This window comes from Gossypium raimondii, chromosome 11 (assembly GCF_025698545.1).
Source record: "Gossypium raimondii isolate GPD5lz chromosome 11, ASM2569854v1, whole genome shotgun sequence".
Lineage (NCBI taxonomy): Eukaryota > Viridiplantae > Streptophyta > Magnoliopsida > Malvales > Malvaceae > Gossypium > Gossypium raimondii.
This window is the reverse complement of record NC_068575.1, coordinates 16,564,093-16,636,181: the sequence shown is the minus strand read 5'-3', so window position 1 is coordinate 16,636,181 and position 72,089 is coordinate 16,564,093. Positions and strand designations below refer to the sequence as shown.

Genomic DNA, 72,089 nt, shown 5'->3' with positions numbered 1-72,089 from the left:
TTATTCAAAGGAAAGAAAAATAGTTCTAGAGGCATGAAAGAAATAAACTGCTTTGTATTTCTAGTGTATTCAAGTGTGTTTTTCAAAGGCCTATTTATATACATATCATATACTAAAATTAGCCTAACTCACCTAACAACCAAATACATGAAATCACATTCATATCAATTTTTTTTTTCTAAATATGGTTTTTACAAAGTAAAAAATCTGATTAGCCTTTAAATGTCTCCAAATTTCTGATTCAGATCCTCTTTTATTACTTGTGCTCCAATTTAGTCCTTTCTGCTTGTTTTTGAATTAAAGCATCCGAATTTCGTTCCTAACAGAATTTAAACATAAAATCACCAATTTAGCATGAATTAATTCAAGAGTTAATTAATTTGAACACGTAAAATATGCAAAATAAACATGTTATCACTTTCCTTTTCTTTTCTATTGAAAAAGAAAATGTGGATTCTTAGTTACAAAAGTCAAAATTCAAGATAAATAAATTGGAACTATTAACTATTGAATGCAAATTTATGGGTGATTCTTATTCACTTGTCTTTTCCTAATGGTATAAGAAAATAAAACTGGCATAGATCACCAAATCTCTATCTCTCTTGAGAAAATTGAGTCTTCCTCCCAACCTCAGTTACATTATTCTTCACTAAACCATCATCTTCTTCCCTTTATTCATCTCACTGGTTAACAATTGATGCAGTATGCATGGACAGAGCATGACACATCCAAGTACCAATGATCCTCCTAGTATTGAGTTTGACCCTACAAATGATCAAGTTAAAAACTGTAACACCCCAAACACGGCCAAGATGTTATGGCTGAATTCGAGAGTGTTACGAAGAAGGGTTTTGAAACTGACAATACTTCGATAAAACCATGTTTAGTTATTAGATAAAATGTCTAGGTATTATAAAACTTATTCATTTATGCATATACATTACTGAAACTGTTATAAGTTGTTCTTTAAAGTTAACCATTTATTTCGCAGCAGAAGTTTGGAAATCGTTTAAAATAAAACCAAGCTCGTGTTCTAAAAACCATTTGTTAAAACCATTTGTTTACGTAATGCTTTTGTCAACGTTGTGGAAAAGAAAACAAAACAAAATCCAAATCTAAAAGTTAAAACCATACAATCCAGAGAGTCCCAAAAATTACAAACTCTCAAGAAAACCAGATTTTAAAATTAACAATTATTACTAAATAAAAGCAAATCTCGGTCGAGTGGTCATTGCTGAGCCTTCGTCACATCGACCTGCCTAAGTTGGTGGATTACCTGAACAGAACAGACAAACATATGTGAGTTTTCGTAAATTCAATGTGTAACCCACCAAAAATAGTCATGCAACAAGCACAAAATCTCATATACAACCAGATATAGATTCGAACCTAAGTCCATGACAAATATGGATAGCAGAATCAAATAAGCAGAACAGATATACAAAATCCTACCCTCATCCTCTACGCACCATCTCCAACCATCCCATCACACCATGTGGGGTTAAAAACACCCACCCATCCCTACACACCATATAGTGTCGATGCGATACAAAACAGATAATATGCAGTTAAGTTGCCAGAATATAGGCGAATAGTCGTCATACAGATCACTTCTTCCACATATACAATTCTCACCCCAAACACATATACAAAATACAGATGCAGAAATATTAAAGTAAACATTTTTAACATGCTCGTATACAAATAGATACATACTTAAACAGTATAGTCAGACAAATATATAGTATCCTACTCAGATCAGTCTATTAGAATATCAAATCATATGAAATAGGGTTTCGTTAGCCCTTATCGACCCTACAATAGGCCCACAGTCGATTGGAACGACCCATGTGACCCTAGGAAAAATTTCAAAATTTTGGGCCCATATGCTCGTGTGGCCCACACGGCCTAGCCCAAAATCCATACGCCTGCATGGCCCACAGCCCAACCTGGCCTAGCTTGTGTGGCCCACACGGCCACACTCACACCGTCACATGGCCATGTCATGCGCACGACCACACCTTCGCCAGTCACACGAATGTGTTTCGCACATTACTAGCCACACGGCCGGGCACACGCCCATGTGGCGTCGACAGACCCTATTTTCGGCTTTTATCAAATCTCATTTTCTCGTATTAGGGGGTACACACCTGGTTCAATATTTACGCGAAAGCAACCACAAGACTCCCGATACCTAAATACGACGAATAAAAATTATTAATTGTAATGTTTGATGAACGAAAAAAATCAAGAATCGAATTCGTCCAATATACCAAAACACCTTCATACCCTTACCGTTAATCAAACCGTAACCACATGAATTCACGATATTGAAAGAACACCAAACGTGACACGATCCTCACCTAAGCACAATAAACTAAATAATTAATGAATGCAAGTAAACCACAACTCTTTGTAGCCTAAAACCTCAAATTAAATAATTGAAGCACTAACTCAAACATTACTTATGAATAGTGAAATTGACGCAACCAAAAGAAAGGATAAAATGAAGGTCCAATGAACAACAACCCAAAATTGAAAAAAAGTAAAGCCAAAGATCAAAATAATACCCAAAAGAAAAAGAAACAAAATCACTCAATTTCTATGTAGCAGTGATGCAAGAATGAGAGAAGAAAAAAAAAGATAGAACGTGAGATTTGAGGGGAATTTTTTTAACAGAAATAAAATTAAAATTTAAAGTTGAAACCAATTATAACTCCCTACTTGCCCAATAACATCCAACCACTCCCTCAACTTAAAAGTTTGCTTTTAAATCAAACTCTAAACCTGGAACAAAAACTAACAAAAACCACATTCACCAAGACTCGAACCAGCGACCCACACCATACACCCCAATGCCTTCATCCACTGAACGAAACACTCAATTATGCTTGAATTTAACGCCAGCAAACTTAAGATCGTTGGGGTGTTACAACTCTACCCCTTAAAAGAAATTTCGGCCTCAAAATTTACCTGATTCAAGTAGACTAGGATACTACTACTGCATCGAATCCTCAGGTTCCCACGTGGCTTCCTTAGTGCCATGATTCTACTACAGAACCTTAACCAACGGTATGGACTTCCTCCTTAGTACCTTAATATTTCGATCCAAAATCTGAACTCGCTCATTTCAAACATCAAGTCTAGTCTAACCTCGATCTCCTCGATAGAGACAACGTGAGATAGATCATACCAGTTCTGCCTCAACATCAAGACGTAAGACACATCATGGATACGGTCTAGCTTTAGAGGTAACTCTAACCGATAAGCCACCGGTCTCACACACTTCAGAATCTGATACGACCTAATGAACCTAGGGCTCAACTTGCCCTTATGATCGAACCGCAGAACCTTCTTCTATGGAGATACCTTAAGGAATACGAAGTCACCTATAGAGTACTCGATATCCCTCATTTTCAGATCCGTATAGGACTTCTGTCTATCAGAAACTACCTTCAGACGATCCCGAATCAGTGTAACATTATCTTCAGTCTTGGAAACCAACTCAGGACCCAAAATCTGTTGCTCACCCAACTCAGTCCAATATAGTGGAGTACGACACTTACGACTATACAAAGCCTCATAAGGTGTCATTTAGATGCTAGACTAGAAACTGTTGTTGTAGGCGAACTCAGCTAACAGCAGAAAATCCTCTCAACTACCTCGAAATTTAATTACACAGCTCCGAAGCATATCCTCCTGTATCTGAATTACCCTCTCAGATTGACCATCGGTCTAAGGATGGAATATAATACTGAAGTCTAATCTCGAACCCAAAGCTTCATGCAGTTTCTTTCAGAACCGAGAAGTGAGACGAGGATCCCTATCAGAAATTATCGAAATCGAAACCCCGTACAGTCTCACAATCTCAGAAATGTAGAGCTTCGCTAACTTATGCAGAGAGTAGTCCGTCCGAACCGGGATAAATGGGCGGACTTGGTTAATCGATCCACGATGACCCAAATAAAATCCTTCTTAATGGGTGTCAAAGGTAACCCACTAACGAATTTCATCATCACACGTTCTCATTTCCACAAAAGAATCTTAACGAGTTAGAGCAAACCCAAAAGCAACTAGTGCCCATCCTTAACTTACTGGCACATTAGACAATGAGTAACAAAATCCGTTACCTCTTGTTTTAAACCCAGTAACCAATATAGTTAACGAAGATCTCGATACATCTTATTACCACCGAGATGCATAGCATAGGGATTACTATGCGCTTTTCTCAGAATTGACTGTCTCAGATCAGAATCATTCGGTATATAAACCCGCCCTCGGAAACACAAAACTCCATCCTTATTCAGTCCAAAATCAGAAGTATTTCCATTCTCAACCTGACGAAACTGCAAACCCAGAGACTCATCCCCTAACTACTTTTCTCGAATCTGCCCAATCCAATTTTGCTTAACTTGCAACTCGACTAACAAACTCCCATTATCAAACAAACTGAGACGAACGAACAACTCCTTTAAATCAGTCATCGTTCTACGACTGAGAGCATCGGCCACCACATTGGCCTTACAGGGATGATACTCTATCGTGCAGTCACAATCTTTAAGCAACTAAATCCATCAACACTGCCTAAGATTCAAATCTTTCAAAGTAAGGAGGTACTTGAGGCTCTTGTGATCAGTGTAGTAATACACCTCTCACCATATAGAAAGTGCCTCCAGATCTGTAGTGCAAACACCACCGTAGCCAACTCGAGATCATGCGTCAGATAGTTCCCCTCGTGTGACGTAAGCTGACGGGGATACATAAGTCACAACCTTACCATCTTAAGCCAACTCGAGATCATGCGTCAGATAATTCCCTTTGTATGACTTAAGCTGATGGGATGCATAAGTCACAACCTTACCATCTTCTATCAGTACACACCCCAGACCGACATGCGACGTATCACTATAAACTACAAACTCCTTAGCAGATTCAAGTTGTATCAGAACAAGAGCTTGAGTCAAAACAGACTTAAGCTTCTCAAAGCTCGATTGTTACGTATTAGTCTAGACAAAAGAAACATTTTTGTGTAGAAGCTTAGTCAGAGGAGCAACAATCAGTGAAAACCTTTCAACAAACCTCTGATAAAATCCCGCAAGACCTAGAAAACTGTGGATCACAGAGATGTTCCTAGGCTGTTTCCAATCAAGCACAACCTCAATCTTTCTAGGATCAACTTAGATCCCCTCAGCAGAAACCACATGCCCAAGAAATGTTACCTCTCGCAACCAAAACTCACATTTACTCAATTTAGCGTAGAGTTATTTCTCTCGGAGTATCTGAAACAATACTTTAAGATGCTCATCATGCTCATCCATAGTCTTAGAGTACACCCGAATATCGTCAAGAACTAATCTAGATACAACTAAAAAATTCAGTTCATCAGATCCATGAATGTAGCTGGAGCATTCACCAAACCAAAGAACATGACTAAGAACTCATAGTGCCCATAACGAGTCCTAAATGTTGTCTTATGAACATCAACTTCCACAACTCTAAGCTAATGATACCCAGAACAGAGATCTATTTTTGAGAATACTAAAGCCCTTCGAAACTGATCAAATAGATCATCGATCCTCGAAAGTGGTAACTTATTCTTCACAGTCAGTTTATTCAACTGCCAGTAGCCGATGCACATCCTCATGGTATCATTCTTTTTCTTCACAAAAAGAACAGGTGCCCCCATAAAGACACATTAGGACGGATGAAATGACGATCCAAAAGCTCTTGAAGTTGAGTCTTAAGCTCTATAAACTCTTTTGGTGCCATACGGTACGGAACGATGGACACCAGAGCTGTACCCGGTAGAAGCTCTATGTCGAACTTAACTTTTTGATTCAGATGTAAACTTGGTAACTCTGAAGAAAAAACATCTAAAAATTCTCTCACTATTCTGATATCCCTGACATAAGAGTCCCTAGAAACCGAAACACTAACGTAAGTCAACTACGCCTCACACCATTTTCGAACCAATTTCTCAATCACTACAGCGAAAATTACATTAGACAAGTAATATCGACGCTCACCAATCAAAACTACCTCTTATCAATCTCGGTCCTCAGAACAACCCTCTTAGTCGCACAGTCCAAACTAACTTGGTGCTCAACTAACCAGTTCATACCCAGAATTAAGTCAAACTCCCCAAACGGTAATTCCATCAAATTTTCCGGAAACACAGCCCCATGAACTTCTAATGGGACATTCCTATAAAGTCTATTAACCCGAACAGATAGACCCAATGGACTTAGTATAGAAATCTCACCAGAAGCATTCTTAATAGTAATCCATAAGTTCTCAAAAACAGAACTAGCTACATAGGAATGTGTAGAACCTATGTCTATCAAAGCAGTATATAGAGCATCAAAATTAAAAACGTACATGTGATCATATCAAGGGCGTCTCTGTCCTCTTAGAGTCGAACAACATAAACCAATACAGGTTGTCTTACCTCATTCTAGTTAGCACCTTTGTCCGGTGCTATCTGTCCTCGGCCCATACTATTACCACTCATAGCTGGTCCACGGCCCCTAGGTGGCTACTGTACTGCCCTCTGAGACTGAACAAAACCCGATCTCGAATCTGGTGCTCTAATGACCCACACCGCAAACAAGCCCCTAATATCTTCCAACACTCTCCCATATGGTGCCTACCGCAATCACCACAGGAGCAACAAGAACTCCCACTCTAGTAGACCCATCAAGTCTGGCCCGTTTCTTAGGCCTCTGAACAGAACTAGAGGGTTCTGAATCCCTCTTATTCTTGCCTCTCTCTTGGTCTCTGTTCTGGCACTCCACGCGCTTAACCTCCTCGGTAATCTTTACCTTATCTACCAAAACAACAAACTCACACTCCCTTTACGAAGCAATCAGAACCTTCGGACTATCCCCCAAATCGTCCTCAAAATAGACACATTTGTCATACTCGAATGCCACCACACCTCAAACGTAGCGGCTCAATCTTAGAAACTCAGCCTCATACTCAGCCACGAACTTATCACCTTACGTAAAATTCACGAACTCATGCCTACGAGCATCAACATAGCTTGCTCCCATATATTTTCCCTAGAAGGCAGTCTTTAAGTAATCTCAGTTCAGATGATCCGGTTGAGTACCCTCTTTAACCGACAACCACCACTAATATGCCTCATCGCGAAGCAAAGAAACCGCACCCTTCAATTTCTACTCAAGAGTACAATCGATGTCATTCATAATCCTCTCGGTGGCCTCCAACCAATGCTTGACCACAATAGGGCGACTCCAGTGATGCCCCTAAACAACTTAACTCCGTTGGACCGAAATCATTCAGTTACCGACCTACAGCCCCCAGATCAAAAATGGGGTCCAGCAACCCTCTCTAAAACTCTCAACATGGCTTGGGACAGTATATCATCCCCAGTCGAGCGGCATTAAGACCCAGTCTCAGTAGTAGGTGAAATTGGTATCTCACTCGTGCCCAATTTTGGTATACTGCCTAGAGGGAAAGATTCAGCTCGAGCCCCCTACGGCGCCCGCCACGCCCACGAATACCACGACCGCGAGTTCCATGAGCGCTCATCGTATTTTCAGTTTTATCTACATTATAAAATTTTATGCATCAGTTCCAGTGTTTATTAGTAGATATTTTATGCTTAAGTTATCAGAATTTCAAAAGTATTTCAAAGATTTTAATCTCTAACTAATTCAATACAGTTTCAGAAAGTACTAGCTACAGTGTTTTCTAAATTTAGAGATACTTAAAGGATCAGCGTCAGAGACTCGGTGTACCACATACTTACTCAGAATGATCCAAATTATTTGAAAACTAGTCCATTTCAAAACATAATTTTGGAACCCAAAATTCACAGCTCGAGTTTTGTAACCTGACTCTAATACCACTAAATATAACACCCCAAATACGGCCTAGACGTTATGGCCGAATTCGGGAGTGTTACGAAGAAGGGTTTTGGAATTGACGATACTTCGAGAAAACTATACTTAGTTATTAGATAAAACATCCAGGTATTATAAAACTTATTCATTTATACATATACATTACTGAAACCGTTATAAGTTGTTCTTTAAAGTTAAGCATTTATTTAGCAGTGAAAGTTTGGAAATTGTTTAAAATAAAACCAAGCTCGTGTTTTCAAAAACCATTTGTTAAAACCATTTGTTTGCGTAATGTTTTTGTCAACGTTGTGAAAAAGAAAATAAAACAAAATCCAAATCTAAAAGTTAAAACCATACAGTCTACAGAGTCCCAAAAATTACAAACTCTTAAGAAAACTAGATTTTAAAATAAATCATTATTACAAAATAAAAGCAGACCTCGGTCGAGTGGTCATTGCTGAGCCTCCGTCGCATCGGCCCGCCTAAGTCGGTGGATTACTTAAACTAAACAGACAAACATATGTAAGTTAATTCTATGATAGATACAGATAGCAGGATCAAATAAGCAGAACAAATGTACAAAATCCTACCCTCATCTTCTACACACCATCTCCGACCATCCCATCACACCATCTCCGACCATCCCATCACACCATGTGGGGTTAAAAGCACTCACTCATCCCAACACATCATATAGTGTTGATGCGACATAAAACAGATAATATGCAGTCAAGCTACTAGAATATAGACGAAGAGTCGCCATACAGATCACTTCCTCCACATATACAATTCCCACCCCAAACACAGATACAGAATATAGATGCAGAAATATCAGATTAAACATGCTTAACATGCTCGTATACAGGTAGATACATACTTAAACAGTACAATCAGACATACATATAGTATCCTACTCAGATCAGTCTATCAGAATATCATATCACATGAAATAGGGTTTGGTTAGCACTTGCCGACCTTACAGTAAGCCCACAGTTGATCGGAACGACTCGTGCGACCCTAGGGAAAATTTTAGAATTTTGGGTTGTCATCTCATTTCGCATAAAAATGTTCAAGTGACGAACCGAAAACTTGCAAACACTTCGCTAATCGAGCTTTCTTGAGTAGGGATTCGTTTGGAGACGTGTCAAATTGAGTAACCGGGATAAGGTGCTTAGGTTGTCATCTCACTTTGCGTAAAAAGGTTTGACTATGTCCCAAATTTATTGTATAATTAATTGAGAATAAATACCTCGCAAATTTTGGTTCAATTTCAATTTAGTGAAATGATTGAATTTATATGTTTGAATTTTATGGACACTTATTGGTTAAACTAAGTATTTGAATACTTATTCATTCTCACTTACATTATTTGCATTGATCATGTTTGCGGAAGAGAGACTTGATTTTTGATAAATTATTGGATAGTTTCTAATGTAGGAACATACAATATGCTTGAAGACAAGCATAGGCTAAGTAGTGGGACTTGATAGCATGTTTATTTTGCATATTTTACAAGTTCAAATCAATTAATTCTTGCTAAATTGGTGGTTTTATGTTTAAATTTTGTTAGGAACGAAATTCGGATGTTTTAATTCAAAGACAAGAAAAAAAGGATTAAATTGGAGCATGAGCAATAAAAGAGGGGCCAAATCAGAAATTTGAAGACATTTAAGGGCCGATCAGATTTTTGACTTTGTAAAAGCCATATTTAGAAAAGAAAATATGATATTTTATTTCATGTAATTAGTGGGTAGGTAGGTTAGCCTAATTTTAGTATATGATTTGCGTTTAAATATGGTGTATAGTGGCCTTTGAAAAATACACCTTGAATACCTGGAAATTGAATAGAAAAAAAAATCAATTCATTTCTTTTCTTTCTTTTCTGGCGTGAAGTATAGGCATTTTGCCAACTTTTATTTTCATTTCAATATTTTGGCTTAATTGCTCCTCAAGTCCCTTTTTTTCCTCTCCATTTTCCACCATTTCCATTTAAACCATTTTCATACACCAACCAAGGATGATTAATTTAATGCTTCACTAAAATTTCTAACTTAGCTTTAGGCCGGTATTCTTTTCAGTCAAGAATCGTGAGAAATGAATCTGCACTAAAAATCTTTCATAACGATATTCACCATCTCTCTGAAATATGGGATAGTATAAATTTGTCCCTTAAAGTTAGTTCGATTTCAACATAAAGTGCACGTTGGGTTGGAGTCATTTTGGCGTACAGTTGGGAAGACGAGTCGGCCGTACTGTATTGAGATTCCCACAAACAAATTGGCATGTCCTGGCGAGGTCATACTAGTGGGGTTTTGTCAAAGGAGATAGTGATCGGAGTTAAACGTCCCATGCAGTTAAGGTCGTTAATCCAAGTTGGGTTCTTCAAAATGCAAGGCTGCTGGGGTCATGAATTACGAACGCGTGTATCGCGGTTAGACAATCGGTAATGGTTGATTTGCAGGTCGTATCAGAATCAACTACGAAAGGAATAATTGGCGGTTAGGACATTCTTGATCGCTATAACTAACTTATGGTTTGGAAGAGAAATTCTATTTTTGAGGATTCGGAAACCAGAATTCACCGAGTTTAAGGCTAAGGCTTTATATTTTTGTTTACATAATTCAAATCACTTCCTTATTTTATCTTATTTTCAATTAATATAATTGTTTATTTTTGCTATCTCACTTATTTAATTTCTAAATATTTTTAACTCTCTTAATTTATTTTGTTTGTTTATTTTTCAGCAAGTTCGTTTCGAGTCGTGGGCACAACTATTGCCACGACAAAATTTCTATTCACAAGAAAAAATGAAATTGGATAACAATAACTAATCCCTGTGAATTCGACCCTACTACTCTTTACTACTATCTAGAGTTAATTTATCGTAAGAATTTTTATTTGGTGGTTTTGATGCCCATCACCCCATGTTTAAATTTCCTAAAATATGAATCACATGAATATATTCAGGGTTTCGGATGAAGTTAAATGCGGGGCATTTTCAATGACACTCAAAATCCATCAATGGTATTTTCAATTACCACAACATTCCATTATGAGTTTCAAGCAATTGACAGGCCTATTTATGAGCAGGTCTTGGTGTGAAGCAATCTCCTACTTTCCTTACATCCCTCAAACAACGTGTTATCAAACTAATAAGAAAAACATAAGAAAAAAGTGAAAATGGAAAAAAGCTAAATTAATAATTAAAAATAAGAAAAATCGAAATAAAAACTATAGAAAAAATGAGAAACCATAAGTGAGATAATTGTGTTACCAACCTTTAATATTTATTAAAAATCACTTTAAAAACTGAGTTATAAACAAAAAATATATAAACCTTATAAAAATAAAAAATTTATAATTCAAAAAATTAAAATTATTTCAATTATAAAAGAAAAAATCCGTTTGTTTTTCTTTTAATTATATATAACATATTAAACATAGAATAATATATTAATATTTGATATAGCAATATTTTATTGGTGCCTAAAAATTAAGATTTTAGAATATTTTAACATAAAAGTTTCTATATTATAAAAATATTATTACAAATGCCCTAAAAAGGAAATTTAACCATTTTAGTATCCATATAAAACCCTAAGCTTACTCATATGATCATGTCTCTATAATCAATATTGACATGCGATTTCTTTTTATGGAAAGATATTTAGTAATAATAATGGATAACTTTTAAGTTGATAGTTAAGCATCATGCTTCAATATATTTAAATATTAAGTTGCATACTCGCCTGATGTACGGATTAGTTATATATTCTTTTTAACTTTTAAAAATTAATTATATAATAATACATATGTTTAATTTTAAAATCTTGATAATTGATATTAAATTGATAATTAAATCCGGATAAAAAAGACACAATTACGAGTTTTCTATCTATATCCTAAAACTTCATTGTTTTCTTTATGATATTTAATTATATGTTTTGGGGCCAAATTAATTTAATATTAAATCTTATTTACCTTAAACCACATATAAAGATATGAATATTTTCTTTAACATAATTTGGTGAGTAAAAACTTATTTATTAAAATAAATTCTTCAGAATAAGTCAAATTATTAATCTAATTACAAATATGTTTATTTCAAAAAAAAATACTTACTTTGTTGATATTTGTGTAAAAAGATAAATCAATTAAGAGCTTAAAAGGAAAAAATATTGTTTTATTTGAAATATTTTAGAATTTAAATGAAAAATATTAAAATAATTAAAAGCATATATTTTCTTAAGGTTGTACACGCATCAAAATGATAAACATTTATAATAAAATAATAATAATCCATTTGGATCGGATATGTATTTTCCCATAAAAAGTAACAATTTATGTATTTATATAAGATATAATATTTATTATATTATTTTAAATTTAGGCTTAAGGGTGTAAAAACCCTCAAACTTTTTTTAAGAAAAAACACAATTAAGTCCCCTTTTTTTTTTTGCACTTGAACTTTCAAATTGCATTAAAAAAGCTCTCAAACTTCTTCAAAAAAAAAAAGCAATTAAGCCCCTATTTTTTTCACTCAATTGGGCACTTGAACTTTCAAAATGCATCAAAAAGACCCTTAAAATTTTCAAAAATCAATTAAGCCCCTTTTCTTATTAAAGATTAGAAAAAAATTATAAATAATAATAAATAATAAATTTTAGAATAAAATTTAATAAAATTTAAAATTATTAAAATTATAATTTTTTATAAAATTGTAAAAAATTACAAAATTTTATAAAAATCATAAAAAATTTAATAACTCCTAATTTCTTTTTTCAATTAAACTCATCACATGTCGCAACATAGCTTGACATGTGGCGAAAAATGATAAAAATAAAAATCAATAAAAGTTATAAAAATTTATAAAATGCTTCTTTTGATAAGATAAGTTTTATAAATTTTTTACAAAATTTATATATCTTTATATTTTGTATAATTTTCTTACGACTTGATAAAATTTTATAATTTTTTATATTTCTATATATTTTATATATTTTTACGATTTTTATATTTTTCTAATTTTAATAAATTTTAATATTTGAATTTTTAAATAATATTTATAGCTTTTATTGATTTTAGTTTTTATATTTTTTCTAATTTTAATAAAAGTAGGGGCTTAATGGCTTTTTTTTTAAAAAGTTTGAGGGTCTTTTTGATGCATTTTGAAAGTTCAAGTACCCAATTAAGTGCAAAAAAAAGTAGGGGCTTAATTGTTTTTTAAGAAAAAAAGTTTGAGGGCTTTTTTTATACATTTTGAAAGTTCAAGTACCCAAACGAGTACAAAAAAAAAAGGCTTAATTGTTTTTTTTTAAAGAGTTTGAGGGCTTTTTGCACCATTAAATCTTAAATTTATTAATTTTAAATTTTGGTGTATATGTGAGATTTTTCGTTATTGCTTTAATTTCGTATATTTTCATTTATTTCCATATATTTGTTTTTCTAAATAAACTCTTTTCAATATGTGAAATTATTAGTAAGAAATTTAAATTATTAATAAACTCAATAACTTTAAAAATAGAATATAGACAAATGGGGATATGCTGGAAATTTGTATTTAATAGCATTTCAAAATAGAATGTGAATTATATTTTAATTAATTTTGTTAATTCATATCCAAATTAACTTGATTTTAGGTTTATGTAATTTTATTTATATATTATACACAAATAAAAAATCCTTAAAAATTACATTTATTTTAAATACTTTTATAAATTCATTTACATTATAAAATAAAAGAGATAGAGAGAATAAAGAACAAAGAAAATATGAAAGCAATAGAGAATGTACTTTATTAATCAAATGGATAATTTACAATACTTCATCAAAGTTTCTATTTATAGGCATAAGAAGTATAAAAGAAGTAGAGATCTAATTCTAATTAATAACTATTAGAATTTAAAGTACATCAAAACTTTATCTTGATCATGATCGAAATCCACTTAATAAGATATTCATAACACTCCCCCTTGGATGTTAATTGATAGATAATGTGCCTCGTTAAAACTTTATTAGGAAAAACCCTATGGGATAAAGAAACCTAATGAAGGAAAAAGAGTACACAAGCTGCCTCGTTAAAAACCTTTACCAGGAAAACCCAATGAGACAAAACATTAGTTAAAGGAAAAGAGTACAACTTGTTTTTAGACTCCCCCTAATGACAACATTTCATTGCATCTTTGAGTCGACGCATTTCAATCTTGTGTGGTAGTCTTTCAAATGTTGAAGTTGGCAATGCTTTAGTAAAAAAGATCTTCTAAGTTATCACTAGAACGAATTTATTGAGTATTTATATCACCTCTTTTCTCAAGATCATGGGTGAATAATAATTTTGCTGAAATATGTTTCGTTCTATCACCTTTGATGTAACCACCATTCAATTGAGCTATACATGTTGCATTATCTTCATATAAGATAGTTGACATCTTTTCTTGTAAAGACAAATTACATATCTTCTGGATATGTTGGGTCAATAACCTTAGCCAAACACATTTTTGACTTGTCTCATGCATTGCAATTATTTTTGCATGATTGAAGAAGCGATAAGTAATGTTTGCTTTGTTGAACGCCATGATATGGCAGTAACCCCACATGTAAATAAATATCCTGTTTGAGATTAACCTTTATGTGGATCTAATAAGTATCCAGCATCAACATAGCCAACTAATAGGGATTTTGAATCATTTGAATAAAATAACCCCATATCAATGGTCCCTCTAAAATATCTAAATACATGTTTAATTCCATTCCAATGTCTACATGTTGGAGAAGAACTAAAGCTGGCTAACAAGTTTATAGCGAAAGCTATATCAGGTCTTGTGTTGTTTGCAAGATACATCAATGCCCATATGGCACTTAGATATGGTACTTCAGGACCAAGAAACTATTCATCATTCTTGCAAGGACGAAATTGATCTTTTTTTCACATCTAACGATCGTACAACCATTGGAGTACTTAATGAGTGTGTTTTATCCATGTAAAAATTTTTAATTTCTTTTCCCTATAAGTTGATTAATGGACATGAATTTCATCTTTTAAATGCTCGATTTGTAATCCAAGATAAAACTTTATTTTTCCAAGATCTTTCATATCAAATTCTTACTTTAAACAATTTATTGTATTTTGAAGCTCTTCAGAGTTCCAATAATATTTAGATCATCAACATGAACAACAATTATCACAAAATCTGATCCAAACCTTTGTATAAAGATATATGGACAAATTAGATCGTTTTGAAACATTCTTTTAACAAGCATCCATTAAGATGATTGTACCACATACGTCTAGATTTTTTTATTCCATATAAAATTTTATTTAATCTGATTGAGCAATTTTCTCAAGAAACTCTATATCTTTTTGGGATTTTAAATCCTTCAGAGATTTTCATATAAATTTACTATCAAGTGTACCATATAAATAGGATGTAACAACATCCATTAGATGCATGTCAAGTTTTTCATGCACTATCAGATCAATAATATATCTAAACGTGATTGCATCCACCACAAGAGAATATGTCTCTTCATAATCAATGTTGGGCGTTTGCGAAAATCCTTATGCTATAAGGCAAGCTTTATATCTTACGACTTCATCAATTTCATTTCGTTTTCACACAAATACCTATTTATATCCTATCAGCTTTTACACCTTTAGGTGTTTGGACTACAGGTCCAAAAACCTTACGTTTAGAAAATGAATTCAATTATGCTTGAATTGCATCTTTCCATTTTAGCCAAACTTTTCTATTTTTACATTCCTTAGTAGATTTAGGCTCAAGATCCTCATTTTCTTTTATTATTTCAATAGCAATATTATAAGCAAAATTGTTGTCGACAACTACATTTTTTTTCGGTTCCATCTTTTTCTCCTATTGACACAACTTATCGAGATATTTTTATTTTCATCATATTCATTTTCACTTTTAGGTACCTGAATCTCTTCTTGAATTTTATAATTAGTTATGTAACGGGTCCCTTCAAGAACCCCCACCTCCACTATATGACCATCTTGAATGTTTGCTCCTTTACTTTTACGAGGATTTTTATCCTTGGAACCGATCGGTCTTCCACGCTTCAGGCACGGATTACTTTCTTTTGCACTAACAGTTTGTCCTATTAAGACATCATTCATATTGGAGCATTTTCAGTTGGTATGTGAGATTTAATGAATTTGCTAGTTGATTTGTAAAATGAATCATCTGTTGAACTTCTGGTTCACATTGCTTTGTACGACGATCTTAGACATTGATAATTCATTTCAAGTACTTTATTAATCTAGCTTTTTATTCTCTCCCCCTAATGTTGGGAAAACTAGCAACTCATGTCATAACTAAATATCGAATTAATAGCTTAAAAATATTATAAGGAGACTCATATAAATATAGATTCCCAATCTCTTATGATCGCCCATCTTTGTACATTGTGGTGGAGCAGTTGGAACATATACCGCACAATCTAAAAATTGTAAGATGGAAATATTTGGCTTTTGACCAAAAATCATTTGTAATGGGGAGTATTTATAATTTATTGGCTTGATGCATACAACATGTAAATCAATAGAATCTCATGCTGAAATAGAAAGTTTTGTTCTCATAAGTAATGATTTAGCTATTAGTTGTAGGCATTTGATAAACAATTCAACTAAATTGTTTTGTGTGTGAACATGAGCTACAGGATGTTCAACTTTCATCCCAATTGACATGCAATAATCATTGAGAGCTTGTGATGTAAACTCACCAACATTAGCAATATGAATTGTTTTAATTGCATAATCTGAAATTAATCATTTAAACAAGCAATATCGCAAACGATAGGTTGTGAGTTAATAACACATGTGATTATTTTGTAGATGCTTTTACCAAAATCATATAATAAAAAACCATCCACATGGTGAATGAATGAGCCCATATTCATTTTAGAAATGCAAGACATTAAATCTCCACTTTAGCTAGTGAGTTTCTAAGAACCAATTTTTTTTGACAACAAGCAGCAAATGAGAATTCTTTAAATTAAAAAATCTTCTGGTTCTTTAATGGATGTCCATATGAATTCTCAATTAATTTTCGCATCATATTCGATTCGGGATGGTCTAACTGGTCATGCCAAGTAGTAAATGCATTTGTATTAGTAAACTTCTGGTTTACTTTAACATGTGTTTCAATTGTACTAAATTGTAACAAATTGATAATTTTATTATAATTCCTTTTAATTTGTATCCACATATAAAAACTATTGTGACATTTACTACTGGAAATGTCTAAATCAATGTGAAGTCTATAATGCCATCAAGTTAATAAATATAATTTCCAAATAATTATATGCAGTATTTGCTTCAGGGAATATGCCAAAATCTTCAAATGCTCAAAAATCTATAAATAGCAAACTTTGAGAGTAGATCTTATTTTCCGGATGTACAACAGTACATAACCAATGACTTTTCATACATAAGTTTTTCTCTTGCAAATTCTCATCAATAATATTTTACCACGTAATTTTAATTGAAAACTTATTCGAATACTATAGAGTTATATTCACGCTTTTAAAAAACTTGCAACTTTAGGTGAATCCAACCATAATAAACTTTAGATAGAATTATCATATTCTATTGCTTATGAGTAGATCTTTCACAATCAAATATTTTGCTTTCAACCCTTTAATAGAGATGATGACAAAAGAATATCACAAATTAAAAGGAATTATAATAAAATTATCAATTTGTTACAATTTAGTACAATTGAAACACATGTTAAAGTAAATATGAGATCCATTACAAATAACTTTTAAAAGTAATGTATTAACCATCACAAATTTTGTGTTTTTAGATAGTGATATATTAGCTCTTCTAGAGCTTTCAACTAATTTTGTACAATCAAATATTGGAATAATATTTGTTTGTTTGACACCAAATAAGATAAATATTTTCTATCTGTAATGATAGAATTCATTACTACATTTTCATATCATTCCTCAAAGAATATTAACAAAAACAAAATATTTGGGCTGCGCCACATATGTGGCCAATAATCTTTCATATTACATTGATAACATAAATTATCTTTACCCTTTGAAAAGTTATCTTCAGAACTTTCATTGTTCTCTTATTTATTATTATGTTCCCACTTTTAGTGGTTCATGAGTATATCTTTTATTTCTTTTATGTTTACATTCACTTCGGGGAATGCATCAAATCTAGTAAGATGGACTTATAAACATCCCAATAGATTTTTTTATTCCATAATCACCATCGCAAACATGCGTGAGATTTCAAATCAAACTCTATCTATTCATGTTGTCATGCTTAGTCTCCAATTATAATAAACATGATATAATAAATAAAACATAGTAAAATATACCTGAAAATCTTTAACATCATCGTCATCACCTTTACTATTATCACAGTACTATTACAAGTAGTAAAACAACTTTGCTTTCGTAATAACATTTATAATCTAATTGTAAAAATCATTTAATAAAAATAAAAATTTTAGGTATACGATGCTTGAAAATTATCCAATACACATTGTACCAAATTTCAATGTCACATATATATTATAAAATCTTATGTTGCTCTAATAAGATATTTATAAATTCAATTTAAAAGATATCATACAATCATTCAATATTAGCAAGTTAATAAGACTAAATAGATCCTATCAAATTTCCTTTAATCAACAATGGTAGGTTAATAACACTTTCCACCATAATTAAAATTTCAAGAATATTTAATAACAAGAATTTAATAGTCAAAATATCTAAATATTATGCATAATATAAATTAATTAAAAAACTTCAAAAGAATGATTTACCAAAAAATAATAATAGAGGAAACATACCATATTAATAGCAAACATATCTAATTAATAATTATGTCTTTTACATAAAAAAAATTAACTTAGAAAGGCAAAAATCAAATACCATCAGAATGTGAAATTTATATTGTCGAAACCATTTTTATGAAAAATGAAAAAAAAAAGAGGAATTGACTTTGGAAATAAAAATGGGAGTCGCCACCGATCTTTTATTATGGTGTGATCGGATCACCCAGAAAATAATTTTAGGTCTGCGAGTTTTGAGAAAACAGGTTCGGGAGTCGGTTACGTACGAGGAAGGGTTAGCACCCTCATAACGCCCAAAATTGGTACCGAATTTATTGTTTATCGTCTTAATGCTGAAATTTTGAAAAGATTTTAAAATACGATCCATTTATCTTGAATAATGTTACTTTTATTAAAGATGCTTGGATAAATCGATGCATATTCCAAAGACCTCCTTATCCTAGAGTAATAAATGACACACCCAATACATTAGGGCACGGCATTTTAGTGCTCGAGAATAAGTTTGTCTTTTGATTTTCGAAACTTGTGTGGTGAAATTCAAAAAGGATATTCAATTGCTTTAAGTCCGATGAAAAATTGAAACCCAATACATTAGGGCACGATTTCTCAAAGCTCCGAGCATTGAATATTGAGCTTATTACTTTATAAATCCTCATTCCGAGAAAATGACGTATCACATCCAATACATTAAGACACGACTTATCGAATTCCCGAGAGTGGGTTTTACGTATTTTGGTTAAAGAAAACTTTTGATTATTTGGATTCAATGAGAAAAATTGGAACCCAATACATTAGGGCTCAATTTTCTCGAAGATCATAAATGCTAGGCCTTTTTTAATATAAAATAGTATAATGAAGGTGCAAGGTTTTAAAAACGTAATGTAAAACGATAAATGATCATTCAAACATAAACTAAGATGTAGCCAAATAAGCAATAAATAAATACAAATACAATAGCAACAATAATTTTACTCACATTATACAACATCTAAATATATAATTATGTCTAATCTACCACAATGTGTATTAATAAATGAAGAAATTTATAACAATATATCAAATTAAAAAGTATATAAAAATGAAATAATATTTAATGAATTTAAGATGTACTTAAATAATTTGAAGGAATTTAGGTATCACTTCTAAAAATATATTAAAAACAAATTTGAAAGTTGTATTAAGCGAAATGTTAAAATAATATTAGAAATAATGAATATAAAGTCGATTCATTTAAAAAACTTTTGAAATCAAAATTTATTATGTAAAGACCCTTTTTATAATTGAAAACCATAATTAATGGATTTTAAATTTAACTAAAAATTAGAATGATAAAAAAACAAAATAAAAGAAAACAATAAACCCCAAGATTAGTGCAAAACGAATTTAAAACATAAAATACAAGTTAAATAATGATTTGTTATATTTTAAACTATAATAAAATTAGATACTATTAAAATTAAAAACAGTTGTACCGAAATGAAATCGTTTTCAATCTTAAGGGACTCAATCAACAATTTCGCGCAAACAATAGTATAATAGCAATCAGGTGTAAAACGGTGTCACTTAACTTTGGATCAACATGCAAACAAAGTTAAATACGCAATATAAATTAAAAGAATTAAAGTAATCGAATTGAGATTAATCAAAACTAAGAGGGACTCGGTGAATAAATAAACCAAACAATCCATGGAGCACGGATCCTTCCCGGATCGGGTCACCGCTCGGATTGGGTCCTACGAAACAGTGCCGTTTCAGTGCCATTGTATTGGCTCTGAACGGCAACGTTTTAAAATCAGTACTTAAAACTAAAATAAGCCCTAAACCTATCATTTAAAACAAAACCTAAATTGAGGAAGGGTTCTGCGCCGCATCAGAAATCAACAACCCCCCATCCGTTTGCACCGTTCTACGTACCAAAGGCCTGTAGAGAGTCTCCGATTCTGACCTACTCTCCGATGACGACGGAGGAGGCCAAAATCCCCTGCCAGGTACGCTTTCCTATTCTCTTTATCACTCTCTCGCCCAAAAAAACTAATGATTGAACGCAGAAGAGAAAAAGAAAAAAAAACACTTAAATCCAAACAGGAGGAAAACTGGGAAAATCATTTTCTCTGATTTTTGTATTCATAATGAATATCAAAATGCCTCCCTCGTTTACAAATGTTTTTCGGTTCTTATACTCTTATTTTGAGCCAGAACCCGAAAGAAAGAAAGAAAAAAACATAAAAAAGAATCGAAAAAAAATCCATTGGCCTATTCTCTGCTGTATTTTGTTTGCGTTGGCAGGTACGGCGTACAGCGTCAAGGACGTGGCACATATGAGGGCCAGCTGGGGCGATGCACGCGCACGGAGGTGCAGCACGCGCGGAAGAGACCCTGGGTTCGACGGCGGCGTCACTGGTTGCTGAAAGCTAGGGTTTCGGGGAATGCTTTAGGCTAGGTTGGGCCAAGGTTGGCTAATTAGGTTTAGTGGGTTAGGTTCGTATTGGGCTTGGGTAGAAAATGATTCGGGTCTGGGTAACGGGTTTAAGTTACCATTGTAATTGAGTTAAAATGATTTTCTTTTAATTTGGATTTGTAAAGAAATTGGACATTTATTATGATTTATTTTTTATTTGGGTTTTAATTTTGGGCTTGGGCCGGGCAAAATTTGGGTGTTACATATATCAAATAAAAATTAATAATAGTCATACCTTAATTAAAAAAGAACATATGGTCGAAATATAAAAGTTTCATATCAAATCTATACTTTACCCATGCTTGTACAATAAATCAAAGATCGGAAATGAGAACCATAATTCTTTCTGAGATTGAATCTTTCAACATCCCAAAGATGAAGTTGTAAGGGTGAAAGTTTAAGGTGAAAAAGAATTTGATCTGTGGGACGACTTCGAAATATTTTGAAAAAAAAAATAGAGAATCATCGTGCTGATAACATGTTATAAAATAAAGAGAGATGGGAGAATAAAGAATAAAGAAAATGTGAAAGCAATAGAGAATGTATTTTATTAATCAAAGGGATGATTTACAATGCTTCATCAAAATCTATATTTATAGACATAAGAAGTATAAAAGAAGTAGAGATCTAATTCTAATAACTATTAGAATTTAAAGTACATCAAAACTTTATCTTGATCATGAAATATTCATAACAATTTACAAAATTTCTTTTCTAGTCCCTATAGATTTTTTTAAAAGATTCATTTAAATTCTTTTATGATAAAGAAATTAAATTATAAGTTATTAAAACATCTAATTTAAGTATATAGAGAAATTAAAGAGTATGTAAAAGTAAATAAATATAATTTATTATAATTTTTTATTTTTATTTTGTATTTTTTTCCTTAACAATTCACACGAAAATACATTAAAATGAATACAATGTTGAAATATATATATTAAAAATGCAAACCGAAAAATAACATAATATGAATTTATAAATAAACTCTAAAAAGTAACAAGTAACCTTTATTGAAACAATTAAATGTTTTACAATTTATAAAATACAAAAACAAAAATTATGAATTGTAATCTACACTCGTAACAGAAAGTAAATTAAAAAAAAAAAGAGTAGTTATCCATCCATATAACCTCTAGAATTTTTTAATTAATAGTAAATATCTGTTTTCAATAAATAAAATGGCAGGATATTCAAAAATCTCATACCATTTTTTCAATTATGTTTATAATTAACTCGATTGGCATGGACATTGTTGACAATGTAGAAGGGCGTGGATTCGAGTGCGATGAAATGCATTATCCTCCTATTTATGGGTTGGGGAGGGGCTATGAATAGTTTTAGGCATTGTGTCAAAAAGAACAGATATAATCAAACATATAATGAGATTGTTCCAAAAATAATGGGGTTGTTTTTTCCTTTTTAATTTCAATTTAGTATTTTTTATAAAAGAAAACAATTAGGTGAAGATTTTAAAAAAAAATAAATTATTTAATTTATGATCCATTGTATTATTTGAAACAAAAAGTGGCATGTGACATCTTCTAATTGGGTCACATGTTTTGGTGTGTCAAAAATTAACATCATTAATCAAAGGTACCACATCGGTAAACAACACAAGAGTACAACTACCTAAATAGGCTTTTTTTCAAAATAGATATGCCACATTAGAAAATTTGATAAAGTTTATATACTAAATATGACATTATACCATTAGTAATGAAATAAATTACTTAAAATCATTCAAGTTGTTGGTAAATACTTTAAATGCATGATTCTTTAACAAATATATATGATTTTTATGTTGATTTTAGATTATTTGATAAGTGTTAATAAAATATATGTATTTACCATGAAAATGTTAGATAAAGTATATTCCATTAACAGTATAATATTTATGTAAAATTATAAAATAAATAAAAATAATTACCATGTCATATAATATCAAATATTTCTGTACAAATTCTATCTACTTAAAAAGTTATAACATTAATAAAAAATTTATAATATTTTTAAAATATTTTTAAACATTTAGTTTTAAAATTCGATGCAATATATTAAAAACTTCAAAATTGTAATTTAATAAAATAATTTTTAAAATTAAAATTAAATTTTTATTGATTTGTTTTAAAAGGTTTTGTCTATGAAAGTTATTTAATTTTTTATAATTTTAAAAATTTTGTATTAAATTTGATATATTTTATAAATTATACATATAACATGTATAATCTTAAATGGTTTTACTTATTTTTATTTAAACACTATTTTAGTAAATAATTATCTCAAACATGATATAAAAATTGGATACATTTTTAAAGAGTCTAAATGGTATTTAAAATTTTTAGTTATAAACATAATTGAAAAAAATTTAATTTTTTTTTGTCATAACTAAGGTGTCCACTCCAATAGCAGTGATTAATTCTTTCAGCGTGAGTTCTCTCCAAAAAAATAACCGGCTGGCCATGGAATAATTTTAATTTTAGAAACACTATTTTTAAGAGAAAACATCAATATTTATATTTTTTTCTAAAATAATGTTTAAAATATATTTAATCAGGTAATAATATAATATTTTAAAATGTTTTAAATTTTTTGGTAATTAAACACTGTTTAAAAACAATATTTATAACCTACCAAAATAATTTGATAAAAATCTAAATATATTTTGTAAGAATTTTTCAAAGATGATATCTATAAAAAAATTAAATTTTACTTTTCTTAAATGATTTTTAACATTATTTTAAAGTTGGATATAGTTGATTTAAAATACTTATGATATAACTATTATTTCAAAAATTATTTTTAATTTTTGTAACTATTATATTTTTTATTCAATTACTTTAATAATTTTTATTTTAAAATTAAATGGTATTTGAATTCAATAATTTTTAAACAATAAAATTTGCAATAGCACTTAAAAACCGTTTTAAAATTAATTATGATTGCAAACCTAGTGCAAATTAAGTTTTTTTAATTTCAAAATAAAATGAAAAGAATGTGATCTGAGTTATTATTAGGTACACATGTAGTGTTTCTTTATTCCACAAGAAGCTTTAAAATTGACGTGTGTCTATTTTTTAAAAATATTTATTTTTAATATTAGATTATATTCTCATAGGACACTTTGTCAATCCGAACCCTCCTTATAAAGTTTAAAAATTCAATTGACAATACTATCAAATATTTTTCCTTGTGAGTTTTCTCATCTATTTATTTTAACAATATATAAAATAGCCAATTGAATCTTAACTTGATTAGCATGGGCATTGTTGCCAGTGCAAAAGGACGTGCACTGAAACACATTTTCTTTCTATTTAGGGGTTGGAGAGAGGCTATAGGTAGTTTTAAGTATTGTGTCATAAAAAGCAAATATAATCAGAACGTATAAGTATTGTTAAAAAAAACCTATATATAAAATAAAAAAATTTACTATTGCTATATATATTGTAATAATAATTTAAATTCAAATAAATGGTCTTTCTCTAATGAAAAAATCACATCAATGAGCATTCAAAACATCAATATTTAATTAATTGTTTTCTATTATGAATTTAAATTGTGATTTAAAACAGCACTTAGAGAAAACAAAAAAGAAAAGGAGGTGGTTACATCAAACACTTTCTAAGCCTTTCAGTCACGTGTTTGGCAATTAAATAAAAGGGTAATGTTGGCATGGATGCTGACAACGCATCAGAAGATCTGGCGTGTTCAAACCTCATTGGGTTAATCTGTTGTCAAATTTTAAGCTTATTTCTTTTTTCCGTAGAATTTTAAGTAGTTCTGATTACGCCACCCTTTTTCTTTATTTAAAACAAAATAATCCTTTCTAATTTAATCCAATAAGTATTAAAACATTGTGAATGTTTTGATTTAGATGATGAGAATTTTGAAATGTTTCTCATTTTGACTATTATTATTCTAATTTAAATCATATTATATAGTCCTTGAATAGAATTATTCTAAGTTATATTTTTCTGCTTTGTTATGTTGATTTTGGTAGAAATTATTTAAATATATTTATTGTAATTTCGGATTATGTTGAAACAAGTATATTGGATATTTGTTGAATATGTATGTAAGCTTCCCTATATTGAAAGATTTATCGTGTGGAGCAACAAATTTTTAAAGATTGAATTAACTTAAATTAAGTAAATCGGGTTTGTAATACTCAATTTTAGCCCAGGCTCACATATGGAAACATAATCTTCAAGGATATGTAATCTTAGATATGATATGTAATCTTAGATATGATATGCAATCTTAGAAGATATGATTTTGTAATCTTAGAGATTTAATTTGTAGATACCTTTTAATCTTAGCCGTTCATGTAATTAATCTGTACCGTTGGATTTGGAGAGGCTCAACTATAAATAGATGCCTCTCCCTTCATTGTAAAGGACGGAAGTTGGGAGTAATAATAATTCTTAAGAGTATTCCCTCAAATTTCTCTTTCTCTTACGTTTTTATTTTCTTTGGCGTGTTCAATAGGGTCCTTTCGACTTCATTTATTTGCGGATTTAGGCCCAAAATTTACGTCAAAGCTTGATTTGGTCTTTTTTTATTTATTATTTATTATTTATTTTTATTAAATTTGATTTTCTTGTTATTAAGTTATTATTATTATTATTACTATATATATACATACGCATATTGTTTTACAATAATATATATACATACATTTGTTTAAAAAAAAAACTTTCATAAACACATGCACATATATATATATATATATATATATATATATATAATTCAATTTGCATAACTTTTATATACATATATATATTTACATTTTATATACATATACATTTTTATTTCCTAACTTTTATATGCATATATATACACTTTTATATTTTTTTACTTTGATAAATATGTATATACGTATTTTTCTTATATTATTCTTCATAATTTATATATATATATATTTCTAAATTAATTAATTTCAATATATGTAATTATTATTATTTGTTTTATATATATGTAATTATCTTTTTATAATCTATATATATGTAGATAATTTTTTTATATATGTACATGTATATATTTATATATATTTTCTAATGAATATTTTTATATTTATATATATATACATATATATCTATTTTTATTTTTGAAAATGCTTAAATACATACTTATATTTTTAATGCTTATTTTATAATTTATATGTATATATTTATATATTTTTCTTTATTGTATTATGTATTTTGTTTGTATAAATTTATAATCCAAAATTTTATATGTAAATCATATGTATGTCTTTTATTCTTCATAATTTAAATGTATATATTTTGTATTTTTTATTTTTATTTCCTTCATTTGTTTATTGATTTATGTTTTCATTTATATTTTGTTCATTTATTTGATACTTTGCATGTCATGGTTTATTGTTTTTTGTATATTAATTTCGTTTATTTATTTGTTTATATTATTTCTATGCCATTGTTGTATTTGTTATCATGACATTTATACATACTTTCAATATAACATTACGTCATCTTTTTACTCGGATTTAAAAATGGAAAATTTTCAAAATAGAGATAATACTCGTATTTAGGATTTTCAAGAAAATTGAGCCCTAACGTATTGGGTTCCAATTTTCTTCGTTAAATCTAATAATCGAGAATTGCTCTTTAATCAAACAAAATAAAACTTGTCATCGAGAATTTAATATGTTGTGTCCTAACGTATTGGATGTGACACGTTGATTTCTCGAGATAAAGATTTTTTTTAAAAAAATAAAGGAAATATTGAATGTTTGGTATTTTAAGAAATTGTGCCCTAACGTATTGGGCTACGATTTCTTCATAAATTTTGAACAATTAAATATTTTCTTAAATTTTATTACACGAGTTTTTTGGACTAACTAATCTTGAAGAGAATAAAATGTTGTGCCCTAACGCATTGGGTGTGATATTTTTTTTTCAAAATGAGAAAGTCTTAATAAATAATTTAATTTAACTAAGGATAGTATTTATTAACTCTCGACATTAAGACACGAATTAATCAACTTGGTACCAAATTTTGGGCGTTACGAGGGTGCTAATCCTTCCTCGTACGTAACTGACTCCCGAACCTGTTCTTCTAAAAATCGTAGACCAAAGTTATTTTAGGTGATCCAATCACACCTCAATAAAATATTGGCGGCGACTCTCGTTTTCATCGACAACTAATTTTTTGTTTTTTTTCCAAAAATAAAAATGGTTTCGACAGCCTGGCGGCTCCACTGGGGACTGTTTTTTAGAAGAGAGTCGAGCCACAAAGTTGATTAATTCTTGTCTTATCGTCGAGAAAATTTTATTTTTAAAAAAATTCATGGTATCCTGTTGCATTCATTATCTTCTTGCTTAATTGATCTTTGCATTATACATTACATGAGTTGAATAATTTTACCCCTCTAAGTGGGAGTGAGAAACTAGTCCTTCGTGAGGTTTTCACTTTCGTATAGGATAGTGGATCGCTTTCGGGATACATCCGTACCTATGTCTTCGTGAGATTTTCATCTCCGTGTAGCCATAGGGAAATGTATCCCCTGAATCGAACTTCGATGCAGTATGAGCCTATAATGGGTGAGGATCGAGGAATCTGCTGGTTCAGGTACCCTTACTTCAGAACCAAACCACATATAGAAGACCTTAGGAGCTCACCCTAGGTAGAGCCATTTCAAACCCCTAGTGGTCACCCGAATAGACGTTCTATTTATTCTTGCTTGCTTTTGCTTTGTACTAACCTGTTTCTTTTTTTTTTTTTGTTATGATTGCATTACATTTTCATCATAAAAAAAGAGGTGTCGATTCACGTTCAGTTGCGAAATAGAGAGCTTGTCATAAGAAAATGAGTTTCTTGATAAAATGGAAGACAACATGGTTGTCCGAATATGGTCCAAGAAAACGTGATAAGAGAAGGATGATAGTTTAATGGAGGACAACACGACTATGGATTCAAGATGACAAAGATTATTCGAGAGCCGCTGAACTTTCTTAAAGGGAAGCCAACGAGCATCACGAGGATGAGTGAGCAACGAGTTGTGGCCCGGATCGAGCAAAAAGAAGATAGAAGAGACGTCTTTTTGAAGAGTTCGTGAGATTTATCTTAATGCTCGAATGAAGAAGAGAATCGAATGTCTCCGCCTATGAGGGCAAGGTCGTATAAATATCCATTTTATGTAAAGAGATTTGTTTTCTAGTAAAGTTTTCTAAATGGAATTGAATTAGAATCAACGTCTCTTTATGCATTCATTACATGCATTCGCATTACATGACATTATACGTATTAAAGTCCACTAAAAGAGCCTAATCGATTAAAATTATTCCTCAGTTAACCGGGAAACCAACCAATCAACTAAACACCGTTACGGTACTCGGGCGAAATCAAGAAGTATGGACCAAATATTAGAAAAGCTCGAACAATTCCAAAAAGAAATGTAGGATCAGCTTCAGCAGCAAATGAATGAGCAGCTCGAGAAGATTCAGCAGGATTTGATGGACAAAATGATGGAATCTCAGGGGAATATGATGGCTAAGTTGACTCAGTTGCTGACTGGAGGAATTGATAAAGGAAAAAGCTCTGTGCTTAATGTTGAAGAAGGAGACAATGAAGGACCTGTCTATCCTTCAGGCTTTACCCCTCAGCAAGTTTAGGAATGTCTGCGCAAATCCTCTGTCACCATTAGGCCTCAGCAGTTTCAGGCTAGTGCTTCAATGCCAATGAATTTTCAAGTTGGATCAGGCTCTAACCCCGGAGGCAACCTTGTCAATATGGCTATTCCTAACTTCGATGAAACAGTAGGAAAAGAAAAAGTGAAGGATGAGTTGCCAAAACAGCTAGAGGAAAAGTACAAATGGCTGGAAGAGAAATTTAAAGCGATGGAATGTGCTGAGAGCTACTATGGGATTGATGCTAAAGAATTAAGCTTGGTTCCGGATTTAGTACTCTCTTACAAGTTCAAAGTGCCAGAGCTTGAGAAGTATAATGGAACTAGTAGTCCCGAATCCCATATTACTATGTTTTGTAGGCGGATGACTGGGTATGTTAGTAATGACCAGTTGCTGATACATTGTTTCCAGGATAGCCTCACAGGGGTAGCATTCAAGTGGTACAATCAATTAAGTCGTGCCAAGATTAATTCACGGAAAGATTTAGCACAGGCATTCATAAAGCAGTACAATCATGTAACTGGCATGGTACCTGATAGAATCACTTTACAAAACATGGAAAAGAAGCCCGGTGAAAGTTTTAGGCAATACACACAGAGGTGGAGGGAGGTCGCCATCCAAGTTCAGTCACCGCTCCTAGAAAGGGAAATGACAATGCTATTCATAAATACATTGAAAGCTCCGTTCATCACACATATGTTAGGGAGTGCCACAAAAAGATTTTCTAACATAATCATGAATGATGAAATGATTGAAAGCACCATAAGGAGCAGAAAGATTGATGCTAGAGGAAATAATAAAAGGCAAGCCTCAAAAGAAAAAGAAAAATGAGGTGAACAGCGTGAATATGTACATCAAATCGATTGCTAATCAGCAGGATTCATCAAGATAAGAATCATATGTGAAGCAAGGTACTGAAAAACTCCAGTTCACTCCAATTCCAATGTCGTACAAGGAGCTGTATCAAAGCTTATTCGATGCGCATGTTGTTTCTCCTTTACATGTGAAGCCTCCACAGCCTCCATATCCCAAATGGTACGACGCAAGTGCACAATGCGATTATCATGCGGGAATTACGGGACACTCAATAGATAATTGCATTACCTTCAAAAAGCTAGTTGAAAAAATCATCAACATGGGTATTGTCAAGTTGGATGGCTCATTTAATGCAGAAAATTCGCTACCTAATCATGATTGACAATGGGGTGAATGCAATATATGAGGAGATGTTGGGAAGTGTTCACATCAATGACATATAGGGAGACACAAATGAAAGGAGGACCTTGTTAGATATCCGCCCTTATAAACCTGAGAGTATTCTAAGTAATTGAACTACGAAAGAAATCCCTGTAATTTTTAGAGCTTATTTAGAGTAATGTTCAGAACATTTTTGTTGTTTTTAGCCTAAAAATGATAGAAATTCTTTTGTGAAATAGGCTCATGTCTGAACGTCATTATTCTAATAAAATACATCTTTGCATTCATTTTTGAGCCAATATTTTTTCATTCTTTTTGAAATAATTATTCTTTCATTCTTTTGGATTTTCTTCCACATCATTCTTTCATTCATAATTATGTTGTACAAATAGTTATTCATGAATACATTCTTTTGTATATTCTTTTATATTGGGTCTCCAGGTATCAATAACATGAGTGCCGCTGCTACAGGCTCAGAATTTCCTTTTGAGCGAGGCATATGTTTAGAGGGATTTCATGACTTTGAAGATGACATAGATTGTAGCCTATTTTCAGACTTGTTAAGGATGGTAGAACAAGTCGAGAAACGGATATTACCCTACAACGAATCATTGGGATACATGACTTCTCCTTATATGGGACATGAAAGTCATTTGGTCGATCTCGCCAAAAGAGTTTGACGGTCATTGATTCATCTTTGTGATCGTCAGTTACTTTACTAAATGAATGGAAGCTGCTTCATATTCTAATTTCACAAAGTCGATAGTTAACAAATTCGTGAAAAATAATATGTTAGTATGGAACGCCAAAAGGATCACATCTGACAATGTACTAAATTTGAACAATGGCACAATATCAAAAGTTTCCAGTCTGTTCACGATTAATGTCATATCGCCCCCAAAAAAAAGGATGGCACGGAAAAAACTTTACCGGGGCAATGCCTTTCTCTTGGGCCCATCGCGGTTTTGCCTATTGAAGATAAAATTCTTTCTCTCTAAGTTTTTGAATCCAATTTCGATTGAAGAGGAATGTTCAAAGTTGTCCATCATGGTCAAATGCGCCAAAAGAAAATGATGCAAGTTCACAAAAAAGGTCTGTCCTAGAGAATTCCTTGAGAGGGACCTGGTATTGAAGAAGATCCTTCCCATATAAAAAGAACTTCATCCCAAGCTGGAAAGGACCTTATGTGGAAGGCCTTATTTGGAAAAGCGTCGATTTTGATCAAAAAGGATAACAAGGGCATGCCTAATCCTATGAGTTCAGATTCAATCAAAAATATTTCAAAATATAAAAAAATAGCAAAAAAAAAAATAGTGAGGCCAAGGTGAAAACCCGCAAAGGGCGCATTGAAACCAAAGAGGATTTGAGTTGAAAACCCGAAAAGGGCGGCTCAAATATTGATCATAATGGGGCATGAGGTGATCAGAGCAGTTCAAATTTTGATTAGATTTGGGCATATGATAATCTTGAATCAATAGAAAAAGGTAGACAACATCTTGGGACATCGACAGAGTACTGTAGATCTCCTAAACACATGTCAAACTCAGAAAGTTTGTATAGAGAAGTTCAAGCTGCGATATCTAGGGCATCCAATTTTTATATTGAATTTGTTATTCTTGGAATACTTCATTCTTTTCCAAGATACACATTCCCAATCAATTTCTTTGTTATCCTTATTTACTATTTTTTGATAATCTATTCCTTTCAAGTTATGCTCAGAACCAATTGTATTCTCATCCATTGTTATACCCTTTTTGCAAGCATGTTGCATTGGAATAATGATTAATGGACTAATAAAACTTTCATAAGGGAAGTTTGGCATATTACTCTAGAAGTTTTTAAATAATACAGAACACGAAACAAGACTATTGTTTAGAACGCACCATGTTTAAAGGTTGGAAATCGAAAGGAAGAGTCTAAATTAGGACTTTCTCTTTGGATTTTGTTGTTAAAACATTGATTGAACAAAATGACAAAGCTTAAATAAACAAGTAAGCAATGATCACCGAGAAGAGGAAGAGGTTTCCTGAAAAGAAAGCATTCATTTATGCATGAGCCTTTGATACGATACCACAGGAGCGGTGTAAGGGACGAGAGATTTAGATCCTGTATCCTTGAATTGTGATAGGAGAGGATCGAGAAAAAGCCATATATTCCTACCTTTGGGTTACAGTGGGAGAATGATGGTACAAATTTTGCGCCCTAATGGATTGAACTTTGAGGTTTACAGTAGGGGCAACCTGACTAAATGTTTCTTCAGAAAAGCCATCCAAGCAAGAAGACATTGTAGCACATCAGTGTTAAAGCATTAATAAACTTCGAGTAATGATAACCTAAATGGGATCATTCTCAGAAAAAATATTAAAAAATTATGCATTCGTGCAAACACCATTCACACATGTCTAGTTAGGAGCATTTGATTCATTTTATGCCATCCTAATCATTAGGCATAATTAGGTTCATTATACAGGTCATGTTCCCCAGAGAGCAGATCAGTGAAGATAACATATCTTGCCTTCTTACACAGACAGCGAAGCAGATCGAAGACACCAACCTTTGCCTCCCTGGGTTATAGCGGAGTAGGTTAAAAATAGCAGATCTTGCCTTCCTGCACCGACAGCGAAGCAGATCGAAGACACTAGCCTTGCCTCCCTGGGTTGCACCGGAGCAGGTTAAAAATAGCAGATCTTGCCTTCCTATACCGACAGTGAAGCAGATCGAAGACACCAACCTTGCCTCCCTGGGTTGCAGCGGAGCAGGTTAAAAATAGCAGATTTTGCCTTCCTGCACCGATAGCGAAGCAGATCGAAGACACCAGCCTTGCCTCCCCAGGTTGTAGTGGAGTAGGTTAAAAATTACAGATCTTGCCTTCCTACACCGACAGCGAAGCAGATCGAAGACACCAGCCTTCCCTCCCTGGGTTGTAGCGGAGCAGGTTAAAAATAGCATATCTTGCCTTCCTGCACCGACAGCGAAGCAAATCGAAGACACCAACCTTGCCTCCCTGGGTTGTAGCGGAGCAGGTTAAAAATAACAGATCTTGCCTTCCTGTACCAACAGCGAAGCAAATCGAAGACACCAGCCTTGCCTCCCTGGGTTGTAGCGGAGCAGGTTAAAAATACCAGATCTTGCCTTCCTGCACCGACAGTGAAGTAGATTGAAGACACCAGCCTTGCCTCTCTGGGTTGCAGCGGAGCAGGTTAAAAATAGCAGATCTTGCCTTCCTACACCGACAGCGAAGTAGATCGATGACCCCAGCCCTATCTCCCTGGACAACAGTGGAATAGGTTGAAGATTGTAAGTCCTATCTCCTTGGTCAGCAGTGGAATAGGTTGAAGATTGTGAATCCTATCTCCCTGAGCAACAGTGGAGTAGGTTGAAAATAGCAGATCTTGCCTTCCTGTACTGGCAGTGAAACAGATCGAAGACATCAGTCTTATCGCCTTGACGTTGCAATGGAAAAGGTTGAAGCTACAACGGCGACTCTTATTTCCCTGGAGTTGTAGCGGAGCAGATTGAAGCCACTACGGCAAATCTTATCTCCCTAGCGTTAAGGCTTGGATTAGCTGAAGTGGAGCGAATTGAAGCTGTGGGCAGTGAATCCTATCTCTTTGGCACTACAGTGGAGCGGATTGAAACCACGACGGTGAATCTTACTTCTCTGGCGGTGTAATGGAACAGATTGAAGCTACGATGACGAATCTTGTTCCTCCAACATTGTAATTAAAAAAATTGAAGCCGCAACGGTAAATCTTACTTCCCTGGCGGTGTAGTGGAACAGATTGAAGCTACGACGGCGAATCTTGTTTCCCCAACATTGCAATTTAAAAGACTGAAAATGGCGAATCTTATCTCCCTGAAGTTGCAGTGGAGCAGATTAAAGCCAATAATCCTATCTCCCTGAAGTTGCAGTGGAGCGGATTAAAATCATAGATCTTATCTCTCTGAAGTTGCAGAAAGCATATTGCATCTAGTTTTATCTCCCTGAAGTTCTAGTGGAGCAAACTAAGTAATCAAGTTTTATCCTCCTGAAGTTGCAGTGAGGCAGACTGAAGATGGCGAATCTTATCTCCCTGAAGTTGCAGTGGAGTAGATTAAAGCCAATAATCCTATCTCCCTGAAGTTGCAGTGGAGCAGATTAAAACCAAATATCTTATCTCTCTGAAGTTGCAGTAGAGTAGATCACATCGGGTCTTATCTCCCTGAAGTTGCAGTGGAGTAGACTCAAGAAAGAAAGTCTTATCCCCCTGAAATTGCAGTGGGGCAGACTAAATAAACAAATCCTATCTCCCTAAGTTGTAGTGGAGTAGATTAGAGTGATGGATTTTATCTCTCTGAAATTACAGTTAAGCAGATTAAAAGTTACGAGTCACCAATCCTATCTCTCCGATGTTGCGGTGGAGTGGATTGAGACACCAATTCTTATACCTCTGAAGATGCAGTAGGATGGATGTGGCTACTTGAAGAAGAAGAGCACCAAGATCCAGTGTGACCGGGCAAAAATTGGCAATTTCTAAAGTCTTTACTCCGTTCCTGTTACACGACAATGAGCAAAGAGGGGCAGCTGTAATACCCAATTTTAGCCCGGGCTCACATATGGAAACATAATCTTCAAGGATATGTAATCTTAGATATGATATGTAATCTTAGAAGATATGATTTTGTAATCTTAGAGATTTAATTTGTAGATACCTTTTAATCTTAGCCGTTGATGTAATTAATCTGTACCGTTGGATTTGGGGAGGCTCAACTATAAATAGATGCCTCTCCCTTCATTGTAAAGGACGGAAGTTGGGAGTAATAATAATTCTTAAGAGTATTCCCTCAAATTTCTCTTTCTCTTGCGTTTTTATTTTCTTTGGCGTGTTCAATAGGGTCCTTTCGACTTCATTTATTTGCGGATTTAGGCCCAGAATTTACGTCAAAGCTCGATTTGGTCTTTTTTTATTTATTATTTATTTTTATTAAATTTGATTTTCTTGTTATTAAGTTATTATTATTATTACTATATATATACATACGCATATTGTTTTACAATAATATATATACATACATTTGTTTAAAAAAAAATTTCATAAGCACATGCACATATTATATATATATATTTATTATTATTATTATTATTCAATTTGCATAACTTTTATATACATATATATATATATTTACATTTTATATACATATACATTTTTATTTCCTAACTTTTATATGCATATATATACACTTTTATATTTTTTACTTTGATAAATATGTATATACGTATGTTTTCTTATATTATTCTTCATAATTTTTATATATATATTTTCTAAATTAATTAATTTCAATATATGTAATTATTATTATTTGTTTTATATATATGTAATTATCTTTTTATAATCTATATATATGTAGATACTTTTTTATATATATGTACATGTATATATTTATATATTTTTCTAATGAATATTTTTATATTTATATATATATACATATATATCTATGTTTTTTTTGAAAATGCTTAAATACATACTTATATTTTTAGTGCATATTTTATAATTTATATGTATATATTTATATATTTTTCTTTATTGTATTATGTATTTTGTTTGTATAAATTTATAATCCAAAATTTTATATGTAAATCATATGTATGTCTTTTATTCTTCATAATTTCAATGTATATATTTTGTATTTTTTATTTTTTATTTCCTTCATTTGTTTATTGATTTATGTTTTCATTTATATTTTGTTCATTTATTTGATACTTTGCATGTCATGGATTATTGTTTTTTGTATATTAATTTCGTTTATTTATTTGTTTATATTATTTCTATGCCATTGTTGTATTTTTTATCGTGACATTTATACATACTTTCAATATAACATTACGTCATCTTTTTACTCGAATTTAAAAATGGAAAATTTTCAAAATAGAGATAATACTCGTATTTAGGATTTTCAAGAAAATTGAGCCCTAACGTATTGGGTTCCAATTTTCTTCGTTAAATCTAATAATCAAGAATTGCTCTTTAATCAAACAAAATAAAACTTGTCATCGAGAATTTAATATGTTGTGTCCTAACGTATTGGATGTGACACGTTGATTTCTCGAGATAAAGATTTTTTTTTAAAAAAATAAAGGAAATATTGAATGTTTGGCATTCTAAGAAATCGTGTCCTAACGTATTGGGCTACGATTTCTTCATAAATTTTGAACAATTGAATATTTTCTTAAATTTTATTACACGAGTTTTTTTGGATTAACTCATCTTGAAGAGAATAAAATGTTGTGCCCTAACGCATTGGGTGTGATATTTTTTTTTCAAAATGAGAAAGTCTTAATAAATAATTTAATTTAACTAAGGATAGTATTTATTAACTCTCGACATTAAGACACGAATTAATCAACTTGGTACCAAATTTTGGGCGTTATGAGGGTGCTAATCCTTCCTCGTACGTAACTGACTCCCGAAGCTGTTCTTCTAAAACTCGTAGACCAAAGTTATTTTAGGTGATCCAACCACACCTCAATAAAAGATTGGTGGCGACTCCCGTTTTCATCGACAACTAATTTTTTTTGTTTTTTTTCCAAAAATAAAAATGGTTTCGATAGGGTTTATTGTTTTGTGGAAATTAGCTTGACTGATTTGAAGACTTATCTTGAAGATATTTGTTTTATTCTAAACTTTATGAGGATATTTGTAAAACTTTTTTATGAGGCTTTTTAGTAAGATTTTTATTGGAATTGATATTTATCTTAGCAAGCATTAAAGTTTCATATATTATAGGCTTGTGTAAGTTAGAAGTGTAGAGAATCGAGAATTTAATTTGTTCATTTGGAATTCATTATTGTGAGTGTATTTTGTAAGAAAACAAGTGAGTTGCTTGATTTACTAACTAAGTTTTCTACCCTTGAAAACTTTGCCTTGAAAACTTAGTGGAGAGAGATCTAGATCTGAAGTGCAAAGGTGCGAGATTGCTATACTGGTGTGCAATAGGACTTTAATCACTATTTGTACTATGTTTAAGATAGTGGAGTATTTCTTTGGGCAAGACTCCACAAACGTAACAAAACCAAATTGTGTAAACAACTTGTTTGTGTTCTTTTTTGTTCCCTAATGGGCTTGTAGTATTGCTCCCTTGTTTTTGCAAGTCTTGACTAAGTTTTTTTAAATTAAAATATTAAAATATTAAAATAATTTTTAATAATTTTATTTTTAAAAATAAATTTATGTATGCCAATGAGCTTTTATTTTAAATTGACAGAAATTTTTTAACTGAAATTAAAGTATAAGAATATATTTAAATATGATAAAAATATAAATGCTTGCTTTAAAGGAATAAAATAAGAAATGGTGTTTTCATATTTTTAAAATTAATATAAATATATAAAATAAAAAGAAGTTAAATCGCTAACATAAAAAATAATTTAAGTAATTTTTTCTTGAAACAATTTAACAATTATTGAAAAATGAAATGTAAATAATTATTAATAAAAATTAAATGAGAAAAATTACTGAACATTTAGTTTGTTTATAATTATTATATTACTCATATAATCTTAGTAATTATCTTTTATAATTGTTTTTCATTTTCTTAATGATTAATTTATCACACCAATTCATTCATGAATTTTGATAATAGAATATAATATTTATGTTTTGTAATTTTTATTTTATCATTTTCTTAATTAAATTAGTATTAAATTATCTTATAACATTAACTCAATAAAAAAGTAATAATATATATAATCGTTTTTTAAACATTATTTTCAGCTTATAAAAAAATCCAAATTTATTATTTTAAAATCTATGTGCTAACAAAGATAAATATGAAAGGAAAAGTAATTATAACTTACATTTTTTCTTCACGTAATAATAGATATAACATTCTTTAAAGAAATCATAAGTTAAAAGAGTTTTAATTTTTAAATAGAATTAAAATATGTTATTATTATTATTATTATTATTCTTAAACTTCACTGATGACATCATTTAAGTATGACTCTTATTTCAGTTAAATTTGAGAAATAATCTTCTAGTTAAACTCTATTTATTTGTTTCAATCAAACTCTAATTAGTCTAGATTATTTTATTATTATTTGACCTATGAATTTAGCCTATAAATAGGCTCTTTTACAACATTAGAAAATACACCCATTAGAGATTAGAACTCATAACATATTTAGAGAATTTTGCGTTTACATTTTGAGGGTTCTCTGTTTTTGGGTTTTTCGAGGTTTAGTTTTATCTCCATCTTTTGTACTATTCGTTCTTTTGCTATTATAGTAAAATTATATTTGCCCGTGGTTTTTTTATCCTCTTTGAAGGGGTTTTTCCACGTTAAATTTGTGTGTACAATTTCTCAATTTCTTCCGCTATTTTTACTTGTTCGTTCTTTAATTGGGTCGATCCCCAACAACATCTTCTATTGCTCGTAAAAGTTGATGTTTTATAATCTTGAATGTCCAGGTTTGAGGCCATCAAAAATTTTCTTGTAGTTACAACTTATTTGGATATCAAATTGTGTCAAAGACTGTAAAGAATGCGTTTTTAATTAGGTTCATTAATGTGGAAGTTTATGTTGAATAGCCTAAAGGATTTGAAGATCCCAATTATCTAGACTATGTGTTCAAACTTACTAAAGACACATGGTTTAAAGTAGGTTTCAAGGTGTGGTATGAGAGACTTTTAAAGCTTCTGCTAGAACAAGGTTATCAAAAAGGTAATGTAGACAAAATCCTATTTATTAAAAAGGAGAAAGGTATCGTTATTGTTGGTCAGATCTATGTAGATGATATCATTTTTTTGCTCTTCTCAAAAGGCTTGGGTGATTGTTGGTGTCAATTGCAACTGCCAAATGCAACTCTTGTAGTAACTTAAAGAACATTTGGCATACTATTGTAACTTACTTTATTTGTTGGCATGTTTTGACCAATATTGTTTGGGCCTTTAATTAGTGATGTATGAGGATTTTTAACATCCCATTATTGAAGATTGTTCATTCTAAAATCAAGCCAAGCAAAGATGAATTCAAGACTTTAAATGTGATCGAAGTTCCCATAAATAAGAGATTTGATCTTCAAGGTGTTTTATGATGAGATCTTTGATGTTATACTCTTTATTGAAGATGTAACGGCCCATTTTCTAGTGGTGTCTAAAATGATGGTTTTGGAACCCATTTTTGACGAGTGAGTCCGTTAATATTAAATAGTATGAGGTTTAATTAAATTTTGGTTCTTTAATTTTGTCAGTTGGATAGTTAATTGAGGTACAAGGATTAAATTGTAAAAGTAGTAAAAGTAGTAAAAGTTAATCACTATGAAAATTTTAATTAATTAAAGGACCAATTGAGCAATTGAGCCATTAGAAAATGAATATACAGTAGTGGGAATGAGTTGTAAACCATCAAAATGTTAATTAAGCTTAAGTTTAGTTAATAGGTTAATTAAGTTAATTATAATTAATTAATAAACTAATTAAAATATATAAACCAAATTAAAAGAAAAACAAAAGAACATCCTTGTCATCTTCTTCTTCAACTGAAAACAAAAAGAAAGAAAAGGTTTTGAACTTTCAAGAATTTCGGCTAAAGATTGGCAAGTGTAACTACGTCTTTTTCTTGTTTTTTTTTCATGTTTATAAGGTTTTGGGAGCTTGATTTAGCTAATCCGGGTATCAATTTATAAGATTGTTAAAGTTTTTCAAAAAAAATTTCATTGTTGTTTTCTTGAATATTTTGGTACTAAATTGATAGATTTTGAGCTTAGAAATGAAAAAATGACTAGTTTGTAAAGTTTAATTGCTAGTTTTTGAACATAAGGGCTAAAGTGCATAAATTTTGAAATTGGTGTCATATTTATGTACTTTTTTATAATAGAAGTCTGTAGAAGGATAAATTTGAGATCAGTTTCAGAACCGAAGCTCAAATTTGAAAGTTATAACAATTTTGGTTTTAGGGACTAAATTGAATAAAATGTAAAACTTTAGGCAACATTCAAAATGAAATTGAAATGTCATATTCATAAAATAAAATGTTATAAAGTATTTGAAATTGAAAATTTGAAATGAATTATCATATAAATCGAGAATTGAACCAATTAGAAGATAATCGAGGAAAAGGGAAAATTGTAGATTTGTCTCCGACATCTTGTTATTGCAGTTTTTGCCAAGTAAGTTCATATGGTGTAGTTATATGTAATAGTAATTTATATATGTTTGAATTATGAATTTTTGTGTGTGCAAATATACTTTTAAATTGGTTACGATTTGGTACAAACAGGTAAGACATGGATTAAATTGTAAAGAAATGGTAATATGTGCTATATGTGCTCGAGTGGATATGAAATGTTTTATGATGGGATGATTTGTACATGATGACTCTACAGTGGTTTAAATGTTACAAATATAGTATTAATTCCCGTGTGAACCTAGTAAACAATTAGGATATATTATTGGCATGTCAATAGGGTTATTTACGCGCTTGTACGGGTTTAGCACTTCGGTGCTCTCTGGTGTCGTATAGTTACTCATGTATCTGAGTTTATTTACTAGAGTTCATCAGTCAAAATGATTATTGTAAACTAAAATGTTACAAGTATAATGTCCAAAATAGAAACTTGATATTTTGATATCGCAAATGGAATTAAATTGTGAATTGTACTAAGTTGAATAGCGTAATAAATGTTGAAGTGTATATGACTCGGTTATGTGACAACTCACCTTATCGTTGTGAAATGCTATGTCAGGAAAATTGTATCAAGTTAATTAAATTATTATGTTTGATTATAAATCAAGGTAAGTTATTTGTTTTAATACCTATGAACTTACTAAGCATTCAAAATGTTTACCTAGTTGTTTTTCCATTTTCTGTAAATTGTCAGTTTGCAGAATTCGTCGATCGGATCACCTTGAAGCTCACATTATCCAACTATCGACTCAGTAGACTTTTTCACATTTTAAGCCCAGTTATGTGGCATGTACATAGGTGCTGTATTTTATATGAGTTTACTTTGGATGGCTAGTTTGTTTTGAACTTGGTTAATGTTTGAATCATGGATTGTTAATGATCAAATGTTCAAATGTATGTTTGGTAACTTGTTGATATTTTGGGTGGCAATTTGGTAGCATAAATAAACATTGATATGACATGTTTGTAAGTGAGATTGAATGGTTTGAATACATGATTAAATAAGTTGAATTTGAATACGATGGTCAAGTATATTTAGTGCCAAAATATGGTATATTGGTTTGAATGATGTGCATTTGATTAAAATGAAATGTTTAGAGATGGTTTGTATTGGTTTTGTGTAGGTTTAAAGGTGTACGATTGCACCAAAAGTATATATGGTTGAATTGGCTTGATACAATTACCAAAAGGCCTATTTTGTGCAAAAAATAGAGTCCACGTCACGACGACACGACGTCAACCAATGGTTATCGCAACAAGACCTGGGTTGTTGCCCACGGTGTGATGAGGAACCTCATCGTCACAATGAGGCAAAATAGACAATCACGTCACAACGAGGAACTCCTCATGTCACGATGTCATTTTGAAATTTTAAAAATGTTGCTATTTGGTCCTTATGCAATTCCAGGTTAATTCTAGAGCATACGTAGGCTCGTATAAAACCCGAGAAAGATTGAATGATGAATTTATGATCTATAATGATGGTATTTGCATTATTTATGTTTACATTGCATGTTATTTAGCTGTAGTTGTTCTGACAACGACTGTTGCTTTTCGTAGCTCAAACGACGATCGGGTCGGGTGAGAGGTTTTACAAAAGACTTATTTGGAAGCTATTTTTATGGAATTAGATACTCACATTTATTGTATTTTAACAAGCCACTTTATACTTATGTATAGATGGATTGTTTAAGTTATTATATACGAGAGAGAGAGAGAGAGAGAGAGAGAGAGAGAGAACACTTTATTTGTTCATCTAAGAACAATTCTTCTAGTGCATATTTTTAAGTAAACTGAATTATTAATCAGTTTGCAACTAATCTTTCAGGAGCTAAGACTTAGTGAGAGAGAGATCTAGATTGAAGTATAAGAGTAAGGTTACAACTAGGTGAGTGGGTTAAACTTAAATTATAGTTTGTACTCATTGATTTTAAAGTGATTTACTCTCTAAGAAAGCCTAATAGACGTAGAAAGATTTCAACTAGCATGAACAAACATTGGTGTCCATATTTGTTTTTATAACTAGTAATAACTTCGTCCAATTGTAATAGAATGAATATTTAAAAGATAAAATCAACAAATTCACAGGTCCTATTTGGATATATTTCAATTTCCAATAAATCGTACTTTATTGAGTTGATTACCCCATATTATTCAAGGTTTAAGTCTTACCATGCATGGTACCTATTCGAATATATTCGATATTCAATCATTATGCTTTGTATTGAGTTGATTTTTGTTTTAATTAATCGAATATGTATTATTTATCTGATTTGTATTATAAATGTTGAAATGAACATTTGATAATTACTTAAGAAAAAAAGCGTCTATAAGTGATGGTTGTAATGGTCACTTCAGATGACACCATGATAAAATAGAGAAAATAGAATAAAAAAGGACTATTTAAGTAGTTCAATTTTTCTATGTTTGTGATGCCTACCTTAGTGAGAAAATCCATTATCTTTAATCCCAATACAAAAAGTGATTTAAATCCTATCGCGCCCCGATATAGCAACCTCAGTTTTGTACCTAAAGACCTAGATCACTCATATCTAAGTTCTACCCTTGAGAACTTATGTTGTAAAATCAAGAACACACTTCTTTTACACTCTCAATGCACTCTCAAATACAAGTTCCTTAATGAACAGATAAGTGATAAAAAACTACTACTTTCTAACTTACACAAGCCTCTAATATATAAGAGTTTGCGGCTTGCTAAGATAAAGATCGATTACAATCAATATCCTATTAAAATAGTCTTATAAAAAGGCTTTACAAATAGCTTCATAAATTTCAAAATAAGTCTTCAAATTAATCAAACCAAATTCCATAAAGCAAGGGATCTGATTTGCTTGATTCAGATTGGTTCAATCTTCAAAGATTTGTTGTTGCACAAGATGGGTATTCAAATATGAGCCAATATATGTCCACAAAATCATCAAAGTCATTGCCCAAATGATTCTGTTTAAAAGATTGCCAACTCAAAAAATACAAGTTATGTTGCCTGTCACAGTGCTAGTGGTAGTGGCCACTATTGTTAGTACTTCAACTGCCACTTAAAAAAAAAACTTGCCTCAATAATAAAACATTTGTCAAGGATGAATAAGCCTTCTATATTTATAGCACAAATCCATCTTCATAAAGTAACCTTTAATTCATCTTGATCTATTCAAATATCATCAAATCAATTATCCTTAATATAAGGATACAAAATGTCATAAAGTTAGTATTCTTGGATTGCATATCTCAGTATATAAGGAAAGTAAACCATGTAAGAATCCTTGAAAAATAAACTTACTTGATTTTACCTCTTCTCCAATAATAAACATGAGATTGTCTGTACAAGATCCTTAAAAAGATGCAAGCAAATAATCAAAACATTTTGGTCAAACATGTAAAGCCTAAAATCGACCCGATTCTCCGGGTTTGGATCTTGGACATTTTTACACAATTCACATAACAGGATTACTAAAATATCTTCTTATACTTTTGACTTAAGACATTTTCCTTAACGTTTACCATAATTCATTAATAAAGAAACAAGGAAATATATTTAAACATCATACATCATATCTATAAAAAATTATTACAATACATAAATTTAATAAAACAGACTCATATGGCGTAATCTTACAATACGCCACTTGTCTAAACAAATTCACTGTATGCATAATTTTCCCTGTTCGCCGCTTCTCTGAAATACATCTGGCTTGTCCCTCTTGGTGAACATACTTAAACAGCAACGCCTGAAATATAAACATAATATTTCGCAAGTTCAGAGGAACTTAGTGAGATTGGACACAACATACTTTTTTAACTTATCATGTTGAATTCCTCATTTTGAATATTTGGATTTCTTCATATCTATTTTTGGCGGATACCTTCCCATTGTCAGTTTAATGATCACATACTTATACACTACTCACAATTCTTAACGTATTATCATTCATCTAACTGCTTGGCTATCTTTAGATATTAACATACGGTACTACTTTTTTATTTTCTCTCCAAACAATTTTAAACAGTTATTCTAGTATAGCTAATCGCAAACATCATTCTTAATGGATACCACTTATTGATCTTGCTACATTGAACATTAAATTGAACTATATTTTGTCTCAACCCAATACATACTCATATTGATGAGAAACACTTCAGATCATTTAGAAGAATTCCACATGTCTTTGTTACAGGGAACAAGACCTCCAATTTAGCGAATAACTTAAATTCTCTCAAGTCTTAGAATAAGACATGATACTATTTACATATAATAAATGCTAGATAGCTTAGATTTCCTCCATAATAACACAGATAGCTCAAATTGATGAACCCTTACCTAATATGCTCGTATAATAAACTTGACAGATAACCATGGCAGATACCCTCATTGAACATACTAATTTATACTTTTTTTCAGGAAACTTCCTGTAAAGCTTATTCAATTTCATCTCAGAACTTTTTAGATAGATCATATCCTTATCATAGATTCATCAGAATATGCCACAAGGGCCAAACAGAGATACGCCACAAAGAAAACATAAGGAATAATATGGAATACACCACAAAGGCTAATAGAATGCCACGAAGGTCAAACCAGAATACTCCATAAAGGCTAAACAGAATACCACCCAGGAACCTCATGAGTTTTCGTGTTTGCGATATGGATTTGGCTAAACTCACATCAAATGAGGTTTGCCCATAATTGCTCTGGGACACGTAGAGAACCCTAGTCGATAATTGCGGCTCATCCACCCATTTTTTAGAAATATGTCATGGCCATGGACCTTCTTCAAAATTTACAAAACATAATTCGTGTTTACTGTTTCGACAGAATTCATTGATTACCACTGTGGTGTCAAAACTCACATCAAATGACCTTTCAACACTCAACTACACTTTATTTTCCCTAACCTTATTATTCACACCTCAAATCCAACATAAGTACCCATTCAGATATGCTAAACTCATTTTCTTAACAAAATCGTACTCAGTATACATTTTACACTTATCAACACGAGCGCATATCACAGTATACATCTCAAGCACGCAAAGTATACATACATAGTTGATTCACAGAATCATGTACACCTATACATACTATTCATTACCTATTAGACTCACTTGAACGCTAAACTAATATTTCATAATTATTTTCAACAATCATTCAAGTATTCATGCGCTATTTTCAGGAACATCAATTACAAATAATTTGTCTAAATGGACTTGTATAAGTTGATATTAAAGACTCACATAGTTGAAGGTCAAAATCCTCAATTAAGAACACCTTTCACAAACTCGCAGCATCAACTGCTTAAAAGAATATGAATTCACCATTAAAACCCATTTACAGACATATTGCTAACTTCTCATCTATAGATAAACCCCAAGCAAGACCTCTTAATCATAATTTGCTGCATAAATATATCATAGTACCCTTACTCTTAACATGCAAAGTTGTCAGACTTACTAGGAGATTGAACATCCTCTGATTATTCCCAAAAAACTTAGCTTCCAGTTTAATGAGGAAAGATGGCATTTAAAAGAAAGAAAAAGAATCAGAGAGCAATATTGAAGGAAGAAGGAGGAAGAGAACTTCCTCACGAACCCTTCTACATACACACACACATATATAACCAGCTTCCCTTTTAGAGGAAATTAACAAGTGTCACTTGAGTTCATAATTTATCCTTTTTAGTGGCCTATAGATTTTGAGAAAAACATAAATGAGGATCTTGAATGAATATTACTTGATCGACCAGTCCAATTTGACTTCCAACCAGATCACTGTACAAACTTAACAAGAATAATACTCAGACAAACTAGGCGTATTGTAAATATTTGGTGGTAACTCATGTAATAATTACCTTTTTGCTTAACTGAATCTTATCTTTAAATAGAAAAATAATCTAAAATAAAATCTTCACTTACTCACACGATGATTACTATACGCCCACACCTATGTGCTAAAAGAAACATATGGGCACATTACACTTTGCGAAACAGACTATTTTACTGCTACACGTCTTAACCTCAAATCCGCCAGACTTGGGGTGTATCAAGTGCAATGGTCACTTCTTGAGTCATTGCTCCCAAAACATGCCTAAAAAATCTCCTCCTTTGGGATTTTTAACCAACAATCCTTCAACCAATGTTTTCAAGCAAGGAATGCAATACTAGCATCAACAACATCAAGTTTCAACTCCCCCTCAAACTTAGCTTATTCTTCCATTTTTTTGGACAAAAATTCAAAGAAATTTTAAGTAATGGCAACTGAAGGAACATCTCTATAAGATGAAGTTTTATCAACATAAAGTAATAACATGTAGGCAACATCATGAATAAACAAAACAAATAATAACAACAAGAATGGAAATGAAAGACTCTCCCTTAGTAATACCATCAACACACGCCCCTTTAATTGTAGTATCAACACACTCCCCTCAATAAGATATTTCAGCAGGGGGTGCAATGAATTCTAACTCATCAACAATTCTATATGTTGGAGATGTAATTCGTAGAACAATAAGGATTTTTACCATAATACCTTTAGGAAGTAGAAATATTTTCATGTTGATTTTCAAAATTTGTTGCATTAATTGCCCTTTTTTATGCATCAATCAACCATTGATCTTTTCTCACCCAGATCTGTTTTGGGTTGTATCTGTTGGGATTTATTTCCCTAAGTGTAGCTTATTCGTCATTTTGTATTTGTAATTTTTTGAATAGATTGGTTTAAATAAAATTCCATTACTCATTAATATCATTTGTATTTGTCCTTAACAGTTTTTGCACATAAAGAAAAATGTAAGCAAATATTTGCTCATTGATTATCTAATGTTTAACTAATATTAAGTCATGTTATGTGGTTAAATCATAATGCGATAAGACAACTTATAGTAGTAGATAATCTAAAAAAATCTGTAGTTTAATCGAAGTTGAACAAATCGATTGAAAGACTATTGTGTCATTTATCAATTCCAATTGGGGAGATACCTTATCTTGGGTATCAAAGTGGCAGAAATGTGATTGTCTGGATTGACAATACATCTAATAGGATTCAAGTTGAATTTATCCTAGATCCATTTATAGATTCATTCACTTGTGACGTTCATAATGTGACATACCTTAATCTTGATTGGATGATGAACTATGTTCGCGCGACTCATATACTATAATGTATTAAAAGCCTAAGTTCAAATAGTTAAGGGGCTGAAAGTTGGTACGTTTAGTACACGGCTTTTGCATGATGTAGCGTCATTCCATAGTAGTGGAATCATAGCCCTATAAGGTTAAATGATATCGTTTCATTAGCATTACATAGTTGTTGAAAAAATAACATGACCACAGATCATTTTTGTAAGACAAATAATTTAATTACTGTGTTCGCAAATGACTCTTTCATGAAGGAAGATGTAATAGTTACCATGAGATAAAATATGATCATATTGAGTGAATGGATTTAACCCGAAGGATATCCTATAAGGGTAACACACTTATGATAAGGTCATTGGATAAACATTTATTTATTTTTTGGTGAAATGAAAAACATCAATTACATAAAACAACCATTCGTTTTATCTACTTGTAGTAAATCTAAAAGATCCTTAAGAGCCTCATCAATAACTTGTAAGCTTGATTTCCAAATCAAACTGAGTTTAGCAAGACAATCTGCTACCAAATTTTGATTTCTTGGTATATGATTTATCCTCCATTCCCCTTCTGAATGCAAGATACAAAGAGTTCTTCGGAGCACAGTGATCCCTGAATCTTCCAAATCCATATCAGTCAAGATCTGGGCAACTTCAAGATTATCTGTCATAATAATGATTCGTTTATAGCCCTTATTAAATAAAATGACTCCATGATTAATAAGGAAGAGTTCAATCATGGTACTTTAACGGAATGAATCCATGATTAATAATGTTGTAATTAATAAGGGAAGATACAAACCTTAATTACAAATTATTTGAGTCCTAATTACATATATCCAATCAATCCTTTTGCTAGTTCGAGATAACCATAAATAAATTTCATGTAGAACTAAATGAATAGAAATGAATGAAAACGATGAAGTAAGAGAAATATATCGTATGTATCACTATATATAGTAAATGCGTTATATCGCACGTATCACTATATGTAGTAAATGTGTTTTCTTGCTAAGTACAAAAGATGACTTAGAAAATAAATTAATTTCTCTAAATTATTGTTTAATTTATTATAATTAAATAATTGAAGTTTGAAGTGAGAATTAAATTAATTATTTATCATAGTTTTATTGAATGAGCAATTAAATACGTTTCCTCGTAGATTTTAATATGGTAAAGTTACCATGATTTAACGAAATTAGTATTGGATTGAGAAAATTATTTAATTGGATAAATTAATTTAATTAACTAAAACAATGATATTTTGGGAAATAGAAAATAGTAATTGAGTTGGATAAATTATAAGTGTTAGATAAAAAGTTTAGATAACACATAATTGTACCCAATACACTGGATGGGCCTGAAAGCCCATCCCATATGAGAGTGGCGACAAACCCTAATCCTAGTAAGGGTATGCTATCGTTGCCCCTTTTATTCCAATTACAATGGGATATTGTATTTTCTATTAAAATATTATTATTTAATTATCTTTGTTCAAGTAAAGCTCTTGTATTATTTTCCTATAAATAGGACCTATGGGATGACTTAATTACATCGAATATAAAACGTCGTTACTTTGTCAGAAAATAGTGGCAATTTATTTACTAGAATAAATTATATTTTTTGAAAAGCTTAAAGTTCATGGTTCTCAAAATGAGAAATTAACTTTCCTACTGAAAGTTAATAAAAGTTTTCATTCTATGTTTTCGATTCATTTTGTTTCAATCCACACTCAAAACAATTAGGGGATTGAGGATAGCGGAGAAGATCACTTAGTAGAAATCTAGGAAACGACTTAAACCGCATCGCACAAAACATATGTAATAATTTGGTTTAGGGTTTATTACCATAAATACCACACAACTCAATTTTAAGAAAAAATTTAAATTTCTGTTGTGCCTAAAAGCATTATTTTCTAAACTAATTTCCTAACAGTATCTTGGCTGAGTTGCAACTTGTCTTCTATCATTTCCCCATATCATATCTTTCAACATCTTATAACAATATGGTTTGATATGACCAACCATACTACAATAATGGTAGATAATCCTTCTCTTTTTATGTTGCTCCATTCCATGAGATGGTCTCTCATTTTTCCTCCATATAGATTCTTACCTTTGACCTTGACTGGTGCCAGGTGTAGTGGGCATTGACTTTGTCATTGCTTGCTTCCACCTTTGCTCTCTCAACATTTTGAATCATTTAACTCTCATATGAATAAAAAATCCATAATATTGACAAATAACTTAATGATTAGAGATTATCTTCTTTTCATCATGAATCAGAACATGATTCTTTAAAGATTCACCTTAATCAACACTATTTGTGGTTTTGACAAAAAAACTATTAAATTTTTCATCATAGTTTTTCCTTTCTTCTCGACATATCCAATGCAATATATTCCTAGATTTATTTTTCCAGTAGCAAGGATTTCTTCAAGTTTACCACTATTAGAATTGAACTTTTCTAGCATGGACTGTGTAATTGTAAGATCCTTCTCAGTACTCTCTAAACTAGCAACCTTTTCTACAATCACAATACCCTTCAACCTCATCTGTTTGTTCCAACTTCTAATTCTTCATTGAGTTTGGAGTTCTCATCTACCAAATTTGCATTCATGTCACATACTTTCTTCCATTTTTTAGCACAATATTCTAGGTTTGCAAAAACTCAACACTAGACTCTCTTTTTAAATCATCACTTGTGCTAGAGTTAGTTGAAATAGGGGTATTGACTTTTGTAGTGAATGCCATATAATTTCTCAAGTGTGTCTCATCTGAATCTCAGTTGCTTGAGACATTCTCATCACTCCAAGTTACATTGAGAGACTTCTTTTTCAAGTTTGCACACATGGCTTGTACATAACCATACCCTTTATACTTGTAACGTTGAATGCCTTTCTTCCTTACTCTAGGGTTTTAATCAATAGCCACACCTTTCCCTTTTTCCTTATTGAATCTTTGAACTCTTTCAAATCATTTGCTCTGTTTGGATAGCTTCTTGAATGCATTGTTGAAGTTTTGAGTAAGAAACTTTGTTTTGTTCCTAAAGATTTTCAATCGCAGTAGAGTCTGCAGTTTGCACTACATTATTCACTTGCAGAGCAATGCTCTTATCACCTTTCACTTTACTTTTCTTTGACCCATCAAGGATCATTTCAAAGTTTTGAAGCAAATCTATGAGTTCATCAATCTGCAATCGGGCAATGTCTTTAGCCTCCTTGATAGTCGACATCTTGATTGTAAATATCTCATATAAAGATTGAAGGACTTTTCTTACCAACTTCGAGTTTGAATATTCATTACCAAGAGAAAAAGCTTGATTTGACAAATCACATAGCTTGGAATAAAATTCACCAATTGTCTCATTCTCTTTCATTATAATAATCTCAAATTTGGTGGTAAGCGTTTACAATTTCGATTTCTTCATCGTGTTGGTCCCTTCATAGGCTATCTTAAGAATTAACCATACTTCACGAGAAATAGTTAGAAATCCGTTTAAACACCTAACCATCAACACCACAAAATATTGCATTAAAGGCCTTTGAGTTCACAGTAGCAAGCTTCTCTTCTTTGGTGGTCCAAGTAGTCTCAGATATGGGAGATTTAACACCAAAAACATCAATAGTAGGGGGCTCCCAACCATTGGGAATTGATCTCCAAGCCCCTTTATCCACAAACTTTACGAAAGCTTACATTATTGTATTCCGATAACATAATTTGCTCTATCCACATAGAATGTCATAAATAATGAAGAAACTTCCATTTGAAGCAAGTGTCAGCACCAGGAAACACCACTAGCTATGTTAAGTGAGAGGCTCTGATACTAGTGTTGAAATGAGCAGCTAATAAATACTTAATAAAAAATGGAGTGCGTAAATGATGGCAGCAGTGGCCACTTTAGATGACACTGTAATTAAATAGAGAAAACAAAAACACAAAGGATTGCTTACTCGATTTGGTTTGCCTACATTTATATTAAAAAAAGGGTTAAGAAAAAAAATATTTACGTTTGATCTCGACCTTTGTTTTTTCATAGATCTAGACAGATATTATAATAAATTTTTTTATATTTATGTTATATAAGTTATTTTATAATATAAATATTATATTTTACAAGTCAATTAAAAATCATTAAGAATGAAAAAATTAACATCTTTATATATTTTTTAAATAAAAGGAAACCTAAAACCTAATAGTAATTTATTTAGAAATTTAAATCTAAATCAATTTAAAGCAATTTTTATTTATTTCTTTATGATTCTTAGTCTTTATTTTTTATACAATGCTTAAAAATAAAATTATCCAAAGTCCTTCCCAACTCTTAAATAAAAGATAATGCGCTTTAACGTACTTGAATCTACGTCCTCGTATACACTAATAACAATATTGACGCCAACTAAACTAAGGCGTATAACAATTTAAAACAAAATTTAAAACTCAAGTTAACCATGAATAGTAAATATTTCTAACTTGAGCATTAGACAAAACCTTTATATATACGTAGATTCACTTTGAATAACTATTTAAAATTAAGTAAAAAAATATTGATATAAAACAATCCATTAATTTTAATATTAAAATAGACTTCTAAAATACTCAACCTTATCCGAGCTTAAATATAATTTAAAAAAACTGTAACCCTATTCGCCCGAGGTTCACAAAAGTTTGAAAAAATTCCGATTAAGCTTTTTTTTAAATAATAAAGAAAACTAAAGAAAATAAATTCAAAGCCGAAAAAGAAGAATACATTTTCAGATTTGTTTTAATTTGTTTTTGTTTACTTTTTAATATGTAATTAGTTTAGATATTCTAAAATACAACTTTAGGCCACGTGGCCATCATAGAGAGCACAAAGTGTTACGTGGACCCAATTCTCACGACTGTCATAAATTTAAAAGCATAAGGACAAAATTGTCTATCAACTTTCAGCTTCGAAAACTCCCATTTGTCTCAGTCTTCAACTGTTTTTTCCTACCTTTTTTTATTTTCTCTTAAGAGTTATGTTTTTATGCCTTTGGTGCTTTGGGTATATTCTTTTGCTTCGCTTCTCCATGTAACAGAGGAAAAAAAAAAATCTTTGCTTTTTATCTTTTATCTAAACTTCTCTTCTTCTAACTTGCAACAATTTTCTCTTGGGGGAATTTCTCTTTAAGGTTAGCTTAAAGGATTTGGTCTTCTTTATTTTTTCAATTTTCAATAGAAAAATCTAGTCTTTTCTTCCATTCTGTGTTGTTTTTGTTAAATTTATATAGAATTTTGTGATTGGTATTTTCATTTTTTCGGTGTGGTGTTTTTGGTTTTTTTATTTTATTTTATAACTTTCATTAGTGAAGCTCGGAATTTGGTACGCTATTGAGTTTTTAGTTTTGATGTGTTGGTGTGATTTCTAATGTTGGGTATTGGCTAAATTCATGTAATTTTGGATCTGGAAACTGAGTTTCTATGATTGATCTGTTATTCTCTTTTGCTCCTATTTCAATTTTTCTAGTTTACATTTTGGTTTTGTTCTAGAGAATTTGCTTGTGTTGTTTAGATCACAGTCCATAACTTCCTAGAAATGAATCTGTCTAAAGCCATTATCTTCTCGTTCTCAATTCCTATTGCAGTAAATCTCAGACAACTTTTGGCTCTTTGCTTATGAATTATTTCATTTGACATTTACATCATAAAATTTTCATTTTGGTTGCCTATCTAGTGATTGAGTTTGTTTTTATGTTCTTCATTCATTTTCCTTTTGTTGTTACATTTTTTCTACAAGGCATTTTATGCTGACACTTAAAAATTTTAAATGCAGCTTGTTGCTTCACATTTTTATGGGAGATACGTTTATTTCTCATGAATGCTGATGAGGGGTTGGTGAATGGTTGTTTGAATCTGGTATGCTTTCCTAGTAAATACAGTGAAGATGATGGTGGGATGATATGTTATTGACACACTCTCCACATAAATGGAAATAGATTGTAGAATCTAGACCCGATTGATTTCTTGATTATACTATGTACTAGATGGAATAAAGTAGCTAGGAAATCATTACAACTTGGTTTTGCTAACTTCTTTATAGGCATTTGGAGAATCTTTGGCTTTCAACGTGATCTGTTGGAGGGATATTGTTAAACAGAAGCTATCTGCTGTGACTTCTAAACAGCTAATTTTCATTAACTTTTAGGTGTATTTATAGTGATCTCTGGACTTAAGGTTTAGTGGAGATGTTTAATTCACCTCAAGGACATAAGCAGAGCCTCCAAAAATCCATGCGAAAAGTTTCACCTGGTGCCTCACATAAAGATTTGTGGCTTACTGTGCGAGAAGGGTCCTTGCCTGATGTAGACTCAGTGTTGGCTCTATTGAAGAAGGCTGGAGGTAATATCAATTCAAGGAACAGTTTTGGTCTGACTCCTCTTCACATTGCAACTTGGAGAAACAACATTCCCGTTATTCGAAGGCTTCTAGCGGCTGGTGCTGATCCTGATGCTAGGGTGTGTAATTCTTCTCTTGCTTTAGTTTATCTAATGCTTTCAGGTTCATAGTGGATGCCCATCTCCTGCTTTAGAATATGAATGATCTTGTATCAAACATCATGAAGTCCTAAAGATTTTATGATGGTGCAATTAGGTTCGATCCTCTTTCCATGACTCTTCAGTATCTTTCAGGATGGAGAATCAGGATGGAGTAGCCTTCACAGGGCTCTGCATTTCGGTCATCTTGCTGTAGCAAGTGTTCTCCTTCAGTCTGGTGCTTCTATTACATTGGAAGATTCAAAATGTAGAACACCTGTTGATCTCCTATCAGGGCCTGTCTTGCAGGTTTTTGAAAGTGCACAGGATTCAGGTACCAGCAACTGTCTTGACATGTCGGAAAGCCTCTTATTGTTACATGCAAACCAGATCTATCTATGTTTGAAATGTAACATAGTTTTATTTGTGTTTTTAGTAGCTACTGAGGTGTTTAGCTGGGGAAGTGGTGTGAACTATCAACTTGGAACTGGAAATGCCCACATACAAAAGCTACCTTGCAAACTTGATTCATTTCATGGCTCAAAAATTAAGTTGGTTTCTGCTGCCAAGTTCCACAGTATAGCTGTTACGGCCCGTGGAGAAGTCTACACCTGGGGTTTTGGAAGGGGGGGCCGTCTTGGGCATCCTGACTTTGACATTCATAGGTAAAGGGTTTCTTGTGCCTTTCGATAAGAGGTTTTAGTAGCTTAATGGTGCTTCAATTAGGAACTCCAAATTAATTTAAGCTGTGGGAACTCTGGGTATTGAATTTTGTTGGTCTAAAGTTTCCATCATGTTTTTCAGGTTTTGATCTACCCTGCTGAAAATTTTAAAAGTTTGAGGGTAGTTTAATCTGTTATTTTATGTTGGGTATGAAGGATCATGTTAATCATCAATCACAAAGATAATGCAAGTCAACTATCATGAACATATTATTTTTCCTTCTTTACTTTTCAGCGGTCAAGCTGCAGTTATCACTCCCCGCCAAGTGACTTCTGGATTGGGGGCACATCGAGTGAAAGCAATTGCTGCAGCTAAACATCACACTGTAATTGCAACTGAAGGTGGGGATGTGTTCACTTGGGGATCCAATAGAGGTAAAAACTTATGGGTTATGCTAGCATGATTTGCTGACTGTTTGAGATAGTTGTTTCCTCTAGTAAATCTTCTGTTTATTCTCTTATTTGATTCAAATTTACTTGATGATCAGCTAGCTAACTTCGTGCATTATGTTGCAAACATATCAAGATCTTGTTGACCAGAAATGTTGATGTAACCTTCTTATATTGTGCAGAGGGTCAGCTGGGCTATACGTCTGTCGATACCCAACCAACACCACGTAGAGTAAGTTCACTTAGATCAAGAATAGTTGCTGTTGCTGCTGCAAATAAGCATACTGCTGTTGTCTCTGCATCTGGTGAAGTTTTCACATGGGGTTGCAACCGAGAGGGTCAACTTGGCTATGGCACATCTAATTCGGCATCAAATTACACACCAAGAATAGTTGAGTACTTGAAAAGCAAGGTCTTTGTAGGTGTTGCGACCGCAAAATATCACACAATTGTTTTGGGAGCCGATGGAGAGGTAAACATACTGGCATCGTTGATAATTAAGTTTATCAATCTTTAAACCCGTATACTTTTGGTTTCAAAATGTATGAATATTTTGTGGACTAGTTCTAACTAGGACGAGTCCCAACATCTTAGTTTCAGTTTTCTTTTCACTGTTGTTATAGAATTAGATTATGTACAATTTTGTCATATGGGACTAACCACAGTAAAACTTTTGGCAGGTATATACTTGGGGTCATCGACTAGTCACACCTAGACGAGTTGTCATTACTAGAACTTTAAAAAAGAGTGGAAGCACCCCCCTGAAATTCCATCGAAAGGAACGACTTCATGTGGTTGCAATAGCTGCTGGGATGGTACATAGCATTGCTATGACTGAAGATGGAGCATTATTTTATTGGGTTTCCTCAGATCCTGATCTTAGATGCCAACAGGTTCTATTCTACTGTCTTTGTTATTTTTTCCTTCCTGACAAGAACATGTTATTCACTTGCTCTGGATGAATTTGTACAGTTATATTCGTTGTGTGGAAAGAAAATGGTAAGCATTTCTGCTGGCAAGTATTGGGCTGCAGCTGCCACTGCTACAGGTGATGTTTACATGTGGGATGGCAAGCAAAGTACAGACAAACGACCTGTTGCAACTCGGTTACATGGCATTAAGAGGGCTACTTCAGTTTCAGTTGGTGAGACTCATCTTTTGACTATTGGTTCTCTCTATCACCCTGTCTATCCTCCTAGCATGCCCAAAAGTGACAAGGCACCAAAGTTGAAAGTCAATGATGAAGTGGAAGAATTTGATGAGGAATGCATGTTCGATGATTTAGAGTCAAGTAGCATAACATCTGCACATAAAAATGATTCTGAGCAAAAGCCCATACCAAGCTTAAAGAGTCTTTGTGAGAAAGTGGCAGCAGAGTGTCTAGTGGAGCCACGAAATGCAATTCAACTACTTGAAATTGCAGATTCCCTTGGAGCTGATGATTTGAAGAAGCATTGTGAGGTATTCTCTTGAAAGCCTTTAACAATTCTGAGTAGAAAAATCTTTTATAATCTTCAGTAGGCTTTATTTTGTGCCTCACTTGTGATATGTTCATGAGGAATTTTTTTTAATAGTATACGGAAATTTGAACCATAATAGACTACTCAGGCTTACCTTAATGTGCCAAACCAGTGGTTGAAAAAGAAAAAGTAGTAGATCTAAAAGATTCAACCTATAATGCATTGTTTTTCTTCTTGCTGTGCCTCCCTCATCAGTGATCTGTTCTGCATGTTTTTTAGGTTTCCAGATGGTGTTGAACACCATCAGGATGCATATAGTTTATGTAAGTTGTATACTTCCGACCAAATTCTGACCTAAAAGATCTCCTGACAGATAAACTTTTTTCAATTGCATGAGTAGTTTCTTTAAGGTTTCTTGACATAGTGTTCTGCACGAACTTACTCTGACGACAAAGTTGTCCTAACTTCTGGAATGCAGGATATTATTATTCATAACTTGGACTATATCTTAACAGTTTCATCACAAGCTTTCGCCAGTGCATCACCAGATGTTTTAGCTAATCTTGAGAAGTCATTAGACTTGAGATCATCGGAGTCATGGAGTTATCGTCGGCTCCCCACTCATACAGCTACCTTTCCAGTTATCATCAATAGCGAAGATGAGGATAGTGAAAGAGAGGTTCTAAGGACCCGTAACAACAACAAGAATAAGAATCCTTTGGAAAATGGAGACAGATTGGACTCCTTTCTGCAACCGAAAGATGATCCTAATCTTGGTATTTCCAAACAAGTTCGAGCTTTATGGAAGAAGTTGCAGCAGATCGAGGTGCTTGAAGAGAAGCAGTTGAGTGGATGCATCCTTGATGACCAGCAAATTGCAAAGCTCCAAACAAGAGCAGCTCTTGAAAATTCTCTTGCTGAGCTTGGTATACCAGTTGAAAGATCTCATTTGAAAGGATCATGTTCAATTCTCTCTGATGGAAAAGGAAATAAAATGGCTGAGGTTTCAAGAAAGCAGCGGAGGAAGAGCAAACAAAGGGTATCACAGGTGGAGACTGTATCTGGTTTTTGTACAACTAACAAAGAACCAAACTCGGTGAAGGGTTTCTCTGATGTTGAAAACCCCCAAGTTTTAATGACCAAGGTTAGATTTCTTAAACTTATTATACTTGCTGCATGCAAAGATCTTTCTGAATGCATTTGTTTTATAGTAGAGAGGTGACTGAACTGAAGATTTTCACGGTCTGGTTGTGCTTAACCATTTATGGGAATGTTTTGGATGGATTCAAACGCATTCCTTTTGGCTTCTGAATACTGCAATAGGGTCACCTGTGAGATTTTAAATGAAATAGTAATCTGTTTTATGTCCTTGAGAAAAGAGTTGCTATGGTTATGGTGCAAATTCTTCCATTTCACATTGCAGTATTGTGTAGTTCACTTCATTTCATTAGTTCTATGTAATTTCTTCTATTGCCATCTTTTTTTCTGTTGAGTTTCTAGAGATTTTGAACTAGGAAGTCCAAGGTGCAGAAGAGTGAAATGAGGTTCAAGCTGCAATAACTTAATAGGATTTGTATGTATAAGCTTGAATAAAAAATGAAGCTCTTTTTGTTTTCTTTTTCTTTTCCAGAATGATCTTGACGCTCATTGAAACCAACTTCCAGAACTGCAGTGTGCACAGTTACAATATGGTCCTTAAGGATTTCTACCTCTGATGAATATCTTATGCAATTTCTATGACTTAATTAAGTATTCTGATTGACAAGATTCTTTAAAATCCTTTATACGGTATTCTAATCCAGTCCCATGGTTTGAATCAGTCTTTGACACAGAGTTTGGCTATCAGCCAAGTGTAACTATTTGGTCTCCCTCGAGTTTGTTTTTCGGTGTCTCTTATACTCTGATAAAGTTACTCGGGGTCTCAGATTTTTGCATCTTGAAGGGTGTAATGTTTATTTCCTATAAATTACTGTGATGGAAAGAAAAAGGGTCAAAATTACTCGAACAATTCATCAAATTTGTTGAAATCTTTGTTCCTTTTGACAGGAAGAGAACCGTGGGTGTGAAGGAGCTACACAAAACCAAGCCTCCATAGAGTCTAGGTTTTTTGTTCAGAAAAAGGACAGTTCAGTGCCTGCAAAAGATAAGGGTACTTCACAAACAGCAACCAAGAAGAAGAATAGGAAAGGTGGGCTTTCTATGTTTCTGAGCGGTGCTCTTGATGACTCCCCTAAACAAGTTACTCCCCTGGCACCAACACCTCGTAGTGAGGGTCCTGCATGGGGTGGTGCTAAGGTTTCAAAGGGATCTGCTTCACTTCGTGAAATTCAGGATGAGCAGAGCAAAATACAGGTGAACCAGAAAACTGGAAGTAAAAATCAGGTGGAAGATCTTTTTGCTGGTAAAAGTGAAGGTAAAATCCTGCTGAGTTCATTTTTGCCATCCAAGCCAATTCCCGTGGTCTCTGTCCAAACATCACAGGCATCTGATGCGGAAAGAAGCACGCCTCCTTGGGCTTCTTCTGGTACCCCGCCTCATCTTTCTCGGCCATCTCTCAGGGACATTCAGATGCAGCAGGTTTGTGAAATTACATCTCTCTCTTTCCCTCAATGTCGTACATGCACCCTTTTTTTATCTCGTTTCATAATTTTTATCCTGAAAATGCATCATTTTCTTTCTTCTTGTATGGCATTTTCACGCAATGTATCTTCTTCAAATTCACATTATGCATTGTTATTCAATCACCTTTTTCATTTTGGCGCTTCTAACAAAAAAGCAGGGAAAGCAACTGCACGGTCTTTCTCACAGTCCAAAGATGAAAATGTCCGGCTTTTCAGTAGCTTCAAGTCAGGGCTCGCCATCTGACACCCCCGGGGTGAACCGCTGGTTCAAACCGGAGATAGAAGCACCATCTTCAATTCGTTCAATCCAGATTGAAGAGAGGGCTATTAAAGACCTTAAACGCTTCTACAGCAGCGTCAAAGTTGTGAAAAACCAGTCATAAGAGGGGCCAATTTGATAGTTAGGTGTTTCAGGTGGCAGACACCAAGGCTTTTACTTTCTCCCCCCAAATGGTTAAATGTAAATTTAACTGTATAGATTTTCTTGCTGTGCATTTAACCTCTTTTTTTTTAGGTTAATCTCAACATAACCTCTCTTTTTTTTTTTTTAAATCATGGAAGATCTTTAAGCTTTTCCTGATCTAACTTTTGGAAATAATTTTCATCTTTGGAAGCTGAAAATTCTTAGGTGTTTAGCTCATAGACTTTGTACAATCATAAAGTAATAAATTGTCTTTTAACATTATCAAGCTCTGATTTCCCCTAAAGTTTAGCTCATAATTGGCAAGATTTGAATTTTTTATTGCTTCGTTATATATGTTTATCAGCAATTTATTTGTTATATATTGAAGATTGTGAAGATCTGAGAAGACCAGTCAAACAGTGAGATGGAAAGGAGATGAGAACAATGAAACTGTGTTGTACTCTTAATCTGAAAAACCATTACAAACTAACTAAATCGTCAAAACTAATTAAGACTAGAATTAGAATTGCTGATTAAATCTTGACTTAATTACAATAGTAGTGAATCACAAACATTCACCCATCTTCAACAGCCTTCACCTTCAATTTGCCCCTCATTTTGCAAATGAAACAATGCAGACAAAGGTTACTGAGAATGTCTGCAACTTGGTCTGATGCAGGGACTTCAACGATCAACTTGCCAGCAGCAACTCTCCCTAGAACAAAATATAAATCAAGCTCCACATGCCTGGAGTGTAAAACTGCGCTTGAATTGCCACACCAAAGTACGGTCTTATCATCAAGCTGCATATGCAACTCCTCAAGTAAGGACCCCAACCACATAATATCAGCAGTGGCACTAGCAATACTTCTTTATTCCGCCTCTGCAGTACGACCTACTGTTTCTCAAAGCACCGGGAGACGGGATTGTCACCAAACAACAAACAATATCCTGTCGTAGACCTGCCTTCATCAATATCAAGTCCTCAATTGGCATCGACAAAACCAGTAATGGACAGTCTGTTTGCTAGCCAAAATCTCCTGTAGCTTTTTAAGTATCGCAGAATTCTGTTGTAGAAGCATAATGAGTATCAAGGGATGACTGCACAAAATGAAACACTCAATTCACCGCATGTGCAATTTCAGGTTTTGTAATCACAACATATTGCAAAGTCCCAACAATGCTTTCTATATTCAAAAGGATTATCATGGGATTACCAACATCCTTTGGCAAGTGACATGTGCTGTGACCATGGGTGTAGGCATACCATTAGCCTTGTCCATGTGACATCTTTCTACCAAATCATTCACGTACTTGCATTGACTTAAAAACAGTCTACCACCAGCAGTGTATGTGACCCCTATGCCTAAAAATAGTGCAGTTGACCCTGTATGGCAATTTGAGAAATCATCTCCATAGATCAAGACATACATTATCAACAATCTTGAAAAAAAAGTGAAGCATCAGACTTGGTCGATTTAAAGTCGATAGAAAGCAAGAAATCTGTAACAAGAGGGCGAAAAATAAGTGGAAGAATTAATCCAGGGCATTCATTGTATTTGATGAAATAAGAGGGACCAATATGCAATATGATCCTATAGAAACCTGTGAATGAAGCAAAGTTGTAATGTATACATAACAGGTTCCCAATGGAAAAGAGAGACTAAAGAGTGGGAATATAGATATCCTTCCAGAAAGTATTTAGTACTTACTTGCCAAACACAACAACAATCCCCATAGATCTTCCAACCCTTTTCCCTTTAGCCCCCCAAAAATAGAAGAAATGATTAGTCAAAATTCATGGGAACATTAAGATAAAATTTCCCCTTTATTTAATTTTATCTTTCGCTTTTGTAAATGGAAAGGACTTGAATAGAAGACACACGTATGTTGTTCCAAAGAGAAGAAGGGAAAAAAGGGGCAGAAAGAAATGATTGATTAGAAATGGAGGCAGTGGTGGGTCGAGTATTTGAGGAAAAAAGCTAAAGGTTAAAAGAAAAATTCCAATTATTTGATGTGTATCAACCATTTTGGTATTTTATTATGTCCCTTGCCCAAGTTGACATTTATCTTCTTTTTCGAAATCCGCCAGTTCCTTAAGATTTTTTCAGTGGTCCTCTTGTTTCAATGTATTTCACCACTAAAACTTATAATTTAATTTTAATATTTCTAATATAAAATCCTTAATTTTGTTTCCGTTAAAAGTTGTGTATCACTCATGTTTGAACAAAAGTTTCTTACGTACAAAAGTTCTGCTCGTAACCGTGGATCCAAATGATACGCATCGATTTTGAGGAGAAGTTAATGGGTATTGAAAAAAAGATAATACTAATTTATGAGCATAATATTATGAGAAAGGACGAAAAAATAATCAATTAATGGATTATATTACATGAATCCTTGGCTCAAAGAAGAAAATTTGAGATCTAGATGTTAGTGTATCAATAACCAATAATACAAAGCAAAGAAGGGACTATTGAATTCATCAATAATACAAATGGGGATCTTGCTTTGGTGTTATATAATTATGTAGACTTTAAGCTGTTTTGTCAACTATTTCACTGCATCATTTTTGAGGTCTAAAGTTGTACTTTATCATAATAGTATGTTAAATAGGTACATCAACAGTCACTAGAAAAAAAAAAAACTAAAGGGAAAAATGACATGAACTTGTTCACAGTTGCAAATGTGGTAGGGATACAAATATAATTTATTTAATGTTTCTAATTCAAAATTTTAACTTTTTTTTTTCTTTTTTTCAATTCTTTCAAAATAGTATATTTGAATAAAATATGGAAGACAAAATGAAAGCCATTTTCCACCCCTTCGATCAAAGCAAGAATTCCATTTTTGGTACTTCATATTATCATTCAAGAAAGCCAAGTTTGGTTGGTGGAGAAATGGGGTCAAGAGCTTGAGGTGGTTTGAATAGTCACTAAGTTTAAGGGTGGGACTTTTAAATGAGAGAAAAGTTCTCTTAACATTATTTTCTCCATTAACAAGACTCAAAATTATTTAAGAGGTATCAAATTTCTTATCATTAGATCTAACAAAAATTAACATTAAACAACAAGACCATCAAATCAGTTTCGTCCAATTCAATAACATATACATAATTAGCACATCATATTCATTTTAGGATATTGACCAACATAATAATTTATCTTGTATTTATAATTACAATTAATAAAAAACAGATGTATACATGAATTATGAATTATTAATTAGTACATACGAAAACATAAATTTGGTGCAAAAATTTGCACTCCAAATAAAGCCAATGTCATTTAGAAATGAAAAACTAAAAAACAATAAAGTAAGTTCCTTTTTTAACTTTTGGGTTTGATACTTTGGTATTGGAAATAATTTACAACAACATTTTGTAATCTTAGTAAGAGGGGAAAGGGTTAACGATTTATCCGGTGTAAAATATCATATTATTTGAAGAACTTTAGATGCTGTCGGAGTAAAGGATCGTCAACAAGAGCATTCTAGTTCGTTGTAGATTTTTATCCAAGACTTGTATCATTTGATTATGCCATGTGAATCGCTAGAAACATGTAAAGCGAATGGCTAACTCATTAACGAAAGTTTCGTAAGGGGACTGGAGTAAGCTACCATGAGACAAAAAAAAAAATTTCTAAAGAAATTCGATTCGAAACTATTATATATCTAAGGTCCAATATTAAAATAATTTCAGAGGTCTTTCCTGATTTTATCCCTGTTAACAAACGATTAGTTTCGTTTTAATTTTTCCTAACATAAATATTAAATAGATTTGTAAGTTATGATACATCTGCACCTTTAAATATGCATTCTAAACTATAATATATATTTAGATTAGATATGAATTTAAAATTAACTTATGACTTATTTCCCAAATTCCAATCAATCTCTTTAAAATACAACATTTAAAGTAAACCAAAATCTATAAAAGAATACACTGAAAAGAAAGAAAGAAAAAAAGCATGCTACGATTAAAAGAAGGTAGCTTAGCATGTATAATGAAGGTAAGTAGAGCTGATTATGGGACACGCTTGATCCATGCAAGGTATTTAGATTAATTTTTTAAGTTTGAGTCCGATTTGATTTGAAAAATGGATTTAATTTTTCGTTTACGTTTGGTCCAATTTAAGAAAGGTAAATTCGGCCCAACCCGGTCCATCCATATTTAATTTTTTAGATTCATTTTTATTTAAAAGAAAGTAGCTTAGCATGTATAATAAAGGTAACTAGAGGTGATTATGGGCCGAGTTTGATTCATGCAAGGTATTTAGATTAACTTTTTAAGTTTGAGTTCTACCCGATCCTAGAAATGGGTTTAATTTTTTGTTTACGTTCGATCCTATTTAAGAAAGGTAAATCCGGGCCCAACCTGGTCCACTCATATTTGATTTTTTAGATTAGTTTTTATTTAAAAATCATTTAAAAATATAATACACTAAATACATTAAAAGAGCTAAGATAATTTTTTCTAACAAAATTAAAAATACATTAAAAAGTATTTATATTAAAAACAATACCATAAATATAATAAATATTTTATTGTATTAAATATAATTTTACAATTTTATATTTTGGATTGGGTCATTTAGTTGGGTAAAATTTTTTTTTGGTTTTGAGTAATGAGCTTAATTGTTATTGGATTAATGATTTAATATAAATATAAATATATTTAATTATTATCTAACATATATAATTAGTATCATTAATTTTTATAACATAATAAATTTGAGTTGGGCCAGGCTCGGGCAGAAAATCTTACTCAAGGCTCAATCCATATAGGACATGGGCCTTAAATTTTACCCAAGCCCATTTTAGTGCATTGTATTTTTGAACAAACCTTCCGATTTTTTGAGCGGGTAGTTCGGCTCATGAGCAGGTCTAAAGGTAACCTATGAGGGAATATTTTTGGCATAATGATTTATTTGGCCCTTCAACTTTAGCAAAAAAATTATTTTATCTCTCCATTTAAACTTTCATATTTTTTAACTCTTAAACTTACATTGTTTATCAAATAATCCAAAATGGATGGAAAAGTTAACATTTATTAAGGTTGTTGACGTGACATCCACGTGACAGCCCATATGTATGCCCATTAGCAAATAGTTTATTTTATACTTTTTTTTAAATAATTTTAATAAGTAAAATTTTATAATCTTTTTAAAATTTTTAAAATTAATTAATTGCTAACGTGACAAGTTGGGTGATTTGATAAACAAAATAAGTTTAGAGAAAGATTAAATAGAGATTACAATAATAATTTTTTAGTTGGAAAATGAAGTAAGTTATTATGTGATATAGAACAGTGGCGTAAGGCAACGTCTCCCTAACACATTAAAGAGATCCAAAGTGAGTGTAAAATAATGGAATGGATGGGCCATCTGAATATAAAATACATATGGAAAACGATAGGAACTATTTGTTTAAATATTGGAATTAAGGGTTACCCTACATCACATTCATCATTGAGAAACAATAAAAGACTAGTTAGGATCAATTTGAATTGCTATACCGGAAGAGGTAGTTTGGCTTCAAAAGAATCCAACACTTCCTTGCAACCAAAGTAATTGTTCATTGCTATCCCCATGACCAAATTAAGTAGACCTGAGGGATTAATGATTAAACGTTATTTTTTAAATTTCGTTTCTGTTGTTTCTATTTGAATACTATAATATCTTTTTATTATTTATCTGATTTTTTTTTTAATTAAATGTAGAAACTGGACACATATTTCTTATGTCAACCTTATGCATTGTGGTGGCATCTTTTGTAGGTTGTAGCTTTTAAGGCTTTTTCAATTGAATGAACTATTGAAATAGACACCAACATCCAACCAAAGCTACAATCTTTTGAGGTTTGGTAATTAATATTGCCTAGAATTCATATTTTAGCTTTCAAATTATCAAATCAATTACCAATTACTCCATTTAATATGAGGGTATTAGTATAACTCATCTATCTAACCTTAACAAGTTTCCTTGAAATACTTATTTGTAAACCCATTTGAATTTGTCTTTTAAGAGTATTATATTCAACAAGTAGTCCCAAAAAGTTTGAATTAAGATCGAATCATCATTGTTGGGATGACTTTACTTGAATTCCACCCCAACTCGAATAGTATTAAGCTTAAACTTTAAAATAGATGAAGACACATACACTTATCAAGAAAACCTAATCGAGAGTCAAAGACAATGTGCTAACCAAGATATATATATATATATATATATATTATCATTTGTTCGATAACTTTCACTTTTAAAAATATAATAATTACATGTCTTGGTGCAACTTAACATCATAAAATTAAAAACCTAGGATTTCAGAGGGCTAACTAATATCAAACTAATACATGGGACGAAGCTTCAAATAAAATGTTACCTTAATACCAACTCGATTAAGGAGTATTTCTGATTTTAAATTTTAATAAATAATTATAAGCTAAAATAGAAAATTACTTAAAACTACTTTATTTTTAAAAGTTTGAATTTATTTTTCTTTCCAAATATAATCATTTTAAAAAAATCAATGAATTGGTGTGATGAGTTGTAGTATGTACTAATTAGGATAGTAGTTCATAAAATTAAAATTTAGAGTAAAGAAGTGAAGAAATTTATGCAAAAAATAAAAATGAACCGTGTGTTATTCCTTGAATGTGCATCTATTTATACATAAAAGTTGTGAACAAACTATCAACAAAACTTCTAGAAAGAGAAGTTTAATTCAAATAAATTTAAAATTTAAATAAGAAATCTAGTGTCTAAAGAATTGGTCATCTGATAGGCCCCTTCAAGTTTGGGGTCATAGAGTAGCAACCTAACTTGTTGAGGTTATGCATGAAAGTTGCTTTGGGTAATGCTATGGTAAGTGTATTAGCAACTTGATTGGCAGTGAAAATGTGAGTCACATTTAAACTTTTTTTTTTTGAAAATGACCACGGACGAAATGTGAATTTTCCTTAAGGTGCTTCGTTTTGCAATGCAAAACCGGATGCTGACTATGAGATGTTGCACCTTAATTGACATAAAAGATTTCCAGATGATGAGATAGTGGAAGTTTGAACTCTTTTACCAGACTTATAACCCAAAGAGTTTCAGAGGTAGCAACTATGATCGTTCGATATTTAGCTTCATTGGAGGATCAAACAATGATAGGTTGTTTCTTTAAGGACTAACTTGCTAGATTTGAACCAATATAAAGAACAAAAACTAGTTACCGAACTACAATCAGTGTGATCACCTACTCAGTCTACATTCGAGTACATATAAAGTTTTGGATCCGAATGATGAATGAATCGAAGAACAGAGTTGAAGGTTTGTTTCAAGTATCAAAAAAATGTGTTTCATTACTTTCCAATGTATGTATGATAGAACATACATAAACTAAGAAAGTTTATTTACAACAAATAGAATATCATGTATTGTAAAGGAAAGATATTGGAGTTTCCCAATAGTTTGTCGCCATATAGTGGCATAAATAGGGTCAAACTCATCTTAAAGTTTGTAATGGTGAGAGGAGCTCATTAGAGTAAGAATTCCTTTGTTGTCTTGCAATCCTAAGTTATTTAGGATATCTTGAATTTATTTGCTTTGTGACAAGAATAAACCATATATAATTGGAATTTATGTCAACCTCAAGAAAAAAAAAATAATGAACTAAGTTCTTTAAGTGAAAATTTCTGTGAAATAAAAGTAATAACATGTTAAACAACTATTGAATTATTGTTAGTCATAATATGAAATCTACAAAGACAAGTAGATAAATTAAAATACCAAAGTCATCATGGATATATAAGGATGCATCATAGGCCGATTGTTTGAAGCCAATTTTCAGTAGAAATTTGGTGAGTTCTTTGTTTCATTGTCAAGGTGCTTGCTTGAATCCATATATCAATCTTCTTAATTGAAAAATGCAGTCAGGATGATTCGAGTCTTCAAAACTTGATGGTTTCCTTAGATAAACTTGTTCATCAAGATATCCTTGTAGTAAGGCATAATTGACATCAATCTATTGCAATGAGCATTGATTTTGAACAACAATTGATAGTACAAGGTGAATGGTTGTCGACTTAATGACATGACTAAAAGCAGAATGATAATCCACACCTTTACTTTGACTATACCCTTTTGCAACAAGTCAAGCTCTATAACGCTCAATTGAATCATTTGAATTTTTCTTGATTATGACAATCCACTTGTACTCAATTACAGTGGCATTTGGATCTTTGGGAACAAAGGTCCAAACTTCATTTCTTTTAAAGGCAACAAACTCCTCTTAGATGTCTACTTACCAATATGAGTATTTTGTCACTTGTTTAAAGAGGTGGGTGTGGGAGAGAGGTGAGGTAGGTAATCAAAAACTTCTTTGGGCTTGAAAATTTGGTTTTAAGAGAAAGTGATGACACGGTTTGGTTAGTTGGAGAGTTGGATGGCTAGTAGAGATGGTTCAGATTAGCAGATATTTTGAGTTGGTAGATTAGTTATCAACATAACAAGTGTTTGGTGTTGATCAACTGAGATAGAATCAATGGTAGAAGGTAAATAAGTTTAAGTGGTTGAAATGAAATGGGATCTAGTAGCTTGAATGGATAAATGGTGACTAGATGTAGTAAAAGATATGTTGTTTTATTTCGTTGAGAATATGTGATGGGAGAAGAGGTTCGTCGTGAAAAGGGGTGAGTGTCATGGTTAAGCTTGAGAGTTTTAGACTTTTTGGAAATAAAATGATGATTTTTTAAAGCAACCCAAAAAAGGGGTGATACTAGTGGTCACCGGAAAATATGCCAAAAACTAGATGCTTCCACTTGCTTGAATAGTGTTTTTTTTTCCAAATAGGTAGTGGTTGAAAGGGAGTTTGCAACACCATAAAGGTGGCTTTTGAAGAAATTTTTAGTTAATATAGAGTATTATATTAGTAAGAGTATAACAATAATATCAAACCAACAAAAAATATGTTTTCTATTACAATTCACATATGTTTGGTTCAAAATTATAAATGTTTACTTATAATAATTGTTTTCTTGTTTTTATGATTGTTACAAGGTTTTGTGAAGTTTTTTATTAATTATTATCCACAAGTTGGTAATAGATTGTGTGCAGTATACATTTATTCAAACTGGCAGAAAAAAGAAAAGAACTAAAATGAAGCTTTTGATGGCAAGTTGTAGAAGTTGGAAGTAATGGGAGCCATTTCAATAGATATAGCCTACTTGAGACTCCTACTCAACATTGGACTAAGGCCTACTTTGATGGCTCCTCGAAGTGTGATGTTGTAAACAATAACTTGGCAAAAGCATTTAATAATTGGATTTTGTATGCAAGATGAAATTCCATTGCTTGCATGCTAGAAAATCTAAGTTTTAATGATGACCACAATGCATGTTAAGATAAGTTGGGTAGAAAAATGAAGGATTGAAATCTCTCTAAAAGCATTGCAAGGTTGGAGAAAAACATGAAAGAGTCAACATATTACAGACTTTCTTGGAATGGTAATGGTGGATTTGAAGTAGTACATAAAGAGGACCAACATATAGTTTACTTGAACTACAACTAGTTGAGATTATATTTTTATTGGTATGTAAAACACAAGTACCTTGTTTACGACAATAAATGAAAACCTATTGGACAAAATTTTCTGACCTAAAACTAATTACCCGATTCAACCACCTTAAGCTAAAGTAATGTCTGACAGGTTGAGAAAGAAAAGAAAAAAAGGGAAAGGATGAACCAACTAAGATGAAATTTGGAAAGATGGATTGTAACGACATGGTTTCCAGTGGTGTCGAAAAATACAATTTTGGAACATTGTTTCCATAAATATTAAATAGGAATATTTACAAAGTTACTATATTGATAAGTACAACAATAATTCTAGGTATCTAATTATAAAACTTTTTGTTTATGAGGGTCTTAGTGTAATTATGTGAATCTTGTTAACTAATTTGTTAATTGGTTAGATTTCAACTATTAGTCTTGTTAAATTAGAATTGGATATTTTATTTAGTAGGAAACATTATGATAAGGAACATTAATTTTGATGCTGATGAATTGGTTTTGGTGATCGAGTGCAGAAATGCTATATAGGGATAGACATCATTCTCTTGGGAACATTCTTTCATTCTATTATTCATTTTCTTTCTTCCATCTTCTTCTTTGGTTTATGCTATAATAAAATAAATTTAGGAGCAGTTTGCATAAAGGGAAGAAACTAGGGTGTTAGCCTAAATAATTGAAAATTTAGCAATCTGGTAATCTTTCTAACTCTTTCGTACCTTTTGATTAAAGGAAAATCTAAGGATTTCAACATAATTTATTTTGAACTGTGATGATTTAAGTCGTTATCATTTAAAACTCCTATGCATGCATATAAATTAAGGTTTTCTTACATTGTCTTCGTTTTGATCTTTTTATGGTTTTTATGCTTAACTAACCAAGAAGGAGGAGACCCAAGTAATAAAGGGAAAGCTAAGAATGTGTAAGTTGTGTCAACCCCAGGTATTTTCTTGGTGAGTTTTTGAACTCAAATCCTCAATGTTTGTTTTATGTATATCAGTACTGTATTTTTGTGTATGTTTAACTTCATGTTCTACTGATGATGATGAGTTGAATTATTATGGAATGTTTTTCGTACAGTCAAAGTATAAAAATTAATGATCTATAGATGCATGTCTGGTTGTATGCATAAGTTTTTTGTTTTGATGAACTATCTCTAGTAAAGTAAGTACTGGAGAGATTATCATTGAAATGATCTGATAGGTGATATGTTTGGTACGATCTGTGTTGCGTTGTTAATAATATGTTAGTTGAAAGTTTGTTATATGTCAATCGTAATGATATACAAAGCGTAGAGGTATGTAATAGTGGATGAAAGTTGAAGAAATGTCATGTTGTGCACCTTACATGTTATTGGTTTTGTGGAGGTCCGGATGGGTTGTACAGAAAATGTATGCGCATGGTATTTGATTTTGTTGAGGTTCGGTTGGATTGTATAGAGATATATACACATATGTTTATGATAACCCTATGTGGGATTTTTCAAGTAGGAGACTCCATGGAGTCTAAGGCTTAAAGCCTCATGTTTATAAGCAAGTCTATAACCATGGCATATGAAACCTATGAAAGTCTGTCGGACTTGTTCTTTAAGTTTTATGTCAGAGTTATATGTGGGATTTCACCATACGAATTTTGCAGCGCAATCCACATGTATGAACCTACCGCAATATCTATGAATCTTGTTTTATGAATCTGAATGTATGAGTACGCCATATTTATGAATCCTCTTTCACGAGTTCACATGTATGAGTTCATATATAAGAATCCTCATATAGAAATCCGCACGTAAGTGTCCGTAAGATTGTCCGCCAAGTTAATTCAAAATAACTTTCTCTCCACTCGTGAGTTTTCTGCTAAGATTATATACAACAAGTCTGTACGAAGAGACTATATGCTTCATAACCTTTCACTGGAGGAAACTCTAATGCATTATGTATTGCGTCTCTGTGCTGTTCAAGCCTAATCATAAGTTGTGAAATATAAATGCACAAGTTTTGTCTAAGCGAAATCAGTGGCAAATTCTTAAATTTTAAATAAAAAGTGAAGTAAGTTTATTATAAAATTCACTACATTCTTTATGAACTTACCATGTTTCTCTCCTTTGTTTCAAGTATTCTAAACTGTTGTTTGTAGGAAAAAAGGGAACTAAGTCAGTTTTTTCAAAGTCTAGTGTAAGCATGTCCCCTTTCGTTTTGTAACATGTGTAGATATCTGACAACCTGTAGTCTTAAACTTTTGTTTTGTATATGGATAAGAATTCTTTAAACTTAGTTCAAATTGTAATTAGATGCAAGAGGCTAAATTGATAGATTTCTATTGAAGATTAGTATTATCCTAAGTTGTTATATATATTGTAACTTCACGGCAAAACACTATGGAACTGTTGAATGGTTATTAAATTGTTTTGCATACATTGTTAGTTGAAATATGGAAGGGTCGATTGTTCGAACTATTGGTTGGGTGTTACATTGATATATTGAAAATTGGTGAAGTAAGTTAGCCGAAAATGTGATTAATTAAGGCCTAGGGATTAAATTGCAAAAGTTTAATCATTATAGAGTTTTAATTTGGAAAAAGGCTTGAGGACTTAAATGGCAATTATCTAAAAGACTAAAATGGTTAATAAACTAATTTAAAATAGAAGTTAGTAGATGCTGATAGTGGATGTTATTAGTTTAACTTAAGTATGATTAGTGTTAATTAGGCTTAGTTAATTAAGTTAGTTAATATTAATTTTAAATTAACCATGCTATATAAGCAAAAATTAAGTGGAGAGAATGATCATCTTCTCTATTTCAACTGTCCACCATTAAAAGGCCAAAGAAAAAAGCTTTTGAAACCCTTTAATATTCAACTATTAATTTCAAGTTCCTAGCCATTTTTGTTGGAATTTATGGAAATTGAATCATATGAGTTTGATTTAGCTAGCCCATGTATTAATTTGTTAAATTGGTAAAATTTTGATAAGTTACCATTGTTGAGAATTTGAAGAATTAGACTTGAAATTGATAGAAATTAGGTTTGGATTGTGTAAAACACTAAATTGTAAAGCTTAATAAGCTTGATTGTCATCTTTGTTACATTAATGATCAAATTGAATAAAATGAAAATCTATTATGAAATT

General features: G+C 31.9%; 1 protein-coding gene and 1 long non-coding RNA gene across 2 annotated transcripts; one reads left to right on the top strand and one right to left on the bottom strand.

Moving 5' to 3' along the window:
- The first annotated feature begins 52,308 nt into the window (after positions 1-52,308).
- On the top strand, positions 52,309-59,696 carry LOC105804442 (uncharacterized). The gene is made up of 11 exons (XM_012637067.2): positions 52,309-52,477; positions 53,119-53,800; positions 53,975-54,152; positions 54,255-54,483; positions 54,776-54,915; positions 55,113-55,402; positions 55,611-55,823; positions 55,903-56,391; positions 56,869-57,534; positions 58,437-58,967; positions 59,167-59,696. Exons 2-11 carry the CDS (start codon positions 53,531-53,533, stop codon positions 59,392-59,394), a joined length of 3,234 nt encoding a protein of 1,077 aa, XP_012492521.1. The 5' UTR covers positions 52,309-52,477; positions 53,119-53,530; the 3' UTR covers positions 59,395-59,696.
- A 213-nt stretch (positions 59,697-59,909) lies between these two features.
- Positions 59,910-61,343, bottom strand: LOC128034604 (uncharacterized). Its single transcript, XR_008190706.1, has 2 exons — positions 61,127-61,343; positions 59,910-60,801 (listed from the first exon to the last, which is right to left on the bottom strand). It is a non-coding gene; the product is annotated as an uncharacterized LOC128034604 (long non-coding RNA).
- Positions 61,344-72,089: the final 10,746 nt, after the last annotated feature.

Excerpts from the sequence above, each read along its gene's own strand:
- LOC105804442 (XM_012637067.2), top strand. The coding sequence starts at position 53,531 with ATGTTTAATTCACCTCAAGGACATAAGCAGAGCCTCCAAAAATCCATG. Across the intron at positions 54,153-54,254 it reads TGAAAGTGCACAGGATTCAG|TAGCTACTGAGGTGTTTAGC; the intron begins GTACCAGCAACT and ends TTGTGTTTTTAG. Across the intron at positions 54,484-54,775 it reads CCTGACTTTGACATTCATAG|CGGTCAAGCTGCAGTTATCA; the intron begins GTAAAGGGTTTC and ends TTTACTTTTCAG.